Source organism: Delphinapterus leucas, chromosome 11 (genome assembly GCF_059928025.1).
Source record: "Delphinapterus leucas isolate spDelLeu-1000000601 "Yukka" chromosome 11, BTC_Dleu_Yukka2, whole genome shotgun sequence".
Lineage (NCBI taxonomy): Eukaryota > Metazoa > Chordata > Mammalia > Artiodactyla > Monodontidae > Delphinapterus > Delphinapterus leucas.
The window spans coordinates 29,789,791-29,850,738 of NC_143139.1; the positions used below are offsets into that span (position 1 = coordinate 29,789,791).

Consider the following 60,948-nt stretch of genomic DNA (forward strand, 5'->3'; position numbering starts at 1 on the left):
CATCACACTTACTGGAGAGAAACTCAATGCTTTCCCAGTAAGATTAAGCACAAGGCAAGGATGTCCTCCTTTATTATAACTTTTCAATATTGTGCTGCAAGTCCTTGCTAATGCAAAAAGGCAAGAAAAGGAAATAAAAGGTGTACAGATTGAGAACGAAGACATAAACCTGTCTTTGTTCACAGGTGACAGGATCATCTATGTAGAAAATCTTAAAGAGTTGACCCAAAACTCCTGTAACTAATAAGTGATTACAGCAAGGTTGCAGGATCCAAGGCTAATATACAAAAGGCAATTGCTTTCCTATATACCAATAATGAACAAGTGGAATAGGCTTAAAAAAAACCCGACACTATTTACATTAGCATTGCCAAAAATGTAATACTTCTGTATAAATCTAATAAAATATGTACAACCTCTATGTGAGGAAAACTACAAAACCGTGATGAATGAAGTCAAAGAATAACTAAATAAATGGAGAGATATTGCATGTTCATGAATAGGAAGACTCGGTATTATCAAAATGTCAGTTCTTTCCGACTTAATCTACAGAAATTCAGTGCGATCCCAATCAAAATCCCAGCAAGTTATTTTATGGATATTGGCAAAGTGATTCTAAAGTCCATATGAAGAGGCAAGAGACCCAGAATAGCTATCACCTCACTGAAGGACAAAGTTTAAGGAATGACACTACCCAGCTTGAAGACTTATTATGAAGGTGCAGTAATCAAAGGGTGATATTGGTGAAAGAACAAACAGATCAATGGAACAGAATAAAGAGCCCCAAAATAGACCCACATAAATATAATCACCTGATCTTTGGCAGAAGAACAAAGACAATACAATGGAGGAAAGATAGTCTTTTCATCAAATAGTGCTGAAACAACTGGATGTCCATAGTAAAAAAAAAAAAAAAAATCGAGACACACACTTTATATCCTTCATAAAAATTAACTCAAAATGAACCACAGACCTAAATGTAAAACACAAAACTGTAAAACTCCCAGAAGATAACATAGGAGAAAACCTAGATGACCTTGGGTATGGCAATGACTTTTAAAATATAACACCAAAGGCACACTCCATGAAAGAATTGATAAGCTAGACTTCATTAAAATAGAAAATTTCTGCTCTGTGAAAATCACTATCAAGATAATGAAAAGACAAGCCACAGAGTGGGAGAAAACATTTGTAAAAGACGCATCTTGTTAGGGTAAAGTGGCAACTTGCAAGCTTCTTACATGTGCAACTGGTGTAATTTATTTTGGTATGTAGTGTGAGGTACAGACTTTAGTTTTAAATGGGTGTGTAGTTTTCTAGGCATCAATTTTAAAGATTATAACTTGACTTTATCACAATCAAACTTCCCAGACGTACTAAGAACTATTTGTGGATATTTTTTCTGTTTAATTTGTACATGTGTTCATTCATGTAGTAATGCTACACACAATGTTTGAATTGTAGTGGCTTTATAGTTAAGTTATATAGCTGCCTAATTAACAGATACTCAACTTCTAATAAAATTTAGGGCTTGTACCTGAATGCCCCCAGACTATGTTCTTCATTCAGACTCTTTACTATTCACTCAATATAAATTCAGAGCTGATATACATTAAAACTGAACTAAAGTGGCTACCATTTTTCAGTTTTCATCTATATTCCTAGATTTAAAATATGAGAAAGTAATAGAATGCAACATTTCTTAAAACCTCTAATGACTCACATTTTCTATCTCTAATTAAAACAGAATACCCTGTGGAATATCTTTGCATCATTTACCCGGTTTCATTAATTCTGGCTGCTGAAGTTAATTTAAATTCACTCTGGTAAAATGAGAGCTCAGTATAATGTTTTAGCATACTCAGTGAGACTTACAAATAGTCATCTGCTAGGTGGTAAACAGTAAACAGTCTTGTTTATTGCAAATAATCTTAGCCAATAAATGTTATTTATGCTCCATTTAAGAATAAAGACGTTAATCTGAGATCACAGAAGGATCTTTTTGTTAAAGCTAAAAGCAATTCGCTTTGATTAGTTGCAAATGCAAATATTACCCAACTTCTTTCTCCTTCTTTGATAGTTGTATAGAAATAAAACTAAATATAAGAATGTCAGCCAAACCCACTACAAATAAAACTGCACTACAGACCCACTATCTTCAGTGATTTCTACATGATTTCTATGCTCAAACCTTCATTCTATCCTCTCTTCCTAAACAGAATTTTTTTTTTTTGGTTTTCAGTAACTTTTATTACACAAGAGATTCATATTTTTTATAGAGAAATCATATAATCAAATAATCCAAAAATAGATTAAAAGGCAGCCATAATTCCACCTCTCAGATATATTATCACTGTATCTATTTTATAGTATAGCTTTCTTATATTTTTAACATCTTTATTGCAGTATAATTGATTTACAATGTTGTGTTAGTCTCTGCTGTATAACAGCGCATCAGCTATACATATGTATATATCCCCATGTCCCCTCCTTTTTGCGTCTCCCTCCCACCCTCCCTATCCCACCCCTCTAGGTGGTCACAAAGCCCCGAGCTGATCTCCCCGTGCTATTTGGCTGCTTCCCACTAGCTATCTATTTTACATTTGGTAGTGTCTATATGTCCATGCCACTCTCTCACTTCGTCCCAGTTTACCCTTCCCCCTCCCTATGTCCCTAAACAGAATTTTAAGAAGTTACCCAAGATAAAATGAGAAACTGATTTAGACTTAGGTCCCAAATTTACAGCTTCAATGATTTAGGAAAATCCCTTGACAGCTATACTGAGCCTCAGTTTTCACATTTGTGAAAGGGTGAGGATTAAAATAACTGATACTTCTGGAAATGCCTGTCATTCTGATTGGATATTTTTAAAATATTAACTGAAATTTAAATGTATAAATTATAAAAAGAAGATGACAGAAAGGCCTATTATCATTTTATTACCCAGATAAACCCTGGTAGCCCACTGATAGGAGAAGGGGCTTCTCTAAGTAGTTTTCTTCATCCTGATTTCTGGACACTCCCTTCTTTAATCTGCTTTTGGAGGCACCGGGTGACATTTTGGCAAGTTTTATTCAATTTCTTTATGCCTTGATTTTAGGAAAGAATAATAGTAGCTGTGCTGAGCTCTGCCAGGTCAGATAGAATTTTGGAGTATTCTTTCTCTCTCTTGTAGACAGCCACTGTCATTTGGTAAGCCATAAGCCTTCCTTTGCTTTGACTGTGGTTAGTGTGTTTGCTGGATTTCTAAAATATATTTTTAGTGTTTACTTGTTTAGATTGAAAAGATTGGGCTATATTTTTAAAAGTTTATCCCTCCATTTTGGAAGGCCTTTTAAGTTGCGATATTACATGCAAGAGAGCTAACGGAATTCTGGACTCCATATTTTCGTTTTTACCTTTTTTTTTTTTTTCCTCAGACTTTGAACCAACAATGGCTAAGAATGAGAGGAACTCAGACCCGAATATTTCTTCCCTTGTCAAGCACAGAGAATATGGGAAAAAATGAAATTGGGAAATTGTTTTGCTCGTCTTCCTTTCCTCCTTTTTGGTCAGTTAACTTAGTCGTCCACCTCACTTTGTATTTCTAGCCTGGCTTCAGAAAGACCTGAATTTGATGAAGTAGACACTGTTGTAGTAGTAGATTGCTAGAAGGAACCAAGATCCAGACGACCTTAAATGGTGGCTTCATGGAATTATATTCAAGGATGGTCCAGCCAATTTCCTCACTTCCATTGTGAAAGTTCCCTATTCCTAAGAAAATGGACCTATGTCCGACTGACACAGAAGAGGGAGATTTATCCCAGTGCATTTATATATGTATATATATTAAAATTATGTATATATATATATATATATATATAATGCCTAATGCAAATATCTCAGATGTTCTATTTTGTGTTTTTTCTTTAATTTTACTAATAAAATTGTGACCATTTTTTTACTCAAAAGAGGAGAACCTTAAAAATTAATTAAAAACACATTCTCAGTAGTCTAAGGTTCAGAGTGACTTGGCAGAGAATATTGCTGAATGGTTAGATAACAGTGCTGGTAGGCTTGGCTATTGTAACACTTTACATTTGAGTTTCTCTTCCTTGAAATTACAAGAACTATATGACTCAAGAGAAAGACTGATAATTAGGAATATTCTGCTTGCTTTTTATATAGCCCATTGAAGAACATTTTGATTAATTATTTGGAGGTCATAGGAAGGTACCTTCATGATCTAACTTTTGAACAAGTAGTGTTGCAACAAAAAGCCATGACTTAAAATTAAAAAGGAAATTTGAAATGACCTATTTCTTTTGGCATCTCAAGCCAGATATCTGTCAGTAAAATGAGTCACTTTTCAGTCAAATGGGTGGTCAGCAATATAAATTTTATTGGGAAGCTGAAAGACACCATTGCCAAACAGAGCATCTGCAGTGTTCACATCTATATTTGAGCATCTTTCGTTTACCCAAGGGGTGCAGATGAGAAGAAGGCAGGCAGAGAAATGCACTTGCATAAAGCTTTTCAAGATGGATAGAACAGACAGCATTCCCAGAGGCAGGTCAAGTTCAACCCAAGAACAGCTCTCTCAGTGCTTTCACAACTGGTTAAAATACAAGATCAGTAGTAACTCAGCTCTCAATCAGTGCTGAAATCAAGCAGAAGTTTGTTAATATTCATACGGTTAACATACATCAAATAGGATTACTGAATTTTCTGAATCTAAAAGTTCTCCACAGTGTTGACATTTCCTTACTGAACTCCCAGGATCGTTTGTTTTCAAAGGCTGTTGGGCTCAAGACGCATTTGGTTTTAAACAATCCTCCACAAAAAGTTCAACTTTCAGTCTAATATGATTGAAACCCAGCTTGAGTGTGTTTTATAATGCACTGAACTGGAAAGGCTATGGGCATTGAATTATTCAAAACATGGTAGGCGAAGGAGTGATATGTGGGGGGGAGTTGATCAAAGAAATCAGTGAGACTTGATATGTCTTGTTATCTCATTTTATTTACCTTTTAGAACTCTTCCAAATCCTAGAGGAAAGAAATCAATAGCAATTTTCACCTGTCATGTTCCACACTTCAATTATTAATGAATGTCAAATTTGACCACAGTTTTCTGTACCACCTGCTCTGCAATAATATTTGAGCCTGTATTAAAAATGTAAAATTGTCATTGAATTTCCAAATATGATTTGCCAGTGGCTAATTCAGCTTGTTTTATTAATAAGCAAGTTCTGATGAGTAATACTAATTTAATACACTAGCATGTAAGGTTAAAGTGTGAATTATTCCTGCCGAAGGTGATGAGATATGACTGCGATGTGGTGGTAGGGCACTCACCTTCCTGAACGAACTCTGCGAGCACACAGTTCTTGGGAGAAAGCAGAACTTCATATTGTAGCAAATCTGATATTATTTTGCATGTCTCCTGTAGCAGTGGAATGCACACACACAAACATCGTGGGTGAAAAAACACATGCGCACCTTAGATGCTTAATTTCTGAATATAGTTCTCCAGAAAGAAAAAGCTTTAGTGATGATTTGTATTTTTATAGTTTATTATTTTATCCATACTAAAACACTTCATGAAATCACTTCCTATTTTGTTGTCCATGGAATGCTTTCAATTTTGAGATGCTAAATACAAATGGAAATAATGATTATAGTCCTTGGCCATTAAAGACTAAGTTACAGAGAACCCGGTGACTGGAGGTCAGAGCTGCCACGGAATTATCCTCTGCTCCACAGACCATTAGAATATCACTGTGTACCCACTTAAGGATAGAATGCTGCTATTGAGAAACTAGCTTTCTTTTATTTTTACTAAAAGGAGAGAACAGTAGGGGACCTTGGCTGCCTGAGTGTATGAGGCTTTCTCTGTTTTGTACAATAAGCCAAAAACAATACATGAAATAGCCTCGGGTCTTTTGTACCCAGCTCCTTCCTGTATTGCTCCTGATCAATTACACTTAAATCAACAAGAGTTGCTTGAACATTTTGACAGTTATGCTCCCCATACCCTGAAGCATTTTTAAAGGGTTACTGAGATAAAGCTATTTCAAAAAATACTCCCTCCAAATTTTTTCAGGGTGGCATCAATGAAAGTAACTTAGAGGAAAAATACTCCACCTTGAGTTCGTGGCCTATCACTCTAAGGCCAGGCAAGCATAAACCTTCATAGCAAAACCTAAGTTTGCTCCAAGTTGAGAATTTGGTTTCCATGCTCTTATATAAAATGTATATGGAGAATTTAATTCCCTATAAGCCCTTTCCAAAGAGAGAATACAGTTCATCATTCATTAGAGATGATGAAAATTACAATTTTGTTGAATAGGTGGAATATATATTACATATAATATATATATTTATTTTTAATATATATATATAATATATAAAGTTACTATTCAGAGTCCTAAAAAATGGATTTTTCTTACTTACCAAGAATGAACAGTAACTTGATCTCTAAACAATAAAGCACCTGGTCATAAGAGAATCATAAAAAATATTTGATATCAGAATGAATTCACTGTTCAGGTGTAAAGAGGGAATAGCTTCAGTTTTCCTCTTTTGTGCACTCCATTATTGCATCCTGGACAGAGGGAATTTTCTTGATTTTAATCTAAAGGAGAAATGTTCACTTTTGTTGAGATGGAAATTGACAACCTCAGTAGGCAGAGGCACTGTTTTTATTTGGCTGAATTCATTTCTAGTGATAATTCAAGGTGTAATAGGGTTTTCTATGCCACTCCAAAATCTGAAAATGATAAGCATCTCACCAGAGTTTCAGGATGGCCCATTACCTATTCTGCGGAAAGGATATTCAAAATACCATGCTTCATCAATGTCTTCTTTGACTTATTAATCAATGGACAACTACTGAGTTAAGACAGTGTCTTATCCTTGCTTCAAAAAAATAAAAACAAAAAAATCCCACAAACACAAAAAAACTGTTAACGATGAAAACATTATGCCAGGCCTTAGTATGGCCTGACTTGGAAATTTAGTTTCAGAGGCTTTTGTGAATATACCAAGGAAAGAGGACCTAGGTGTATCTTATTCCCACAGGCCGCCAAAAAATATTTGCTTAACGGGGAAAAAATTAATATAGGAGAGTATAGGAGAGAACCTGACAGATGCTTAACATTATTGAGTGACAGCAATGCCCAAACTCATCTGTGATCAAACACTATGAAATTATCCTCCTAAGGATAAACTTACTACAAATAAGAAGTGAAAATTCAATTATGGAGATACTTTCCGTTTCAGCTCTGATATGCAAAAAGCTTGGAAGCTGTCACTGTATCTTGTCCTTACAAGATAATGGGGTACAAAATGAAAATCAATGACTTTTCTCAGACGTGATTAATAAAACATGTAACTATGAAAGAATTTTAAAACTGTAATTATGTATGTGTATATATGTGTCTCTGAAAAATCTGTGTCAAAGAAAACTGAGGGTATCAGTAGAAACTCATTTAACTTCTATCTCTTCTTACCTTTATTTCCTCCCAAACTTACCAGTATCCATCCAACTCGAAGGATACAAGTGATTTTTATATACTGTGCAAAGTTTTTTTCTTATTCATATGTCCATATTTCCCCAATTCTCTAAATTATTATCTACATCTTCAGGATCTCCTTTATCGGTTCCTTCATTTCAACATATAAAATTTAAGTCCTTCTTATTCTAAAAATTTCTTTTTTGCTAATTATTTTCTCTTTTCATCTAAACTCCTTCAGAGTAGCCTATTCCCACTGTCTTCACTAGCCCCGCCCGGCCCCCACAGGCAGCCCTACACCTTCAATTTATTGCCATCTGGCTTTTTGTCCACCACCTCACTGAACTGCTCTAAGGTCACTGGGGACCTAACTGCCCAAATCCAATGGACACTCACATTCTCTGAAGGATGACACTGTCATCTACTTCCTCCTTCTTGAAACTTTATCACCTCACTCCTTCCCAGAATTCTTTCTCTGCTTATTACTTGAGCGTTGTCAGTACTCACAATTCTCTGAAATCTCATCCATTTTCATGATTTTAATGACTGCTGATATGTGCTGATGACATTTAAATTTTTATCTTTCCATGTCTTCACGTGCATGTCCAGTTATCTACCAGTCTGTCTCCTGAATTCTACAGGTGCTTTACAATTCAACATGTCCAGAACTAAAGTCTTTTTCCCAATTCAGTTCTTTATCCCCTATTTCCAAACTCAATGATACCACCACCCAACCTTAGTCACACAGATGGGGGTTCAGCCTCCACCTCCTACTTCTTCCTTACTTCCCAAGATCAAGTCTTGCTTGTAATTTCCTAAATAGAATTAGAACTTATCTCCTCCCTTCAACTATACCTTATTTCAGACCCCTTTCTTCTTGCTATTACCTGGTCTAGAAGTTACCAAATTGCTGTTTGGTGGAACCAGTTGTTAAGACACTTCTGTTAAAAAAGGACTCTAGAGTCAAATAGCTTTGAGGATGGCTGTGTACCATACACCTGCTGTGACGATCCAGAATGAACACTAGCCTACAGCAGCTCCGAGAAGCTGTACAGTAAAGAAACCTGATTAACTTTACTTAAGCCAGGTTCTCCCTTCTGCCGGCCTATAAACCTTTCAGTAGGGACTGCAGAGCAGGTGGCAGCGTGAAAGTCCCACTTGAAAATAAAAAACACTGCTCCTCAGAAGAGTGGGGCATAATTGTCTCCAGGCTTCTTCAAATTCCTCATCCATACTGACGTCAGTGGTCTAAAATGCCACCTGAACTTGTCTTTTCCATATTTAGCTGTTTTCTGAGGAAACCAGCTCCACGCACATGGGTGGTTAAGACCCGCTCTCCTCCTCCTCACGGCCTCCTTTAGGGGCACTTGCCACTGCCTGGTGACACTGCACTGATCCTCCAGAGCCTGTGCCTGTGGCTCCGTAACACACCCCTCACACACTCACAGCTCTGGACTTCCGCTGTCCTCTCTGCCTTGAGTGTCCTTTCCCTTCACCGGCTGACTCACCAGTTTTTCACGAGTCCTTTAAGACTTAGCTTAGGGACTGCCTCTTTCGATGACTTTTCTTTGCCTCACAGCTCCCCCTCTTCTTCCACAAACACTGACCAAACGCCCTGAATATGCCCGTCACAGCATGTCATGTGCAGGATGAGACATCTGCTGTGCGTCTTCCCCTCTCACCCCACTGCTAAAGGGCCAACGCTACATCTTGCTCATTGTTTCACTGCTCTAACACCCAATGCATGACTAATGAACTAACTAGTACTGTAGTAGCCCTCTTTGTAACAATCAGGCAGGAACTTCTAGAAGAAATCTGACACTCCAGCTGTTCTCTGCTCTCACCTTTCAGTCTGAATGAACTAAAGACTTATCTGTACATGTTTTACCAGGGAGACGTAATTTAATCCAGAGATGTGTCATCACATACTCTTACATACTCTGCCGTTTAAAAATTCTGCTCACGATGGGGGAAGGAGACAGGTGTGCTTTCTGACAGTCCCACTGTTTTGCAGTTCTAGTGCTCACTGCCTTCTCTCTCAGTGCATTCCTTAAACCCTTCCTCTCTTAACAAGGAAACAGGATAACAAAGTAATTAAGAGCCTGGGTTCTGCCTATCTGTGAAACAGAAACATAACCAAGGACATAGAGAATAGACTGGTGGTTACCAAGGGGGAGGGGGTGGGAGAGGGTTGGATTGGGAGTTTGGGATTAGCAGATGCAAATTGGTGTATATACAGGATGGATAAACAAAAAGGTCCTACATGGGACTTCCCTGGTGGCGCAGTGTTTAAGAATACGCCTGCCAATGCAGGGGACACGGGTTCGAGCCCTGGTCTGGGAAGATCCCACATGCCAGAGAGCAACTAAGCCCGATGCCACAACTATTTAAGTCCATGCACCTAGAGCCCGTGCTCTGCAACAACAAAAGCCACCACAATGAGAAGCCCACGCACCGCAACTAGAGAAAGCCTGCATGCAGCAACGAAGGCCCAATGCAGCCAAAAATTTAAAAGTAAATACATTTATTTAAAAAAAAGTGGATGTATTTTAAAAAACCAAAAAGGTCCTACTGTAGAACACAGTGAACTATATATCCTGTGATAAACCGTAACGGAAAAGAATGTATATAAATGTGTAACTGAGTCACTTTCCTGTACAGCAGTAATTAACACAACACTGTAATTCAACTATACGTCAATAAAAAAATAAAATTTAAAAAAATTGCCATAAAAATAGTCACATAACGGGGACTTCCCTGGTGGTCCAGGGTTAAGACTTCGCCTTCCAATGGAGGGGGTGAGGGTTCGATCCCTGGTGGGGGAGCTAAGATCCCACATGCCTTGCGGCCAAAAAACCAAAATATAAAACAGAAGCAAAACTGTAACAAATGCAATAAACACTTTAATAATGGTCGACATCAGAAAAAATCTTTAAAGAAAATATTCACATAAATCAGAAACAAATGAAACATAATAAAGTCCATACATTAAAAAAAAAATAGAGCATGGGTTCGGGTCACATCGCAGCTTCCCACTTACTTACAGCTGTGTAATTCTGGGCAACTCACAAAATGTCTCCTCAGACTCCTCATCTATAAACGGGGATGGTAACAGTTCCCTACCTCAGAGCGTTGCTGTAGTCCATAAACACGGTAAGTGCCTTGGTAAATGTTTGAGGCTCTCTGGTTACTGTGAATTAAAATACCTCAATGGCTTCTGGCCATGTGATTTATAATAGTTTGATGTTTAACCAAATGGTAAAACTATTCCGTTTATTATTCCCATATCTTTTTAACCCTTACACCCTGCTTTGTTGTTTATGTTTTCTCCCAACACAGAGTGCTAGTTCCAGGAGAGCAAAGGCTTTATTTTGTTCACTGCTGAATAGCACCCAGAAAAGTACTGTACATATGAAGCCCTCAGTAAACACTAGCTGAATGAATGGTGCAAAGTGTCACAAGGAAAAGTACACCAAAACTTTCATTATAATAAAAAAGTATAGGTAAATCTTTCTCTAATGGCTTCCAGTCAAGTAACTGAAACCACCATAAGCTATAATAAAAACATAAGTAATTTATTAAAATTTGAAGGCAAAAACTTAATTTTAAATGATTTAGACCTATGTTAGGCGTGATAGAGTATGGATGCTTTCTTGAAATTCACAATCAGATCCAGGAGTATCACTTTCAGAATGTTCTAGCAGATTGAGTTTACTTTTAGTTGTCTTTGATGAAACAGTCACTATTCTACTCTCTTTAACAGAAATGTGTTTTTTTGAAGACTCACTTTTAATTGGTTTATTAACCAAAGAATTATTTTGCCCAATTCCTTTGCTTTTATGCTTTACAGGTGAGTCAGAGCAGGAATGCAGGTCCTTCCCAGGTTGTTTCCTAGCAGAGAATTTTTTGGTATATTCACCTGCTTTGCTCATTTTCTCTGAAGAAGACCTGCTATTTCTAGATAATTCCTCTTCTTTTCTTTGACTTCCAGTTCCAGAAATGATGTCTGCTGAGGGGAGACCATGTTCTAGCAATGAACTCTTCAAAAGACTCCTGCCGCTGCTCTGTGACTGGGACCCCCAGGTTGTCTTTGGAAGTTTCTAAGGCCTCCTGAGTAGACACTGGGACATGGAAGGAGTCGAGAGGCAAAGGAATCCTAGCATCACCTGTAATTTTCTGAAACTGGACGGAAAAACAAAAGACAAGACAAAAATTCAGTGATGAACAAAGCCAACCATTAAAAAGTAGAGTTCAAAACTTCAGTGTTACTCTGTGACCTTATTATTAACAGTCAATATTCAGAAGATTTCAGAGCCAGTTTTTTTCTAATTATATCTTGCCAAGTGATTCTCAGCTTAACGTAGCTATATCCAAGGCTATGTCCGCTACATTTTCAGACTTTGGTGACTGGGGTAGTTATTACCCATTTCCTTTCCCTCACTAAAAATAAAACCCTATTCTGTAAGATAATTAATTTCTTTCCTATCCTCCAGGCACATGCAAACAGTATATAGCTTGTGACCAAACCGTGTTCTCAAGCTGTCAGTTCCCAAGACCAGTCTGAGATTGGTTGATGGGGGCTCCAAGTAAGGCTAGAGGAAAAGCTGACAGGTTTTCCCCTCCCATTCCTATAACCAGTGATTCACTGTAATATGTTACCTATTAGCTATGTCTGGATTACTTATTTTAAAAATTATATCAGTATGTGTACCTTCATTAGTGTTCCTTCATTGTAAGCTGACTGCATACAAATAGAAACCTAGATAAAATATGAATAGAATAGACATTTATACAATTTAAAATCTGGAATATTTTCTCTAATGTTTTCTTTCTTCATTAAGGATAGTTTGCTTTAACTCATAAATTTTCTAAAGAACTTCCAGCCTCCTTATTTACAACAATACAGTATCATGAAATGGGCACACATTTACTAATCTCAGATTTGGAAAGGATTCCAGAATCTTCTAGCTCCTGAGCATGTGAACTATTAGAGACTGATCATTATTGTTTTCTCCCTGACTTGGTCATTTCCTTTTTGCTAATCACTCTTAGAATCATTAAGTGCTTTCTGTCCACTTACTTGGATATTTTTCATTTGTCCTGGGGCACCCTGTTTTGATTCTGACTTTTCTTCTTCAAGTGCCTTCTTTTCTTCTTTACGTGGACTACTAACGGTAGAATTCATCTGGGGACGACCTAGTAAATGAAAACCTGACTGATCTATACCAGCCTTTGTGGCCAGCTGCCCAAGCCTGGACCAGAGGAGGAAAGGAGAAAAGACAAAGGTTATTATAATCACATAAGAGCAGTTTAGATTTCCCCAGACCTACAATCATGAAATACTTCTAAAATCTTAAAAGCCAACATCCTACGCCAGACTACAAGCCTCTCTCTCCCCCAAATTCTCAGCCCTTTCCAGATTCATCCTCTAGGACACATCCCATCTCCTTACCTATTACCGCTCCATTTTAAACACTGTCTGACTAGCAGCTTCAACATCTACCACGCACCTCGTCCACTACCTCTCACACCTCTATTCCCACACTTCTTTACCACATTTCCTCCAGTCTCCAAGAATGTGTTTGTTCCTTCCTTCCCAACACCAACACCAATTCATTCACTGACTAAACACCACTCCATCAACTATCAATCTCCACTTCCCTCTTCCAGCAAAATTGCTCCCAGTTGAGAACCACTGACCTATATCTCCTCTGCAGATTAATAATAATTTTTATGTCTAAGGCAAAAATAACTTTAATTCAGACTTATCAAACAAGCAAAATAAGTGAAAGATAGGAAAATTCTTATGCATTCCCAAATATTTTCAATGAAAACTGCCTTCAATTTAGTCTTTACAAAAAACGACACCTACTAATTACTCTATCTACAGGTTACTCTTTTATAATGAGCTCCCCACTCTACCAAAGCAGGCTTCCCTATTTGCATTTCTTAAAAAATTTAATTCCTCATTTTAAAAAGTCAACTATATTACCTATAATTACACTAAATATGGCCACGCAAGTGATGAAAATTGCTCCAGTTCCTCAGCAAACTACAATTACAGTCGCAAAGAGAAGAACGCCATGAAGAGAAATGAACTAACCCAGCATCTTTAAGGAGATCCAAGAAAGCATGGAACTTCTGAATAGAATTCTCAATGCTGTCCAAAACACCTGCATCGTCCAGGATCATGCTTGTCAATGAGTGGGCATGAAGGGCTTCAGACGAAGAGAAATTCATATTTCTTAAGTGGGCATTTTCATGTTCCAGCTATAAAAGAAGACTAAAAATGTCTGACATGATTTTTTCTCATTGTCATCAAAAGTAGTCTTGCCTATTTTCAAGGAATAAAACTAAAACACTCAAAATGTAACTAATTTGTAATTAACCTAACTCTCCACCAGTAAAGACGGAGACCATATCACATAGTAACCAAAACCCACAGGCACCCAACAAAGTTTCCTATATAACACTTAGGTGGTATATAAATAAACCAAAGTTACCGTTTTATTAATGATCTTTCACAAAAGATCACATTTATAACTAGTCAATTCATAATGGAGCCTTATTCCACATTAGAAAATTACCTGCTTTAAGTTTCTCTTAAATTAGAAAATGAAATATAGAATCTGATTTGAATAAAACATATTACAACTCTGCTGAATGTTAAGAATTAACTTTAGTGAGCAAAATATCTAATGCTTACGTTTAAAAGTCCTAAATCATACCCAACCCAATTTATTAAATGTACAATCACCAATATTTTCTTTGGCTTCTTGAAAATATTCCCCCCATGCACTCTTCCCCTTCCGCTCATCATCTATGCACTTAAAACCCCCTGTAAGCTCAACTCTAGTATTTCTCAGAAAGGCCATTAATGTTCATGATGCCCCTTTTGCCTTACATGAGCAGGTGCTCAACATTTATTGAATGAGTGTCTGCCAATCCAACGGATGCACTTTCAAAAATTCCTCCCTACACTCATCCTGTGATAAATTATATTTAGACAGAACTTTTTAGATTATGCCCTGCTTTCATGCACATTACCTAATGTAATTCTCATAGTATATATTTTTATCTTTCATTGCATTCTTAGAAGTTTTCCAATATCTTAAATTTATTTAAACGATTCACTTTCCTAATTCATTGCCAGGAGAGTCTCATCGTGTCTTTTATGTTACTGTATATACAGTATATGCACAAAAGTGCCTTCTTGAATCAAAGAATCATGAAAAGGAAATAAGCTAATGTCATATAAAAGCGCGCACGCGCAAGCGCACACACACACACACACACAAAACCAGATTTTCACATTTTTAAAAACATGCTTTCTGGAATATAGATCATATGATCACTAAATACCAGTAAATGCAAAAGTCCACATGATACAACAAATTTGCAACATATTACAGTTTTAAATCTTACAAATTATGTGTATATGGCTTAAAATCAAATCAAAATAAAACCAAAACACTCTCTAAAGCAGAAGAAGAAACTTGTTTACCTCACTGACTCGTTTATCAGCCTTCAGTCTTATTACTCTTTCCTCCTTTAACTGCTTTAGGCACTCCTCCAGGTTTTCCTAAACAGAGTCAATATTATAACTAATTCATAGTATAATATCCCAAAGCCTTTCCAGCTATTGGTCTCATCAGGATTTAGGGGCAGAGCCAGAAGTGAACTCAGATTTTAGTCTGCTACTGGTAATATCATACCATGCTAGTGAAATGAATTATCAAAATCTATCAAGTTAGCATAGGTAAGATTTATTTAAATTCCACTCTTTCCAACATAAATTTGTGGTAGCCCACCATAAAAGGTATATGCATATAAATAACATAGTAAGTCAGAAATAAGAAGTTAAGACCCAGAAAGAAAAATTCTATTTTTATTTGTGGGTCTCCTTATAGTAGGAAGTCCTATTAATGAACATGCGTAACATACCTGAATTGCCTAATTGCAGATTCAAAAGCATGTTTTTAAGAAGTACTCACTTCTAAAGCAATTCACAGTCAAGCACTGTTCCTGGAGTTCCCTGGGTATGAAATAATCTAATCATCAAAACCCTAAAAGGGGGCTTCCCTGCTGGCACAGTGGTTAAGAATCTGCCTGCCAGTGCAGGGTACACGGGTTCGAGCCCTAGTCCAGGAAGAGCCCACATGCCGCGGAGCAACTAAGCCCATGTACCATGACTACTGAGCCTACGCTCTAGAACCTACGTGCCACAACTACTGAAGCCTGTGCGCCTAGAGCCTGTGCCCCGCAATAAGAGAAGCCACCACGCTGCAACGAAGAGTAGCCCCCCGCTCGACGCAATTGGAGAAAGCCCGCGAGCAGCAACGAAGACCCAACACAGCCAAAAATAAATAAATAAATGTATTTAAAAAAACCCTACGAGGAAAGAACGATCACTAACTCCATGGTTTTTGTTTGTTTTTTTGCGTTACGTAGGCCTCTCACTGTTGTGGCCTCTCCCATTGCGGAGCGCAGGCTCCGAACAAGCAGGCTCAGCAGCCATGGCTCTCGGGCCTAGACGCTCTGCGGCATGTGGGATCCTCCCGGACTGGGGCACGAACCCGTGTCCCCTGCATCGGCAGGTGGACTCTCAACCACTGCGCCACCAGGGAAGCGCTATTTTACAGATGAGGGAAACAGAGGCAGAGAAGTAGAATAAGTAGAGCAGCACAGCCAAGGTCACACCACTAAGTAGCAGAGCCACACTGTGGACTCAGGAAGCTGGGTGCCATTCCTGTTCACGGAGGTGGTAGTCTTCCCATTCACCAAGGTCACTGAAATAAAATGAACACTGATAAACTCTCTTAGGAGTTTTAGGAACTAAGACACTTCGGTCCTTGAAGTGGGGACACTGCTTGCAATAGGCAGAATTCTAACAGAGGCCCCAACATTCCTACTTACTGAAGTACACAAACCTTCCACTTATCCAATCAAACTCTAAATCTAGGTGCTGTAGTGAAGGGATTCTGCAGATGGAATTAAGGTTCAAAATCAGTTGATGTTTTAAGATAGGGAGATTATTCTAGGTGGATGTGACCTACTCAGGCACCCCATGAAAAGGACCTGAACTCTTCCTGAATTGAAGTACAAAAGGGACAAGAGGGAGACTCTCCATTGCTGGCTCTGAAGAAGTCCAATGCTGCGGCAGGGAAGGCAAGCGAGAGGCCTCTAGGACCTGAGACTATCCCCCGACTGACAGTCAGCAAGGAAATGGGGACCTCTGTCCTGCAACTGCAGAATCTGAATTATGCCAACAAGCCGAAGAAGCTTGGAGGCATTCTTTCCCAGAGCCTCGGGATGCTAACACAGCCAGACTGAAATCTTGTTCAGCTCTGTGACCCACACAAACTATGGTGAACATCCAACGTTTGGGACTCAATGTCTTACACTTAAATTTCACGTGCTTTAACACTCTCGGGAGAGAACCCACATGTTCCCGTGTATATCTGAGCAGGAAACCCAGTCACGCTGTGCCTGGACTTCTGACCTACAGAACTGTGAGGTAGTCAAATAGGTACTGTTTTCAGTCAGTAAGAGTGTAGTAGAAGAATTAATATTCTACTCAACCTCCAGGCTCATGAACAAAATAAACGATTTTCATTGTTTTAAGCCACTGTTTCAGGGTGGTTTCCTATGCAGCGATAAACAATCAGAATACCTACACTTATGGAAACAGTAAGGTATATTTATACATTTTAGCTGCTTTGAACAATCACTTAAAGAATGAGGAACTCTATTATATGCCATCATTGGCAGAGGAGCTGGTATCACTTTCTGGAGAGTAGCTCTTGGTACCTAACAACAATCCTACATCAGGGGTTTACCCTAAGGAAATCAAAGATGTGGGCAAAGATTTATCTACCAACGTGATGTCATAAGATTGTTTATAACCAAACCCTAGAAGAAGGCTAAGAGCTTCCAAATTGGGATTGGTTTAAACAAAAACAGATCACCGAATGAAGGAATGCACTATGAAGCCACTAAGAAAATAATGACAACAGGTCTCAACCAGAGTTAATGAATGGGCTTCAGGAGTTCTACATTCAAAATATATCTGGGCGTTTTACCTGGGAGATGGTGCATAAGCTTAATCAAATTCTCTGATGTAGAAGAGTATTTAGTGATAAGACAAAATATTTTTCACACTTTTTTCAGACAAAAGAGCAGACCAGGTGTGTGTACATGCAGAAGTGGCTTTTATTTCCTTCAATGAGTTGTTCACTGTTTTCAAAAATTTACTCAATGAACATATATTTTTATATTCAGATCATGTTTAAAAAACTGACAGTCTAAGAACTTCAAATTCTTTAATGTTTCACTACTAAAGCCAGCCAAATTTTCAATGGGGAAAAAGGGGGAAAAATTGCAAACTTCCTCTACTTTCAATATAATGGTTTAATAAATCTTCTAAAACCGATTTCAAAGAATTTCTAAACAAATAAGCAAATAAACAAACTCTCACCACAGTCAGAGGAAAGTAGAGTAAAACTTCCTGACTGGTTCTAAATAGCACATCAAAGTGCAATTACATGAAATAGTTTCTTCCTCTAGTGGAGGGAATTAGAACACAGTGTTAAATTTTTGTGGAAAAGTGTACCCTCCTCCCACAAAGTATTAATAATTCATGTCCCTTACATGGAAATATGGAACCAAAAAAGTTAGAAAGTAAAATTGCTTGATATTCTATTACTTAAGACTAATGATAAGGCTTTGGAATAATTTTCCTTCCTGTCATCTGCTCTCCCTTCCTCCCTTCTGTACACTGGCTAGGGTGATTTTTCTGGGACAAAGCTCCCATCATATTGGATATCAAATTTTATGTTCACCCTTTCTCCATTTAACATTGAAATCAATCATTTCTCATATAATCAGGGGATTCATAACCTTGATTTTTTTTGTGTGGGCTACAAAATATTCCACTGACTGGGTTTACTGGTTAACCACTTTACACATTTAAATTCTTTCCAACTTTTCAATATTATAAGACAAAATAACCGTTTTTATGCATGAAGGCTTTTTTCCATATTGAGAATAACGTTCTTGCAATAAATCCATAAAAATGAGTTTGAGGTCAAAGCAAATGAACATTTTTAAGGCTCTGAGGTACCTATCTCCAAACTTCTTTCCAAAAGATTTCTGAGATTTTATACTGCCATCAGCGATGTATCACTTGGTATATAACGTCTACTACAACTGTTGGCTTATTTCCTCACGTAGAGTGCAAGTTATTTGAAGATAGGGGGTGTATTTTATTAAGTGTTTATCCCCAGCACCTATGCCTAGCACAACGTGGGCGGTCAATAAATAATTGTTTAATAAGGAAAATCCCTGCCAATACAAGATGTACGTGTGTGAAATACAGACTGTGTGTTTTTCTCTAACTGGATAGATGAAAACTTGTCATTTTCTTTAATGTGCAATTTTTTTTCTTATAATTAGCAATTTAATTTCTCTTTTAGATTATATTGTAAAAATTCAGATTCTCTGAGGCAAATGGGCCTGGCACTACCCATTAGTTATATAATCTTGGACAAGTTCTATAACTCTAGGCCTCAACTTCCTCATCTATAAAATGGAGATAAGCTCCCATATCACAGAGCTCTCGTGAGGATTACATGAGTTAAAACACATATAAAATTAGAAGAGTGCTTGGTACACAGCGTATGTTCAATTAATGCTGAATGAATAACATGTGAATGCAAACAGTAGCGAAGGGCTTAAAATGAAATAGTCTCATCCCACTCCCACATTCGGCACTCATGAAGTGACCAATTCTTTACTCAGGTTTTTAATTGTAAAATACAATAGGCGTACTGAGACGTGCACAGAACAAAACTGTCAATGTGACAAATAAAAAGAGAATACTTACATAACCAGTACTCGAATCTGAAAGTATTGATACTTGTCAGCATCTCAAAAACCCCCCATATCCTTTTCCCATCACAATCTCCTTCCCTCTTCCCAGTTAAAACACCATCCTCATTTCTTGACAATCCTTTCCTTTAACCTGCATGCATCCCTAACAAAAGAGTTCAGTTTTGTCAACATCTAACTTTATGTACAGGATCATAGTATATGAAGTCTTTTCTATCGTATTTCTTTCACTCAACATTGGTTTAAAAAATTCATCCACATTGCAGCCTGTAGCTCTAGTTCGTTCAATTTTATTGCTTGATAGTTTTCCCACTGTACGAATACACATAATTTATTTAATTTTTGACTCTTAATGGACATTTAGTTTGTTTTCAGTTTGTGCTAATGCAAATCATGGACAGGAATCCTGCTGTACCGGTTATTCTGGTACATTTACACAGGGCGGGGGTGAGGGCTGCTGGGTCACAGGCTATTTATATACCTTCAGTTGATGGAGAGTGCTAAATGCTTTCCAAAGTAGTTGTGTCGATTTATACTCCAGTATAAGCAGGGTAGAAGATTCCCACAGTACTCCAGGTCTACAATACCTGATACTACCACACTTTATTTGTCAAACTGATTGGTATGTAGTTTCATAGGTTTTCACTCACTTTTCTCTTATTACTTAATGAAGTCCTACACTTTTCTGTGTTTACTGGCTGTTTGGATTTCCTTTTTTATGAGGTTTATGTCAACTATTGTTATTTTTTATTATTATTTATTTATTTTTGGCTGAGTTGGGTCTTTGTTGCTGCGTGCAGGCTTTCTCTAGTTGCGGTGAGCGGGGGCTACTCTTCATTGCAGTGGCTTCTCTTGTTGTGGAGCACAGGATCTAGGCGGGTGGGCTTCAGTAGTTGCGGCACGTGGGCTCAGTGGTTGCAGCTCACAGGCTCTAGAGCGCAGGCTCCGTAGTTGTGGTGCACAGGCTTCATTGCTCTGCGGCATGTGGGATCTTCCCGGATCAGGGCTCGAGCACGTGTCCCCTGCCTTGGCAGGCAGATTATTAACAACTGCGACACCAGGGAGGTCCAACTATTGTTATTTTGAATTCTTCTCCAAGTAATACTCTTACATGACCATTTTCTGACTAAACTGGAGGCATTATCTGTTCACTTTCTATTTTACTAAGTAAGGATTTAGTTCCTTTACACTCTTCCTATGTCCACACTGCTCAGTAAAGTTATGTCATCATTAGTTATTCCACTGCTCGTGATCTCTTTGACTTGTAGTGATATACTTAAAAACCTACATTGTTGATCAACTATAAACTCTCTCAACGTCACGCTTTGTAAAATGAGGACATTCATACCATCTTCCCTTTTTTCTACCTCCTGTCTACCTTCCAAACCTAGCTTTTACATTGTCAAAGTTGAAATTTATATTCTGTTCTATGTGCAGTTAAGTCTTCTGTTATTTGAGAGTCAGTAAGGAGTAAGGTTTAAGACAACAGGCAGAGAGCCTAAACTCAAAGCCTCGATCCAACCCTAAATTAGGTACAGCCTGGGCAAGTTCCTTCCCTGTTTTAGCTTCCTTTTCACAAAAGTGGGAATGATATTAGCACCAACCTCATAAGGCTATTCAGAGGATTAAATGAGTTAATATATGCAAAAACACTTAGAGCCTAATATATACTAAGTACATACTAGCACATTTCAGTACATACCAAGTTAATGCAAATACATACTAAGTATAGTTTAGGTTAGTTATTTGTTATTACATGCAAGTTGACAATAAAAGCTGCAAACCAAGACAGTACTGCCATTATTACAATGAAATTAATATTGCCCACTGCAGATGTACTGTCTCTGTGTATAGACTACACCTCGTTCCATACTGTGTCAGTGTCACTGCCCTTGTGCAGGCTGACCACATACCCCAAGCCGCCTTGGGCTGTTCCAGTTTATACCTGTTGTCCTGATGTTACAGCATTAGAGCGCCTCCTTACACTATTGAAGTGTAAGGAGTTTGGACAAGTTCTGGTTTGGACAACAAATTAGATAGGTGGTCATTACCCCCATGTGTCGCTGAAAAGGGGGACATCTATAGTGTCAAGTTTAAGTGGATTCTTCTCTTCCTCACCAATAGCAGGTTAAAAATCAACCATAGCTTAGTTTGCTTCAGGTTTATGTCAGTATAGCCTTTTTTCCTCTGGAGTTCAAGTTCCTTCTCCTCTTTCTCTCCCTCTTCCCTTCCAACAGTGCCTAATGCCTAGTAAGTACGATATGCCTCAAGGTGTTTCTAAGCTCTCAATCACACAATCAATAGCAGCCTCTTCAATCTAGACTAGCTGCTCTCTGCACTGAATCCCCTATTACCTTCCTTCTTGGTTTATTGCCTCATTTTGCTGGATTATTTCTATAAATAGCTTAAGGTGTAGCACAGGAGGTCAATTTTTCAAATTTCTTTCTGTACAAAATATCTTCTTCAGCCTCCACTTATGACTGATAGTTTGGCTGGATACAAACCCCTAGGGTGAAAATTATGTGCCTGAAAAACTTTGGAGGTATCTTTCTAATGCCTTCCAGGATCCATGGTGCTGATGACAAGTATGATAAAGTCAGATTTTAACTTTTTTTTTTTTAGGTGACCAGTATTTTTCTCTCTGGAATGGATGTATCCTGTCAGTATTTTATTCTATGTTAATTTATTTTTTCAGTATTTTAAAGTTTCATAATGAAGGGTGCCTAGGTATGAGTCTATTCTTGTTCATCTTGCTCAAAACTTGAGTAACTATTTTCAATCAGAGGCCTGATGTCTACTTTCAGCTGTGGGGAATTTTGTTGCCCTTTGACAGCTTCCCTCCATTTTTTTTCTGGGTCTGGAATTTCTAATAGTTACATGTTGCATCTCCCAGATGCAGCCTCTCTAACATATTGCTATCACATTTTCCATTGTGTCTTTCTTATTTATATAATGAGAAATTTTTTAAATTCCTACTGAAGTTATTTCAGCAACCATATTTTCATTTCCAAGAGACCTCTCTTGCTTTCTGACCATTCTCTTTTTAATTAACACCCTAGTCTAATTTTATAGTTGCTAGCCCTTTTTAAATCTCCCTTAGAATACTAATTAGGGTTTTTTCTTAAATTATTTTGTTCCCTAAATTGTCCCCGGTCTTACCAGGATATGTTTTCACACTTTGTCCCCTTCTCTCATGTTGTAAGCTTTACTCAACTATCAGGCAAATGACAGTTATTTTCTATTTAAGAATGAGTGCAGAAAGCTCCCTGAAGTCAATGATTGATTGGTTTCTTATGCAGGAAGAAGCGGGGAGTAACTGTAATAGGATCCCCTGCAAACACAATTTTCTAGGGTGTGAAAACTCACACTAGCTGCCCTAGTTCTCGCCGGTTTCACTGTTTTCAAAATGAAAGCATCTCATTTCAGGAGCGTAAGGGCGGGTCTGGGAGTCCACTCCTCCAAACACAACCCTTCAATGAGCTCCCCTATTTCAGTCACACTTTTAACTAACTCCACCCTCTCTCCTACATGTGCATCTGAGCATGGGGCTACTTCTGCAGGTGGGGTCAGAATCCTCCTCAGCTGCAGGTGGTCCCCGTGCATATTCTAGTTGATGCTTTTCCTCTGTTCTACTGCCTCAGTTTCACACTCTTCCACTTGTCTTCCGTCTTTCAAAACTGTTGAAATCTCTTGATTGTTGTGGGCTTATATACTTAAACGCTTTGATACCATCCTTGTAGTGTCTTGTCAAAACGGAGAAGAGCTGAAAGGGTTCTCAGTGCATTTTGAATCTGCTATTCTGTGGTCCCAGTGTGTAAACTTCTTGGTCTTCCCCAGTGTCTATCATTACTATTAGAAATACAATCTCCTGGTCTACTCATGAAGGAAATGAATACAACACACCTAAAATGACAAGGAATGCGGATCAGATGCTCTAGGGTCTTGTCGTACTCTGCAATTTACTAATAAACCACTTATGTGCTACAAATTGTAGGTGCTCATTTATAAAATGAAAGAGGGTAACTCTACATGAACTATAGATTTCTCCTACTCTAACATTTCATAATTTTCTAAGTTTTTTTCTTAAAATTTCTCTATATTATCATTAATTTTAATTAAAAAAATAAAAATCTAACTTTCTCTTTTGAAAATCAAAGAGTTAATTCCCATAGTCCTACAATAATGGGATAATTAGTTCTGAAACCGGTCATGTTTCATACGAAAAGAAAATCATATTAAATGATTTTAAAAAATTAAACATGGACTTTGTAGCACAAAGACAAGGTCCCCCCCAAATGGTGTTCCTTTATTTACTAGAAATGTTCAGCTCTTCAGTAAAGTTGAAATAAAATAAATATATTATTTTTGAGATGCAAAAATTTCTTACGAAAATCAATTTTTCTTTTCTGTCCATACAAACAAAAGTATGGAATGACATTAGAGGTCAGGTTTATTTGGTAATAGAATGTAGCTTCTTGATATTTTTTTTTTTAGGAAAGGAGAATATCAACATCAAAACTTTTTCAACTTTATTTTTATTTAAAATGAGGACATATTTTCCTCTTGTAAAAAGAGAGTTCAACTAGAACTGTCAATTTTCTCATCTGTAAAACAAGAGCACTGAATCAGCTGACTACATTCATTCAGAACTCAATTTCTTTATCGTATGATCACTAAGGTTCTCCCTAAATCTAATATACTAAGGTTCTAAGGAAAGGAAAATATATTACTAACGACATGTTTTGATTTTTATTTCTTAAGAGTTCAAATGTCCACCATTCACCTTGGTCTAAGCTTAACCAGTCAAGGGGATACAATGCAGATGGGAGGAGAAAACAGAACCCTCACACAAGCTGTGCCATGTTGCAATCAGGCTTCCGTTTTAATCTTCTCTATAGCTTTAAAGTGATACCTTTGTCCCGGCAATGCTTCTTGTTTCAAACTGATTTTCTCTGGCTCTTCCTGAACACTTTCTGAGGAATCACTGACCTCTTCGATTTCTGAGGAGGAAGGACTCTCCACTGTCACAGTCACAGGAAATTCTGATGGACCTGAGCGTCACAAGAAGATAGGAAACCACAGAGTTGTTAAACTACAGTGCAAAGAAAGAAGACAAGATTGTATAAAAGACAACACAAGCCAGATACCAAATATGCAAATATTAGAGGACATTTAACAAAAGTGATCTGAGGTATCATTACTTATAAACGTCTCTCCCTGCTCCTTAGTCTAAAACAGGCAATGACTAATTAAAAGTACAGTAACTTATTTTTGCTATGTTACTGTACAGACCTCTGTTGTACATGGTTAGGATTAGTAATGGGAATTGCCCATATTATTTTATTAAGTTTCATTCACAGAAGCCAAGGGAAGATCCAAGGTAACCATTTTTTCTCAGATCAACTTTAGACTGCAAATGAAAAATTTATTTTTCACTATCAGACAAAAACAGTCTGGAAGAAAATGTAGTTTCTTGGAGGAAAATACATCAGTAAAGGGACTGATAAAGAATCAGAAGAATAATCAGAAAGTCAATATATCTAAGCTGTATATAACAGATGTTAGAATTTTAAAAAGTAAATCACTTACACATACATAACTAAAACTGACCCATCAAAAATTTCATCTTCTCATCACCCTTAAGCCAAAACTAGGGTAACAGTAATACAATTCTCCTGTCAAGCTTCACTGCCACTGCAATGTTGTTCAATTGGACATTTCCAAACATTTAAAACCTGATCTGGCCACAAGCCCATAAAAGTCTACAGATCATAAAGAAGTGTGCTGGGATTATGTAACTACACAGAAGACAAGTCACTAGGACATCATTTTGACAACAAGCTGCAAACCTGCAGCATAGGAAAATCCCAACAGGAGAACGAGGCTCACACCCTTCTCTCTGGGCATGCAAGGGCAGGACTGACACCCAAGATGCTCTTCTCTCAACCTCAGCAGTGGTGCCTTTCACAGAGCAACTATGCAGTCTCCCAGAACCACTGGGAAGGAGAATCTGATACTGACAGTATTAGCTTGCCATGAGGCCAGAAGCGAGGAAATGTGTGTGGCCTTGGTGAGAGAGCAGAGGTTTGGGAGATGTTGCTTTATATTGGCTTTCAGATCAGGAATTTGTACATATAGCCCACAAACAACTTTTCTTGAAAACATATGAACATTCTTGAGTATGACAGCTCCATGTGAGGGGTCAGAAATGGCAGTCAAGTTCGTTTCACTGGCTAACAGCTGATTTGTGGACTGGAGAACAGGCTTCCTTGTTTACAGACAACCACAAGGCTGCCAGTTGTGTGCCAAATCCACACAACTACACAGTTGCATTGGAAGAGTGACCAAACATGTTTTACATGGATTTATTTCAGAGAGGGAAATGCTTCTTGTAAGGCTCTGTCAGTTTAAAAAGCAAGAAGAATGACCACCCACCTTTGCCAGTTCAAGCCCTATATATCATAAATATGATAGCTACACACCAGCAACTGACTACATACATCACGAGCTTTGATGAATGGAAAGCCCCTAAAAAGATATCAACAAAACGAAGTTAGGTCTTGATGTAAATACATCACCAGTTAAACCCAGTTAATACAACTATTTACTATTGTGTACAGTATCCATACAGAATTGTGTATAAAAATAAATAAGCTCAAAAGAAGGACCTGGAAGGCTCTGCTACGGAGAAAACTGAACAGAATTCAGCTGACTAGCTTGGTAATAACTCTCTGAACTGCTGAGAGGCCCCTTCAGTTCCTATGTTCAGGATGGTTGAGATTTCAGTCTCACTTCTGTAAATGGTGATATTAATCGTTCTCTAATTTACCACTCTGTGTGACGAGGATGGACCTGAGATTAAGTGTCTCAGGAAGAAGATAGAAAACCACAGAGTTGTTAAACTCAAGTGCAAAGACTGGGGATTCAACACTATTCTTTATGCAACAGCAATTCACATTACCATTTGGTCAGATTCTTTCAACAAAACAGAAGATGCACTCACATGTATTAAAAGACAAAAATTAACTGCCATCTGTATCAATATGTTAATGTGCTTCAATCACATGTTTTCATGAAAGTTTAAACATAAAATCACCTTTAAGATCTAGGCCATGTGATCTGCTCCCTGCCATGTCAGATTATACCCTGTGAAGTTTACTGTCTTAAGAGTGACAGAGTTCTTTTTACCTTGACAAATAACTAAAAGGAAAATAAAAACCCACACACACAATAAGATGAAGAGCCTATACATTTGTCAATCTTGATTTATTTGCTTTTCTTCAGTCAATTGGAGGTTTATAGCCACATTCTTAAAATCATTAACTGCAATCTTCCCAAACAGGTAATTGATGAGCTGATGCATTCTAAAACTTGTCAGTAACAAAGTGTTATTCCAGTTTACAGCAACAGTTTAATTCTATTTAGGTACTAAAATTGAATACACTGAATACTGCAAACTTTATTCCCAACCACTCAGTAAAGTACTACATACTTTTGAGACAAAGGGAAAAAAAAGAAAAACCTAAAAAGCATAAGACTCTTCCGATTTTCATTTCCAATGATACATGCCAATCTTGATGATCAATCAGCGACTTAAATGTCAACTATAAACCCAGTATTTTATTAGCTGTTATGCAGTATACTAGAGCAATAGAAGAGAGAGGACCTCAAACCCTCTGTTCCCTCAAATTGAAAGGCAGGCTTCTTGACCCCTCCAGACCACTACTGGACACAGGGAACACACACTGTTTCAGGACCCCAATCAAGAGTCACCTGCTTTGTGATTACTTCCATGACACACCCTCACCAACACCACTGAATTTGCTGCTCCTACAGGACATTACATATATTTCCTATTTTAACACATACCACAGTGCATTATAATTATGATTGTAGATACATGTTCTAACAATTTAAAGATCATGATGACTTTTTTGCTCTTTACATCTTGCTATTTCCCTTCCCGTAATATTTCTTGAAGAGAAACCATAAAAATATAAACAAACACAAAAAACAGAAAATATACAAAACATGTGGTTTGTGGCTTAACACAAACTTAAGTAATATTAATTCTGACAATACCCAGCATGACATGTATCCATGGTACATGTATCCATACCAATATCCATGGTACAAATGAGAATGGACCAAGGTTTGAGCAGGTACAGGAGACAATCCAGGCATGAACAACACCAAGAAAAGGTAGACAGGAAGTAACATGGTGTGTAGGAAATCATGAGACCAGTCTGATGGGAAGAGACTTAAACAAGACTGAAACTCACTTTCTAAACCTCCATCTCCAATTGGACAATTCACAAGACACAGGTGCCCCAAAGTGGCCGATTTATTCAATCCCTTTAATGGGGAGGAACAGTCTAAAATTTTACCCCTTTAGTTTGCCCCAAAAGCAACTATCAAATGTTGGCAGGACACAATGAAGGCTTACCTTTGTTAACATAGTTACGTCTCTCTCTCTCACAACTAGCCCACTTAGCTCCAGGTTCCTTAGCGCACCCGACGCACTTACACAGCGTCTAAGAGCTTTACACAACTGGAAGGTCACATCTTTATTTCTTATTGCAGGAACACAACTTCTGGAAACTTTATTTCTGTCAGAACCTAAAGCAAAATTATTGTAAAATGAGTGATTTAAACCATACATTTATCACCGTTAAAAAGCATCTAAAAAGAAAAAAAAGCATCTGCTCTGTGCTAAGGATTAGAAACGACTCCTGCCCTTAAAGCCTCATTAAGGAGGGACATGTATAAACTCAAAATTTCAATCACATGAGATAAAGAACCATAACCTTTATGCACAGAGGTTCCTATGGAGGCAAAAAGTTATGTCTAAGTGACAGCTTCATGATAACCCTGAAGTACAATCGAGAAAGATGAGGCTATGCAGAGTTGGAGGAGGAGGTGCATTAACTGCAGAGTGAGCACCTGTGCAAAGACACTCAAGCCTGACTCCTGCTGGGCACTGTAAATACTGCAGGTGGGGATGACTAAAGGCCAGGGGTCCAAGTGTGAGAAGGGACAGAAAATAGAGATGTTGGTCGAATCAAGCCTGGGAGAGAGCATGGCTTGTATCCCACAGGTGATGAGGCCCGGGGCTACCACTGGCTGAGTAAGGGTGCCTCCGCTGATTAGCAAAAGGCACCCTGCTGCTGAAGGACCAGTTCGATAAAGGGAGTGATCACAAAAAGCTCCCCTTCCTCAGGGCCAAAGAGCCCCAGGAGGCTTGGTAGAGCACAGTTCAGACTACACGCCTCTGGGCAGAGCACACGCTGGGCGGCTAGTATGCACTAACTCTGTGTGGGCAAGCCATTAGCAGCATTATTTTAGGCGTATCTTTTCATGTTAGAAGATCACTCAACCACAGTAGGCAGATGAATTTAGAGGAACTGAGTCCAGGGGCCGTGAAACCACCCAGGAGCTTCTGCCATAGTCTGGGCAAAATGCAATGTGGATGAAGAAGCAAATTTAGGAGCAGGCCAAAATCTACAAGCTAGCCCCCCTGGATGCAAGACATGAAGAAAGTTCAGTGAAGGAACTCTGAAGAGAATGGGCTCTGCAATAAATTTTTCTTACAATCAATGTAAAATATTAGGCAAAATTAAGTACAGTGGCCTTTAAGGTCCCGTCCAGCTCTAATTTCTTTTGATTTCTAACTTATTACTCTGGTTAAGTAAAGTCCCTTCAGAGGTACGGAACAGTTCCTACACCTGAATGGGATGCAAAGAAAAATCTGATTTCTCTTCACCAGGGGATGAGTTGAACTGTCCTTGCAGAAGAGATAACACATGGTGTGAACCCCAGATCCTAGAAAAGGGCCAGGCTCACGATAAGTATTCAGCTTTTTGAAAACAAATGAACAATCATTTCCTCTCCTAGATCTTAACACCCTTTCTCTGCTGGCTACTTTCCTTCAGCTTATAAACATCCTCAATATACCCACTTAAAAAGCCCTCAGACCTATGATTCTTTGGCTCTTCTTGTGGGTAACCTAAGTATCCCCAATGCCTGCAAATACCTGTCCTCCCAAAAAGCCCAGATCTGTACCTTGGGCCCAGACCCATCTACCAGGCCCCTCTAAAGCACTGAAGATGAAGTAAGATCCTCTCCCCACCCCCAATCCCTTCCTACTGTGCTCTGTATCTCACAAAAAGGTGCAGCTGTAAACTGTCACCCACACTTGCTGCCCTTCCTTTTCTAACTGGTCACCAGGCCCCACCCATTCTCTCTCGGATCTGCAAAATCCAGTTCAAGCTTTTATAACTTAAGTGGGACCCTTAGATTACAATTCACCCTGCACCCAATCAAGTGCCTTCCACATGGAGGTCTGAGTGAGTCTCTAAGCCAGAAGTCCATCTCACTGTTCTTTAGGGTTTCCCACAGCCTTCAGGGTAAACATCTAAACTTCTGACAGGACAAACAAGGCCCCTTTCTGTTGGGCCCCACTAGGTTTCCAGTATCAACTCTCATTTCTTTCCCAAACCCTGAGTTCCAGTCCTGTATCTTAGTTTTGCCATATTTTCTTATATTTCTCCAACTCTGACACACACTGCTCCCTCCTGCCACCCCAGGAGCTTCTACATATCCTTAGAAAGGATGGCACCTCCTCCAAGAAGCCTACCCTGAACTTTCCCTTCCAAGATTCTGTGCTCTGCAAAGGGGAAAGGTAGTGGGGAGGGATACATTAGGAGTTTGGGATTAACATATACACACGACTCTATATAAAATAAATAATCAACAAGGACCTACTGCATAGCACAAGGAACTCTACTCCATATCCTGTAACAACCTGTATGGGAAAAGAATCTGAAAAAGAATGGATATATGTATAACGGAATCACTTTGCTGTACACCTGAAACTAACACAATATTGTAAATCAACTATGCTCCAATATAAAATAAAAATTAAATTAAAAAAACAAGATTCTGTGCTCTGTAGCACCAGAACCCATTTCTTCCAGAGCACGGACTACTGTGCTTATGTTTACTTGCCGCCCAGTAGAAGGGGAGATTACCTAGGGCAGAAGCATCCTCTCCAGCAGCCCTTGGTTCTGACCACTCATTCAAGTGCCAGGATACTTTACACACATAACCTGCGTAATTAATTCTAAGAACCCACAGAAAGGGTGGTTTTTAATGTCATTTTATAAGTGTGGGGATTGTAATGCAAAAGAAACCTGCCCAGGCCACGGAGAGCATAAACTCTGGAATTCAAACCCTAAGCTGCCTTCACACCAGTGCTCTTTCCATTATATGATAGGACTATTGAAAAAAATTTTTTTTTTCCTGAGCCCTGTTTTAATGAAAAGGAAATGAAGCTGGTATATATCAATTTCCTAATCGCTTTGGCGTGTACCAGGCAAAGTCATTCAACAGGCCAGGTAATATCTGTGGAACAATGAACCATGCTCCAAACTGTGCTAAGTGTTCTACATTGTAGAGTCTACAAGCATTAACAGAGTGTGACTTTGTAACCGCCACAGAGAGTGGGTCCTGTGAAGCCCATGCTACAGATGAGAACAGAGACCTAGAAGCCTTAAGGCACTCGGCCGGGGTCACCGAGCCGGCAGGAGTCGTAGGCCGCACGCCCCGTCTAGTGCACGCACACCCGGGCACTGGGCACCGGTTCTAGTGCCCACCCTCCACCTTGTACCATCTAAAACTCCGCTTCGCAGCGCCGACACGAGAGCCCCTGGAAGCGGAAAGTACAAACCCGTCTCGCCAAGCCATGGCTCGAAGAAGCTCTGGATACAGATCGGGGGCAGAGGGTGCTCAGGGGCGGCGCCCCGTCCACCCCGCGCAGGCGGTGCCCGTTGAAGTCCAGCAGGCCCTCCCGCAGGGAGGCGCCCACGGCGGGCAGAGGCACCGAATCCTGCAATGCACACAGGTCCTCACAGCGCCAGAAGAAAGTCAGCCGCGCTGTCGCGGCGCACCTTCACTCAGTGATGATGAGCCAAGCGAGGCCTCGGGGATGCTGGCTGCACACATGATGCCCACACACGCCTGGAAGCCCCGGCTGGCCTCCCGGCCCCTCGGGCGGCCATCACAGTCCAGGGAGTGGTAATCAGGGTCAAAGTGGTAAAGGTCCTGCATTCTTCTTCTTGCATTATTTCAAAACCGGCATCGCTGGCGTCAGGCAGTCCGGTAACTGGGTAGAGCGGACCGGTAATTGGGTTCATTTGCCTCTGCCTTATCTGCCTGCCATCTGCTTCCTGAAATGCAAACAGCTACACAGGGTGATTTGCTACAAGACAGTGCAGGGAGCTTAAGCACCAGATGCAGGATGTAATTTACATTGACAGCTAGGGAGTGATAGAAACAGGATGTAATTTAGCTTTGTGAAACATACATCTAGTTACAGACACTGCAGATTAGTAACAGTTTAAATAAAACTAGGATCGATTAACCCTTTCAGGCCAGTTTATGTGTCTTCTCTAGCCTGTTCACTGTCCCCTTTACTTTCCTTATTTTCAGGAGAGGAAAAACTTCATTTCTATTTTTGCTGCAACACTATTATGCTTAGTGAAATAAGTCAAACAGAGAAAGACAAATACGGCTCGCATGTGGAATCTAAAAAATAAACAATAAATGTAACAGAAAGGAAATGAATGCACAGATGTAGACATCAAAGCAGTGGTTACCAGTGGGTAGAGGGAAGGGGGGAGGGGCAAGATAGGGGGAGGGGAGGGGATGAAGAGGCACAAACTACTATGCATAAAATAAGCTATGATAGCCAATGTTTTATAATAACTTTAAATGGAGTATAATCTATAAAAATATTGAATCATTGGGTTCTAATATATTGTTATTACAATATAATACTGTAAATCAACTATACTTCAATTAAAAAAATGATCACCACAGTACGTCTAGTTAACATCCATTACCATACATGGTAGAAATCTTTTTTTCTTATGATGAGGATTTTTAAGATCTACTCTCTTAGCAAATTTTAAATATGCAATATGGTATTATTAACTACAGTCACATCCCCAGGACTTATTTATCACTGGCAGTTTGTACATATTGACCTTTACCCATTTAACCCACCCTCCACGCCCTGCCTCTATGAGTTTTAAAAATTCCACATAAAGTGAGATCATACAGGATTTTTCTTTCTCTGTCCGATATATTTTACCTAGCATAACACCCTGATGGTCCATTCATGTTGTCACAAATGGCAGGATTTGCTTCTTTCTCATGGCTGAATTATATATATATATAAAAATAATTTGGCATATATATATGCCAAATGTCCTTTATCCATTTATCCATCGATGAACACAGGGGTTTCCAAGTGTTGGCTACTGTAAATAATGCTGCAATGAATATGGGGGTACAGATTTCATTTTGAATAGTTTGTTTCCTTCATACAAATACCAACTAGTGGAATTGCTGGATCGTATGATAGTTCTATTTTTAAATTTTTGAGGACCTCCATACTGTTTTCCATACTGGATGCAACAATTTACATTCCTACCAACAGTGTCCAAGGCTTCCCTTTCCTCCACACCCTTGCCAACACTTGTTAGTTCCTGTCTGTTTTTTTTTTAACATCTTTATTGGAATATAATTGCTTTACAATGGTGTGTTAGTTTCTGCTTTATAACAAAGTGACTCAGTTATACATATACATATGTTCCCATATCTCTTCCCTCTTGAGTCTCCCACCCTCCCACCCTCCCTATCCCACCCCTCTAAGTGGTCACAAAGCACCGAGCTGATCTCCCTGTGCTATGCGGCTGCACGAATTTGCATGTCATCCTTGCGCAGGGGCCATGCTAATCTTCTCTGTATCGTTCCAATTTTAGTATATGTGCTGCCGAAGTGAGCACGTTCCCGTCTTTTTGATATTAGCCATTCCAACATGAATGAGGTGACATCTCTGTGGTTTGATTTCTCTGCTGATTAGTGATTTTAGGTGCCTTTTTAACTATCTCTGTATCTTCTTTGTAAAAATGTCTATTCAGATCCTCTGCCCATTTTTTTGTTGGATATTTTTTCTATTTTTTTGTATGAGTTCTTCATATAATTTGAATACTAACCCCTTATAGGATATATGATTGGTAAAAATTTTCTCCCATTTGGTAGGCTGCGTTTTCATTTTGTTGTTGGTTTCCTTTGTTGTGCTTTTTAGTTGGATGTAGCCCCACTTGTTTACTTTTGTTTTTGTTGCCTTTACTTGGATCAATGTCTTTGCATAAGTTCTGGAAACAACTCTTTCATAGTTTCCATGGATCATTTTTAGGGGAGAGGGTGAGTTGAGATGAACTACTAGTGAAAGGAGGGTCAATGGGTCGAACTATAGCCTCTGTTACTGTAGGTGGCCTCAAGGCCACAACTGATAGCCATCGTCTCCCTCCTGTGCTATCCATTCTCAATTCCCCTCATCCTTGGATAATATCTCTGCTAAAATGGATGGCTTACTTCGTGGGGTGACCCTCACGCTCGTCCCCGAGTGAGTGTTCTGAGCCCTGGTCATCATTTCTTTCTCAAACCATGGCTGCTGTACTTGATCATTTACTGCGTACTTGACCATTTACTGTAAAATTGGGAAAGGCAGTAACAAGAAATGCCCCACAGACTTGTTTTTAATCAATCATTTTCCAATTAAAAATTTTTTTCCCCCAGACATTTTTATCATCCCAAAAGGAAACTATGGACCCATTGAGAAGATACTACTTCGCTCTCTCTACCAGGCCCTGGAGACCACCAATCTGCTTTCTTTCTCTATGGATTTACTTATTCTGGATATTTCAGATAAATGGAATCATACAGTGTATGACCTTTGTGTCTAGCATCTTCAACTTAGCATGATGTTCGTGAGAGTCATCCACACTGTAATATGTATTAGTATTGCATTCCTTAAAAAAATGTTTTTGGCCGTGTAACATATTTAATGGCTCCATTCCTTTTTATGACTGAATTACTATTCCACTGTATGTATATACCACAATTTGTTTATTCATTCATCCAATGATGGACATTTGGGTTATTTCCATGATTTTTCTATTGTGAGTAGTGCTGCTATAAACATGTGTACATAGATTTGAGTGCTTGTTTTCAATAATTTAGGAGTGGAATTGCTGAGTCATATGGTAATTCTATGTTTATCCCCAAAAACACACCCCAAGAAACTTCCTGAAAATCTGTCCTTGTCTCAGAAGCAGCTTTTCAGGAAACATGACATGCAGCACTATGGACAGGGTCCCATGAGAGCTTATTTGTGATGCCTGGGGGTCTGGAGTTGGAAAGGGCTTCCCTTATGAAATGGCAGCTAAACTGAGGGCAAATTCAATGATTTTTCCTTCTTCCTTTCCTTTCTTCCCTCCTTCTTTCCTTCAGAGGGATGACATAGATGTTTTACACAGTATATCCTTTTAAAACTTTTGCATTTGAACCCTGAACTTATTCATAACACGAATGATTATTTTAAGCAGGGTATTAGGGCTCAAATTATTAATATCATAGAACCATTACAGTGACAACTTGGACTGGAAACAATTTATTAGGAAAAAATATGGAAGCTTTTTTAATAAAAATTTTGATAAATAAAAAAGTTGACAAATCAGTGTATAGAGAGAATATTGGTTATTTGGGAAACTGTATCATAAAATGGATGGGCTCCACAAATTCTTCGATGTACTTGAAGAAAAGAGTGCTAAGTCAGTTTGGGCTGCTGTCACAAAGTACCATAAACGGGGCGGGGTGGGGGCTTGTAAACAACAAAAATGTATTTCTCAGTCCTGGAGGCTGGAAGTCTGAGATCTAGGTGCCGGGATCATCGCCTTCTGGTGAGGACTCTCTTCCGGGTTGCAGACTGTCCACTTCTCATTGCGTCCTCACAGGGCAGAGAGCAGAGAGAAAAAGCCAGCTCTCTCATGACTCTCACAAGGATAAGAATCTCATCATGAGGGCTCCATCCCGATGAGCTCATCAAATCCCAAAAGACCACCTTCTAATACCATCACATTGGAGGTAGGGTGTCAACATGTGAATGCTGGGGGGCCCCAAATATTCAGTCTATAACAAGTACTAATGGGGAAATGAGAGCTTCTCTTGAGGATGTTAAGGGCTGTTACAAAGCTCAACGGTACATGTGTTTCCAGAGAGAACTACAATATAGAATAAGTTCTATAAGGCATTCACAGAATAGATTCATCTTTCTTCCCGAAAACAGTCTTTGGTAACCAAGGACCCATTCCTAGAAATTCACTCTTGCTCAAGGAAATCCATCCCCTCATTTAAAAACAAAAATCTTACGAAGCTACATGAATGACACAAAGGACTTTTCCCAGCTCGAAGATTCTGTGTGTAAAACCTGTTAGTCTAAATTTATTTCCAAAAGATAGACCCTCCGCAGGGTCTGCTCCTGCGGGGAAGGTGGGACCCCCGCTTGTGTCCCGGCCCCCAGGTGTGGCTTCCTCAAGTTTGGGGTGAAGCCCCCAGCCCCCTTGGGCTCTGCAGCGGGGCAGTGGGCTCGGGGGAAGGAGCATGGTCTCCGGGGGTTTCTCAGCAGGAGATGCCGGGCGGGGCTGCCACGCAGGAACCCAGCGGCCCTGGGTGGGGCGCAGACTCCCCAGGCCTGGGTGTCCCTGCTGCGCACGGCTGCTGACAACAGGGTCCACGATGAAGCTCTGCCTGGCAAACGGGGACTGTGGGCGGCTCCATCCTCCCTTCCCGTCGGCACAGCCTCATCGCAGCCCTCCCTTCCAACAGGCAAAGCCTGTGACCTGAGGCCGGACAGCTCCACACCCTCATGCCCCGGTGCTCGCCCCACGCCGGGAACAGGCACAAGCCCTGGGCCGGCCTCTCCGGACGGCTCGAGCGGGACGGCTTCTTCGGCGTGCCCGTCACCCACCCCGAGCCCAGGGGCCAGCAGGGAGGTCTGAAGGCCGCTTGGGCCCGGGCGGGGCGGAGGCATGGCCTTCGCGCCGGCCCTCCTCGCCGCCTCCTGCCTCTGCGCCCCGGCCGGCCCGGGGTGTGCTTCCCGTGGCCCCGTCTCCTTCCCACCCCCGTCGCGCCTCTTGCCCACCCCCACCCCCTCTCCCCCCAGCCGCGGGCTCCACCCGGAGCAGCACCGAGTCGTGAGGGTGCAGGAAGGGGCCCACCTCGGGGCTTCCCCGACACCTACCCCCTGAAGAGGGTCCGACCGGAACCGCGCACGAAGCGGCCCTGGCGGGAGGGAGACCAGGGGGGAGGGGGTCGGTGGGGAGCTTGACTCGCAGTTACTTACGAGGGGAAGCTGAGCCCCCAGGGCTGGGGGCTGACCAGCCTCAGCACTCCCACGAGGGGGTGGTCAGGAAGGAAGGACCCTGTCCCTGGGGCCCAGGGCACTCACGGGTCAGGCAGAGTCGCCAAGTGTGTCGGGTGCCCTGGACAGCTGAGGCACATTTTGCCCAAAGGTTAAGTTCCAGCGCATCGCAGAGAGCAGACGAAATACACACACGGTGTTGCTAAGGGTTGAAACGAACCAATAATTCCTCCCGTTTCTCAGGATGTTCCGTTTGGCTGTTAATGAAATATATTTCCAAGGAATGCAGGCATGTGGCTAAAAAGGCCAGCAGTGCCTGGGGGGTTCACAACGAAACCCTTCCATCTCGCCCCCCTGGGCCATCCTGTGCTCTGGGAGCAGAGCTCTCAGCCAGAAGTGAAACACAGTAGTTTCCATATCCGGAATTCTAAGATTTTCTAAAGCCCTTTAAAGGCCCCCTTCTCTGAGTGGTGCTTGACCTGCTGGTGTTTGGGGCGGGAGGGTGAGCTGGGTGGAGGGTCTGGGCGCCATCCCGAGGGAAGGGCTTTGGAGGCCTGTGTGAGCCTGAGACCGGGGGCCCAGTGCCCATGGCCGAGGGGAGGCTAGCGCTGACTCCAGCCATGCCGAGCCAGACGTCGCCCTCCTTCCCGACAACCCAGCAAAGCCTGTCGCTCACATTCCTGGCTGTGCTGCTTACACTTGCCCTCTGAGAAGGCCAGCCTGGCAGAGCTCTGTTCCTGCCCTCTGGGCTGCTGGGAACTGAGTACCTAGCCTCGGTGCTGGAGGGGAGGAGCCATAGATGGTGGAGGCCCAGTCCCCGCCCAGGGTGCTGCCCCTCTGCTGAGCTGAAACTTCTAAGCAACATCTTAATAAAACCAAAAGGGACGTGATATTGTTCTACCACCTGTGCCCGACCAATGTTAGCCCTTTGTCATATGGGACAGTGCTGTCTAATGGTAAAGTTTCCACTATCAGATCCCCAGTCCCTTCTCCTACCCCCTCCCATGGGGGTTCAGTGGGTACATCTGTATTTCATAGAACCTGAAACTCTGATTTTACAAAGGAGCTGGAGGTCTGGGGAAAGAACTGGTCTGATCTCAGTTAAGAATGCAACTTTATACCTGGACGATACTAGAACACTTTAGCACCTACTGTGTTTGAAAATGAGATCTTCACAAAGACCTCATGGGCAGGAGACAGGCAGGAGAGGGGACAGACTGAAGCTCTGTGACTGACTGATCAAGTAGCAGAGGTCAGCTGACTTCCAGGCCTACCACTGATTTACTATCACCAGAGCCACGTAACACACCTTCCACATAGAGAACCAGCAGAAAAATGAGTTTGAAGAGCATTTTAGCTAAATCCAAGGTCATTTTGATCATTAGTGAAAGTCATTCTCTTCCTACACACTGCCCCACACCCTGAGCCCCCTTCCTAGAACCAAATGGGTTCTGAGATTAAAGTGCAAGTGACAAACCTGGGGGTGACCAGACTTTATCATCTCTTTCTTCTTCTTCCACGTGTGTTCCTGGTCTTACTCTTCCCGGTTCTTCTGCAGGGAGCGGTCCAGCAACCCTGTCAAGTAAAATCACACACCCTAAGGATGACTTTCACAGACTCCTCCCGTGGAGGCAGTTTTCAAAAGGTCTTCCTTCCTACCTACACCCACCCCCCCCCAAAAAAAATCAATCTTCATCTCAGGAGCCCTAAAAGGCACATCTTACCTCAAGATTTAATATTTAATACAACCTTTAGATCTAGTTCTGATAACTGCCAGTTGCCACCAATTCGCTCTTTGCAAGAGAATTCTACCTGAATCACAAGGTTAATAACCTGACTGCAAACCCAGCATCCTTAAGCTATCTATGGTCACCCTGGCAACTCACTATAAAGTTCTTCTTTTTAAAAGATTTCAGAAAAGTAATTTCAGTCATCAAGATTACATATTGCACAGAACAAAAAGCTTTATTATTCTTACCGTTCTCTGGATGTAACTCTACGTCTCTTTTCCTCCTATGTGGAGAGAAGGGAAAAAGAGAAAAACAATATTTCAAAAGAATATCAAAACCAAAAGCAAAGGGCTTCCCTGGTGGCGCAGTGGTTGAGAGTCCACATGCCGATGCAGGGGACGTGGGTTCGTGCCCCGGTCTGGGAAGATCCCACATGCCGCGGAGAGGCTGGGCCCGTGAGCCATGGCTGCTGAGCCTGTGCGTCCGGAGCCTGTGCTCCACAACGGGAGAGGCCACATCAGTGAGAGGCCCACGTACCACACACACAAAAAAGCGTGAGTCAAAGTATTAAATAAATACATTTGATGTGGTTAAAAACAGGGTTTGGGGGTGATCTGGGCAACCTTCAGTCTGGTGTTGATGTCCCACCACGCTCAAAACAAAGAGAGGCCCAGGAGCTGGCCCAGCACACGTCTGCGCACTACAGGTCATCTAGTGATGCTACGTAAAGTCAAAGATCCACCTCATGTCAGGGATTTGTTAACACTAGAAAAAAACCAAAGGAGTAATTTGGGATTCACATCAGAAAATGATGATGACAACCTAGACTGGACACCAGCTCTTCTCTGATGAATACCTTAGTACACTACTTCCCTAAGTTCACAACACTTGCCATCTCCAGGATACCTGTATTTATGTATTTAAGAGGGATAAAAAATATTGTCGTGATGAAACCAATCTATGTCGTCTGAGGTGGAGGTTACAAGAATGCATGCGTGCATACGTGTGACCACACATGCACAGTGAATAAAGTCTGTAGATTATGCTGATGTCCATTTTCTGGTTTTGCTATTACGGTTATGTGTGACGTCACCATTGGAGAAAGTTGGGTAAACTACACAGGACCCCTCTGTACTATATTATATGAAATTAATCTGTATGTGTATATATAAAATTCTGCCTCCAGACTGCCTTTAGACTTGAGCTACAACATCAACCCTTCCCTGGGTCTGCCTCTCTTGGCCTGTCCTGCATATTTCAGACTGGCCAGCCTGAAGTCGTGTGACTCAGCTGCTTAAATTAATCTCATACACACAGACATCACTGGGTCTGTTTCTCTGGAGAACCCTATGATAGATTTTATACTAATATACTACTGTAATATATACATACATATAATTTGAAACAATACAGAAGAAACTGATACATGCTCGCCTCTCGCAGGAAGAACAGGACGGAGAGGGGGGAGCACCACCCTTATGTACCAAACAGCCTTTTGTGCTGCTGCCAGCCCGGCCGCCCCAGGTGCAAGCAGATATAATGGCATGTGGCCCAGGCAGTGGCTACACAGCTAAGGATTTTAAGGCACAATGCAGCGAGATGCCAGGGCTACGGTCACACATGTGGAACATTCTAAAGCCAAGAGCGGTCGCAGGATTCTGCGCATGGGCCCCCGAGGGCACTCTGGAGGCTGTCGCAGACCCTCAGGTCCCACGTGAGGAGACAGCCCGCTAGAACACAGCAGGCGGCCCGCCTCCCAGATCTCGCCCGGGTCAGCCTCCCAGGCACCCGGCCTCCTCTGCACAGCACAGGGCAGGCTCACAGAGGGAAGAGCGGCCCAAACCCAAAGGTCACACCAAACCCCACGGGAGAAGAGTAAACCAAGGTGATGAGGGGAGAGGGGAGGGGTCCCTCGGGAAGCTGGCCACTCAGGATTTCCAGCCTCTTCCACAGGAAGCCAGCTCACGAAGCACCAAGACCTGTCCTGGGTCACACTCAGAGGACTTGACCCCTGACCCCACAGCCCCGCTTCCCAAGCCTCCTCGATGCTGACGATGCTGACGCGGATCAGCATGGAGGAATGGGGGACTGCACGGCTGGGGGGCTGCTGGGAACTCAGGACTAGCCCACCCCGAGGCCCCGCGCCAGCAGGCGCCACACTCACTGGATGGTCTCAATGATTTCGTGAGCGGCATCGTGGGTTTAAACGTCCTGAAAGACAACGGGACACGGTTCAGAGCCGTCCCTCCCCGCTCCAGTGATGGGGGCGACCAGGGGAGGTGGGTGCTGCAGCCCCCGGGACTCCCCGACACGCGGTACCTACCAGAGAGCTCCACCTACAGCGCTGGGGCCCTGTCCTGCCACGTGGGACACGCTGGTTCTGGGAGCGCCTGTTCCTGCAGCGCCCTGCCGCCCAGCGGGCTGCGGGGAAGGGACCGGGACGGACTCGAAGCCTCCGACCCTCCTGCCCCAGGACTTCCCCCGGGTGCTCCTGCAGCCTGGAAGCCACAGGTCTGCCTCTGAGTCCCTGAATCGCCGCAGGCCTCGGTCTCCATCTGTAAAATGGGGAAACACCACTCGTGCAACCACCGGGAGCGGGCGAGCAGCGTTCCTCCCTCCCGCCCACGGCGGCGCTCTCCGGGCCTCACTGCACCCGCGGGCTGGCATCGCCACTTTCCCCGAGGAGCACGTCGGGGGTCGCTCTGGCCTTTCGCCGGGGTCTTGGCTGCCAGCTAACCCAAGACCCCGCAGAAACCAAGTGAGGACGACGCATCGTGTGGACAGTCTGTAACTCTAGACTGCACCTCTGCCCCGCCGGTTAAGGTTCCTATCGCGGTGAGGAGGGGCCTCGAAGAGGATGCACAGTGAGAGGAGGGCCCCCGAAGAACACGGGCTGAAGCTGGAGGTGAGATGGTCAGGCCCAGAGCTGCCAGCCCTGCCCCGGGACAGCGACTGCCCCTCTCAGACCAGGCCACCATTTCCACGCTTCACAGTGGAGGACGGCAACGCAGGCAGAGCCCCTACGGGCCAGGGCATGGATGCCCGGAAGGTCCCAGGACAGGGGCCCCCACGGCACAGCGGTCCTAACCTAACAGGTCAAACAACTCCAGAAACACCCTTTGTGTCCTAAGCCTCATCTCTGCAACAGCAGCACTACTGAGCTATAATTCACACAGAATGGGCCCCCACTTCAAGTATACACTTCAGTGGGTTTTAATACATTCAAAGCTGGGCAACCATCCCCTCTATCTAGTTCCAGAACATCCCATCACCCCATTAGCAGACATGCCCCAATCCCCTCCCCAGCCCCTGACAACACTAATCCACTCTCTGTTTCTGTGGATTTGCCCATTCTGGACGTTTGTAAATAGAATTACGGTATGTGACCTTTTGCCCAGAATCTTATTTTTTAAGGCAAAGGAAAAAAACAATCTTCTATCGTTCTTAATAATATCCTCCAACTTACCAAGGACGGAGCAGTAAATATCCATTGAACTCATATTACTTAGACAAGGCTGGGGGCGGGAGATGGAGCACGTGCCATCCGTTCGGTCCAGCACAGGACCGCCCTGCAGACCAGTGGTTCCCGACACGGGGGAACCGACCTGCAGCTTCAGCGCCACTGCTGACCCAGAAACCCTGGGGAAGAACCACTGATGGGAACAATCGGCCCCAAGGCCTCCTGGAAAACGGCAGAAAACAGTGAGGACAGCTGGGTTTGGAAAACAGTCTGGCAGCTCCTCAAAGGTTAAACAGTTAGCAAATGACCCAGCAATTCCTCTCCTGGGTGTCTGCCCAAGAGAAATGAGAATATTCGTCCACACAAAACCCTGAACATTGGGCTTCCCTGGTGGGGCAGTAGCTATGAATCCGCCTACCAATGCAGGGGACACAGGTTTGAGCCCTGGTCCGGGAAGATCCCACATGCCACGGAGCAATGAAGCCCGTGCACCACAACTACAGAGCCCGCGTGCTGCAACTACTGAAGCCCGCGTGCCTAGAGCCTGTGCTCCGAAACAAGAGAAGCCACTGCAACGAGAAGCCCGCACACTGCAACAAAGACTAGAGCCCACTCACCACAACTAGAGAAAGCCCGCGCGTAGCAACGAAGACCCAAGGCAGCCAGAAAAAAAAAAAACACACCCAAAACCCGAACATTAGTGTTCACAGAGGCGTGATTCACAACCGCCAAAAGGTGGAAACCACCCAAATGTCCATCAACAGATGAACGGATAAACAAATGTGTCCCTCCACACACTGAAATATTATCCATCCACGAAAAAGAGTGAAGCACTGACACTCGCTACAACGTGGATGGACCCTGAGAACACGATGCTCAGTGAGAGTAGCCAGACGGAGGACACACAGTGTGTGTGATTCCATTGATGGGAAACGTCCAGAACAGGCAAGTGCACAGAGACAGAGAGTGGGTTCCTGGTTGTCAGAGGCTGGGGAGGGGGATGGGAGGGATGCTAATGGGGATGGGGTTTCCTCTCGGGGTGATGGAACGTTCTAAAATTGGTAGTAGTGACGACTGCACTCAATGAATACACTACAAAGCAGGGAACGGCACGCTTTAGGTGGATGAGGTGAAGAGTGTGGGAATTACACCTCAAAACAGCTATCAACAACAGCAACAGGGACTTCCCTGGTGGTCCAGTGGTCAGGACTCTGTGCTTTCACTGCCGAGGGTCCAGGTTCAATCCCTGGTTGGGGAACTAAGATCCCACGAGCTGCACGGCGTGGCGAAAAACAAACAAAAAACCACAACACAATCTATAGGAGGAAATGTGAGGCAGTGTTAAAAGCACCTCCACCTCAGTAGGAAAATACCGAGCATCTAAGACACTCATGTGGCCGACGGACTCTGTTCCTGGTCCACAACATTCAGTGATTCCAGAGAGACAGCCCTGGCAGCCCTGAATTCCCTGGGCACTGAAAGCAGAGAAGACGCCACACTTCCCGCAGGGTTTGCTCAGAGACAAACGCACACAGCACAGTATACAAGGCGCTGAGGTAGCCACAGGATGAGGAGGAGGGTCTAGAACTTTACACCAACGCTCTCCCGTGTCACACTCCTCCTGAGGGGAGCCGGCCCCCGTGCACTGAGGAGCCTCAGCAGCCCTGCGGGGCCCACGTGCAGAGGAGTCACGGGTGGGGCCTCCTGGAAGCCAGGCATCCTGCCCGGTCTGGCCTTCGGATGGGGCAGCCACGGCTGAAGCCCCTACTGCAGCCTCCTGAGGGACCCTCGGCCGGAATCCCCTGGTCTGCCTGCTCTGAATCCCAGCCCTCAGAAACCACGGGAGGTCATCAGTGTGCGTCGTCTCAAGCTGCTAAATTCATGTCTGCGTTTAGGCCGATACCTTACACCCTGTGAGCACGGCCCGTAAGAACAAGTCTTAGAGCCACGGGAGGACGTGACAGTACCCAGAAGAGTCTCATTCCGGTCACCACTGTGGAGTTACAAAACAGCGTGCGCGCTCTGAAAGGGCCCCGTGAGCACGCGCGTGTGCCTGAGCGTGCACCGCGTGGCAGCCCCGTGCCGGCTCGGACTGCGCTCCCTCCCTCGGCCCCCTCAGGAGGCTGGACGTGCCCCAGAGACGCTCCTCCTGCAGGGGCGGCAGGGACCTTCATGGCACGTGGGCCGCAGCCCTGGCTGAGCCACCGCATCTCAGGCCGCATCACACAGACCTGGGAAGACAGGGGCCTGGAATGTGGTCTCATCCGGGATGAGATGAACTCAAGCTTTCCCAAGCTTTAAAACCAGAACGAAAGGAAGGAAACAGTTTACGATGTGCCTCCTACAGTCTCAGGATGCTGCTTTAGGAACTGGCCAGCTTCCAGCGACCATCCTGAGTCGTATGATTTAAGATGCCCTGATCACCATCGATGATTCAGAAGCTCTCACAGCTTCTCGGCTGTGGCCTCTTCTTCTGCTTCACAGGTCTTCAGAACAGAGCGACGCCAGAAGCCGGCCCAGAAAGGTCCGACTGAGAACAGCCCTGAGGAAGCCCACGCTTAGGAGCACCCACACCTCCTCCCTCGGGGGAGCCCTGGAACTCCGGGGTTTGAGGCCAGCCCTGGTCTCGCTGCACGGGACGCCCGGCCTCCCCGTCCCAGCCACAGCCCCGGCCCACTGCTGGCTGCTTGCTGAGTCACTGACTAACCCAGGCTCTTCTCACTGACAGCCTCAGAGCCTCCGCAGGAAGCCACGCAGAGGCTTAGCGGAATGCTGCTCACCACAGAGCCGGCGGCCTCACTCCGGGGTCCTGGGAAAACAGCTGCAATAAGCACAACCATTCCCGCCTGAAAAAGCACGCTGTGCGCAAGCCGGGGGCTGTCATCAGGCCTGAGCCACCACCAAGCCCGTCCCGTCTGCTCCCCTCCCCTGCCCAGCTCAGGTGAGGACGGGAGCCGCCCACGGGGCTGGGGAGCCTGGCTGTCCCACTCGGCAGGCCCCTGCCTCCTCCTTGACCGTGAGGACAGGTGTGGGAACAGGAACTCCACCCGGACGCCCGCAGGTCTGGCTCTGCCCCTGCTCGTCCCCGCAGGCCCTGCGCCCGGCGTGAGGAGCCTGGACAGGAGGTCTCCTGGGTGCTCGCTGCCAGGGCACAGCCCACCCCTGAGCACGCAGGCTGGTTCATGGTGACAGGGGCACAACATCTGGAGACATCGTCCCTGAAGGACCCGGCGAGAGGCAGGGGGCAGAGACTAGGGGGGAGACAAGACGTGGACTCCGTCCTCCTCTTCCCACTTGCAGCAGGAAGATGCCGGGACCCAGGGGGCCTCCAAGGCAGGGGCATCACACCGGGACGAGCATCAGAATCCCTGGTCAGAGTGCAGTTCTGGGGCCCACCAGCAAAGTTTCAGAATCAGCAGGTCTGGACCCCGGGAACCCGCATTCCTAACCAGTTCCAGCTGGTGGGGAGGCTGCTGGCCCAGGGCTCCACTCAGAGAACCACCGGCCTGAAGCAAGCAGGGACTCTTGCTCTATCACCGTCTGCTGAGGGCACGAGGGTCCAGCAGGTGCCGAGGGGTAGCACCCTGGGACTCTGCCCGTGGTCCCCACTCCCCAGCAGGCTGCAGGGGGCACTGCCTGCGGGCTGGGGGTCGCTGCCTTCTTCCCCGAGGCTCTGCACACCTCCGGAGCCCTGGGGTGGGGGCCAAGGCAAGTGGGACAGAGCGGCCAGGGTGGGATGCACGCACTGCTTCCCAAAGTGGAGAAGCACAGCGGGAGGAGTCAAAGGCAGGGGAGATGGAACATGGTGGGTGGTCCGCTGGCTGTCTCTCTGCCTCTCCCAGTGGCCGGGCTTTGAGAGCAGAGATCTGGCTGGAGGAGTGGAAAATCCACAGAAGTCTCTCCGTCTGGGAGGCAAGCCAAGCGGGTGAGCAGAGGGCCCCGAGGCCCAGCGAAGGCGCTCAGCCTCACCTCTCAGCCTGCGGCCCCGCTGGGAAGCATCTCTCAGCCTGCAGCCCCGCTGGGGAGCAGCCACTCGCCAGGGAGAGGGAGCAGGGGGTGAAGGGGGAGGGGGAGGGCCAGCGCCTGCGGTGGGCCTGAGTACTCAAGAAGTGAACAGGTTTTCACTTGAAAATGAGTGCATTTCACACAGGGGTGGGGGTGGCAGAGAGACTGGCTGTGGAGCATCACACGGGTCTCATCCACAGTCAGCCCCGGATGTCCACAGGCCCCCAGCAAGGGGGTGTTGCCTGGTCCCAGGACCGTACCTGAGGACAAGGCAGGCCAAGGATGGGAACCACCTGGTAAAGCGATGCAAAGGAGAGAGCCAGAAAGGAGGCTCTCCTCCCACCGCACACCCGGCCCGCTCCCCACAGGGCCAGGCTGACAAACCAGGCTGGTCTCGGGACTGAGCCGCGTCGCAAAACCCTGCCCGCGAGACCAGCACTGCAAGAACAGTCAACTTGGGAAAACAGGAAGGGGCTGCCGGGACCCCATGAGGCCAAAGTCCAGCTGGAGAAGGAAGAGAGAAGAGGGAGCGGGCCCGTGGCTCCCGGGCCACAGACATGGTGCAGGACACAGTGGACCCGTAGCCCTGACCAGGGCGGGTGGGACCCGCTGTGCACACAGGGGCCCCGAAGATCAGGGTCCAAGGAAGGAGCCACCAGGAGGGAGAGGGGTCTAGAACCTCACTGTGCCCACAGCGGCCCCTGGCCACCTGGACGAGGGGCAATGGTGCGCGCTGGTGCCACTCTAGTGAGCACAAGATGCACGCGGATTTCTAAGACAGAGTGCGCGCGCACGCACAAAGTAAAACTGCCCTTTGGTAATGCTTTAAATGGCACGTTGAAAACGTCATGTCTGGGCTATACTCGGTTACGTACAATGCTATGAAAACATACCTCGCCTCCTCCTTCTGACTCGTCACCTGGCTCCCACAAGGGCACGCGTGTGGCTCGTGTGCCCCCTCACCTACCGCCCCACCTGCGGGAGCGTTTCCAGACCTGACCCTGAGCCTGAGCTCCACGCCTGGGTCCGCAGCTCACGGAAGACAGTCTGCGCAGAGCCAGGACCGGCTGGGACGTCCTGCTGTCCGGGCAGCCGTCCTTCTGCAGGACGGGCGTGGGTGTGTCCACAGGAGGATGGGGCACCACGGGGGCTCCAGGGGTGACAAGACCATTTCAGTTGCTTCAATCCAAACTAGCCCACCTGTAAGAGGCCGCCCAGCCACCCAAGGAGCCGCTGCAAGTGCTGAGGGCCTGACGCCGGGCGTGTGCGTGGAGGGGCCGTCATGGAGTGACCCCAGTGGGATGGGGGAACGCGACGACCAAAAGTTCACCACCAGAACTTTTCTCGCCCTCACCAAAGAAAATGCTTTACTGCCACAGAGCAGTCCGGCCTGAGGCCGAGGCCGTGGCGGCAAGGGAGGGAAAGCCCAGGGATGGAGAAAGCCCTTCCGAGGGGGCACGGCTGGAAAGGGACTCGCCCGCGCTCCCCGAGCAACAAGCGGCAGCACGGCCTCCACCCAGCGGTCTCAAAGGCCAAGGCGAGCCGCGCCCCCAGCCTTCCAACTGTCTCCCACTCCAGCAAGGGATCCTGTTAGCACCGTATCAGTGCAACTGGCGTCACCCCACCCCAGGACCAAGCCAAATGAACGCCTCTCCAGGGGCCTCAAGACCCCATGACCTGGGCCACGCACACGGGAGCATCACTCAGCTATGCAAAGGGGTGAAGCCCTGACACTCACAACAACGTGGACGGACCCTGAGAACATGATGCTCAGTGAGAGAAGCCAGACACAGAAGAACACAGTGTGTGATTCCATTGATGGGAAACGTCCAGAACAGGCAGATCCACAGACACAGAGTGTCAGGGGCTGGGGCAGGGGACTGCCGGCCCTTTGCGCTGATGGAATGTTCTGGAATTAGAGGTGAAGGCTGCACAGCTCTGTGAATATAGTAAAAGCCATTAAATTGTACACGTCATATGGGTGAGTTCTGTGGTGTGAGAATGCTATCTCGACAAAGCTGTTATTTAAAAAGACACAAAACCCACAAGACCCAGCACAGCTCCTCCTCCCCTTCTCCTGCCCCTTCATCTGGTGTCTGTCCCAGACCAAGTGTGGGCCCAGCGTGTCCTGCGGCCCCAGCACCTGCTCCCCGGTGGGAGCCTCACTCAGCCTGCAGGGTGAGCACAGAGCAGACGCCAGGGAGCCACCTGCACACCAGGGGAAACGTGAGCCACCACCACCACGGGACGTGCAAATCCTTCCCTAGAGCTCCCCGCCCCAAGCCCCATGACTCCCGCCGTCCCGGTGGGCACCACCCCGTGGTGGTCCCTTCCCCCCTCCCCCCTCTGACCCCCGGGCACACAGCCTGCAGAGACCCCTTCCCCACCCAGGAAAAGACGCGTCAGGTTTTTAGAGGACCAGCGTTCTCAGAGGTAACCTCTCTCACACACCGGCTGCCCGTGCACCTGTTGTGAGTCTGATGCGCTTTCCCGACATCGGCCGCGCACCCCATGACTAACTGAGGGGATTCAAACGGAAGCCCCTCAGAGATGAGGAGGCATCGTCATCCAAGGTCAATACTCAGTGAAGCACACAGCCTCCGAACTCCCAACTGCAGCTCACGGGAACCTGTGACTCGGCAGCCCTGCCAGGCGCCCTGGACAGGAAGAGGGCCCGGTCTGAAACAGGGGTGCCGAGGAACAGAGCCCCGGGCTAGGCACCGCGACAGTGGCCGTGGGTGGGGAGAGAGAGTCTGGGAAGGAACAAGAAAGGCGGGCGGTGAGGGAGGCAGTACAGAGCCATGCATGAGCTGCGGAGGACCGTGGACAGGTACCCAGCACGTCCTCTGTTAACACCCTTGGGACCGCTCAACGCCACGGGCATGGCAGGAGACCCGGCTGGTGGGAACGGCAGGGACAGCTTGAGGGGACAGAGAAGATGCCAAAGAGGCCTCCAGGCAGCACCCTGAGTGGGAGGAAGGAAACAGGACTGTCATCCCACAGCCAGGGAGAGAAGGCGCACGCACTGGGGAAGAGTGCCAGGACCACAAGAGGAGGACATGGCAGAAAGAAAGAGGGAGGAGAGGGGCTTCCTGGGAGACGTGTGCCGGGCCCGGGACCCAGGGATGCGCAGACACAGCCAGTCCCACCCTACAGCTCCCCGAATCCAAAAAGGACACCAAACACTCTGTATCTTGGTTGTATCAATGCCAATGAAATCATTACATCGGTGCGTAGCTTTGTAAGATGCCACCATCGGGAGAAACTGAGTAAAGAGAACGTGGGATGTGTCCGACCTATTTCTGACGGCTGTGCAAGAATCTACGATAATCTCAAAATAAAAAGTTTAATTTAATTAAGGAAAAAAGGACGCAGCTCCTAAAGGTAGGCTGGGGGCGGGTCCCCTGCAGCTCCCAGCAGCCTCCTGCCTAGTGACTATCCAAAGGGCCGGCTGTCTGCCTCTGTCTCCTCCCACCAGTAACAGAGCATACAGGCGGCATTTGAATGTTAGGGACCAAAGTATGAAAGCTAACAGCCACGTGCATACGGAATACCAAGCTTTTCCCGGTGATCCCTTCCTCTTTAAAGAGGCTACTTCACCCACGGAAAATCCTCAAAGGGTTAACCTGCCTTCCACCTGAGCTCAGATTAGGCAGGACTCACACCAGCAGAGGTCAGATCAGAAAATGTTTTCTGAGTCAGGGGGAGGGATGGCTCACTCAGCCGCCCACTTCAGCTACTACCCACTGTGGAGTGAAGGGCGTGACTGCTCAGCGGGTATTCATCAGAGACTCGTGGGCTCTCAGGAGGAAGCCAGAAGCAGGCGGGGACACTCACGCTGGGGCCCCTCCACGCCCACAGCCTCAGTGAGTCACGGAGGGGAAGGACCACTGCACGCCCTCGCTGGCTCCTGCCCTGCCATCAGGCAGCCGAAGATACCACCTGCTTCCTCCTGAGCTGAGACCCGGTTTTCCCACCAAAAGAAGGACCATCCTGCTTTAGAAATGCCACCGTGAGCTATAAGTAGATATCTGGGAACTCTCAGTCACAGAAGGAACAAAACTCGTCCTGCACCCCGCCCTCCTATTTGTCAATTGGGCAAAAGCCCATCTTGGAGGCTGGACATTTCCACGTACAGGCGGTTGTGGCTGTTTGTACTTCCTCCTGTGGGTGCCCCCTCCTCAGAGAAGCCACGCCTACCTCCCCCAGGGCAAATCTGGCAGCCCCACTCTCTGGGACCTCAGCTGATCCCATACACAGGGCACTACACCTCAGCTAAACTTCTGTGTTTATAGATCACCTACCGTCCTTAGTTCATAAGTTTTGAGAATAAGAATACTGTCACCCACAGAATGGGAGAAAATATTTGCAAACGAATCAACGGACAAAGGATTAATCTCCAAAATATATAAACAGATCATGCAGCTCAATACAAAAGAAACAAACAACCCAATCCAAAAATGGGCAGAAAACCTAAATAACCATTTCTCTAAAGAAGACATACAGATAGCCAAGAAGCACGTGAAAATCTGCTCAACGTCACCAATTATTAGAGAAATGCAAATCAAAACTACAATGAGTTATCACCTCACACCACTAAGAATGGGCATCATCAGAAAATCTACAAACAACAAATGCTGGTGAGGGCGTGGAGAAAAAGGGAACTCTCTTGCACTGCTGGTGGGAATGTAAATTGATACAGCCACTATGGAGAACAGTATGGAGGTTCCTTAAAAAACCAAAAATAGAATTACCATATGATCCAGCAATCACACTACTGGGCATATACCCAGAGAAAACCATAATTCAAAAAGACACACGCACCCCAATGTTCACTGCAGCACTATTTACAATAGCCAGGTCATGGAAGCAACCTAAATGCCCAGGGACACGTGAATAGATAAAGAAGTGGTGGTACATATACACAATGGAATATTACTCAGCCATAAAAAGGAACGAAATTGAGTCAATTGTTGAGACGTGGACGGATCGAGAGACTGTCATACAGAGTGAAGTAAGTCAGAAAGAGTAAAACAAATATCGTACGTTAACGCATGTATGTGGAACTTACAAAAATGGTACAGATGAACCGGTTTGCAGGGCAGAAGTTGAGACACAGATGTAGAGAACAAACATATGGACATCAAGTGGGGAAAGCCGTGGGGGGGGGCCGGGGGGAGGATGGTGGTGTGCTGAACTGGGCGAGTCGGATTGACATGTATACACTGATGTGTATAAAACTGATGACTAATAAGAACGTGCTGTATAAAAAAATAAATTAAATTAAATTCAAAAATTAAAAAAAAAAAAAGAATTCTGTCTACTGTCCTCCGCGCCCCCTGGAACACTCACTCTAAATATCCAGGAGGTGCTTGCAGAATGAATGAATCAATGAACAAACAAGCTCACTCATTTCAAATGTGCGTTCACATGAGTAATCTGACCTTCTAAAAAGTTAAGCTTCTGGAGGGAGCCCATTTTCTTAACGTATTCAGCATCGAGTCATCACAAAATATGAACTCTTATAAAGTACTGCCCCCTCACTTCCCATGAGAATGCAAAATTCCTCAGCAGGGAAATGGGAGGGTAGCAGACATTACCCGCAAAGCTTTGGGAAGGCTGCGGCTCGCTGAGCACTTCACTAGGGCCCCTGACCGCCTGCCTGGTAGTAGGACAGACACACCAGGAACTGCTGCTGACCGGCAGAAAGAGCGCCCGGCCAGGCAGGCAGCACACCCCGCACCCTGCCAAGCGAGGTCCGACCAGCAAGGGAAAGACGCTCTCTCCACTTCAGAACCGCCCACCACTAGAAAGCCAGGTCCTGCCAGGGCCTGGACACACGAGGCCTTCCTTACAAGGGTTACAAATCTGTGGCCTTGCTCTGCCTCGAATAAAAGACAGAGACGGGGACAACGTGACCATCTCCAGATGAACTTTCAACTTCGTTTCAAGTGCCTGGGTGCTGGGTCACAATGCATTTCTACACTCTTCCAATACTCAAAAATACCAATTTCTAAGATGCAGAAGGGTTGTTAAACATACACTTAGCACAGATCCCAGTCCCACTCCTGAGTATTTTCTCAAGTGAGGTAAAAACTCAAGTTCACATGGAAACCTGCCCTGGGATGTTTACAGATTTATTCCTGATCCCCTCAAAACTGGAAACATCCCACGAGTCCTGCCACCCGCAGGTGAATGGACAAACGGAACATGAATACAACACAGCCAGAAAAAGGAGTGGCTTCTCATACCCGCAACAACGGGGATGACGGACTTCCCTGGTGGTCCAGTGGCTAAGACTCCGCGCTCCCAAAGCGGGGGGCCCGGGGTCCATCCCTGCTCAGGGAACTAGATCCCGCACGCTGCAACGAAAACATACTGCACGCGCCAATGAAGATCTCATGTGCCGCAACTAAGACCCGGCACAGCCAAGTAAATAACTAGCTAAATCAATGTTTAAAACAACAACAACAAAAAACAAACCCGGGATGAATCTCGCATAGGTTTTGCTGAGCTAAAGCAGCCAGAATCAAAAAGCTACATGCTGTTGTTCCGTTTATCTGGCTTTCTGGAAAAGCCAAAACCTTAGGGACAGACAGATTAGCGGCCAAGAAGCTAGAGACGCGCTGGCGCCAAAGGGCAGCAAATGGCAAGACAGGATTGCTCTGCCGCCTGACGGCGATCATCTGTCAAAACTCCTACAACTGTGCACTACAAGTGAACTATGCTTCACGGCTACTAAGGATAAACAAATGATTACATTTTGAAAAATGCGCCGGCCAGCCAACCCGTCCATGACAAGTGCAGTAAGAGGGGCGGGGAGGCGAGGCAAGTGGATCAGCTGGACTTCTGAAGGTTCTCCCCACTTTCAGTTTCCCTCCCCTGGGATGTCTCCCCGCCCTGCCCACTCTCAGGCCACCCACCAGGGCCACCCGGAGTTACCCAACCGGAAAAGCCAGAGCCCAGGCTCAGTCGCGCCTCCGGGCACAGTTAGGGCAAAAATAGAAAGCGCCAGTGCGCGGTGGCGGGCTGGAAACCCTCGGACCTCAGATAACTGCGGAGAACCGGGGCCCGGGAGTCAACATCGGCTCCCAGGCGGTCCCAGCGTCCCGACCCCGACACCGGCCGTGACACACTTTCCACAAACTGACACACACGGAGCCCGCGCGAGGGCCGGGTCGCCTAGAGGACGGTCCCCCGCAAGCCGAGCGCACGAAAGGGCGCCCCAAAGGCGCCGGCCCAAGGCGCCCGCTGCGCTTTCCCTCCGGAAGGTGGGCTGCGGGGCCCAGGCGTAAACCCTGAGACAAGGAACACGCGCACCACGCCACCACGGGGGACGAGAGGCCGGGCGCCCACCTAGCCGGACACCCTGCATTTCTGGAATCACCGGACGCCTGTGTAAATTTCCGTCTGGCCTGTCATTTTCCAAAGGCCACTCAAGATCAGGGGACAGAACGCCTCCTCTCCAAGTGTCCTGCCAGCCCACCCACTCAAGATCAGAGGGACAAAATGCCTAACTAAAACAAAACAAAACAGAAACACAAAAAAACTAGAGTGAGGGAGGAAAGGGTGCCCTGAAAAAAAACAAAAAACAACTAAGCACGTTGACAGCGCTAAGAATAAACTATCAGGAAAAAGAAACCCTACATGTCAGATCCTAAAGTACAGAAGGGCAAGCCCGCCGGCAGTACAGGCCCGGGAGGACCGGGGTCCCCAGCCCTGCAGAGCCAACCGCAGACCGGCTCGGGCGCCCCTCTGAAGCGCGGGGTCCCCGCGGCCGAGTCGGCGCCCCCCGGCCGGCGCCGGCTCCCCTCTGCCCACCCTGCGCGCGGGGGCTGGAAACTGCCACGGAGAACCACGGCGGGGCGGGAAGGGGGGCTCCAAAGAGGGTCTGGCGACTCGAGTCGCTCCGTTTCTCGGTGGGCTCAGCGCGCGCCGTGCGGTAAGAGGGGCGGGGGTCCGGGAGGAGGGGACAGGCGGCACTTACGTAGACCAGCAACGGCAACGGGTAGACGGCGGGCTCGGTCCCCAAGAGCGACTCCAGCCTCAGCTCCAACTTCTCCCCCATGTATTCGCGCGCGGCCCCCGCACCGCGCTAGTCTGGCGGTTGGGGGAGGGGCGCGGCGCCGCCGGCGGGGGCGGGGCAGACGGGCAGGCGGGAGGCTGAGGGGAGGGGGCCTGGCCTAGGCCTCAGCGGCCGTCGCCGCGCTCCCGTCCAGCCCCCAGCTCCCTCTTTGTGGTCACAGGCCCGGGGCCTCCAGCGCTGCTGCGAACTCGGGCCGGCGTGAGGCGAGCACAAGGAGCCGGGGGCCGGGCTGAAACACTCCCGGCGCGCGCGGCCCGCCCCGTGGACTCGCACGCTCTCACGCACGCACGCAATCACGCACGCACGCACGTATGCACGTCATCGGCTGCCCCTGGCCACACCCACCAGCTCGAAGTGGGGACCCGGGAAAACCTCTCAGGGCCAGTGGTGGTGGGTTCGACTCCCGACCTCGACGTACCCTGACACAACCCCTCCCCCGACCCCCAATAATAAGACTATAATTCCTATTAAATATGACAGCTGGAATCCCGGCTTCTGTTCACAAAAATGCCGTGTATTTAGCCTATGCTAGGCACCAGACCGCGGACGCTCAGTACTGGCAAAAAAGGAAATGCCCTGCCCTCATAGCAATGCCATTTTAATTGGAATAGTAGTGACAATGGTCAAGGGAGAAAATAAAGTGTCATCATCGCCACGGGGATGGTTAATCTCATGTGCGCACTGCGTGGGGCCCCGGCAAGCACAAACATTATTCCAGATGTGGCCAGGAAGGTATTTTTCAGAAGAGATTAACACTGAAATCGGTCCACTTTGCGTAAAGGAGATTGTCAATTTCGCGGCGTGGGTGGGCCTCGTCCATCAGTTGAAGGACTGGAGAGAAAAATGAGGTGCCCTAGAAAGAGGGAAGTGTTCCTCCAATGGACTTGGGACATCAGCTCTTCCCTGTGTCTCCAGCCCAGAGTCCTGCCCTGACTTGCCTGCCTCACGGTCACATGAGTCAACTCCTTAAAACGAAACTATATATGTAAAAATATTGAATATATACAAGCCTATTAATTTGTATATGTGTGTATACATATTATATATATATGTATACACATGTTTATATGTGCATGCGTTTGTAGTATATGTGTAAGTACTATATACAGTATACATACAAGCCTATATATTTGTGTGTATATATTGTATACATGTATGTATGTGTATATATATAGTATACATATTATAAAGGTGAACATGCTGTATATATACACACACATATATTGATATATGGGTGTGTATATGTACAGTATATGTACACCGTATGTATGTATGTATAGTGTATATTTATATATAGGTGTGTATATATGCTGTATACCTGTATGTGTATATGTTGTATAGGTATTATATGTATATATGTATATACTATATATATACACACTTGCGTATGTATTTATATGTGTATGTACATGCACATATTTACATATAGGTGTGTATGTGTGTGTATACATTGTATATATGTATGTGTATGTATCATATATATGTTATGTGTATGTATATATACAACGAATTTATATATGCAGTACATATATATTTTTATTCTACATGCTTTTATACGTAGGTGTATATGCGTGTCTATATGTATGTACGTGTATGTATTGCATATATTATATGTGTATGTATGTATACTGTATATATACACACCTAAATATCTTTGTATGTGTGTATATATGTATGATATAGACGTACCTAGGTGTGTATATTGCATATGTTATACGTATGTGTACATACTGTATATACAAACTATGCATTTCATATGTGTGTATGTATAGTGTACATGTATGTGTGTATTGTATATATTATGTGTATATGTGTGTATACATACTGTATATATACAAACTATGCATTTTATATATATGTGTATACATGTATTTGCGTATTGTATATACTATATGTGTATATGTCTGTATGCGTACTGCATATATACACAGCTGTATATTTTTGTATGCGTGTACATATATACGCGTGTGTGTATATACACACACCCCCTATGGATTCTGTTTGTCTGGAGAACCCTCACTGATACGGACACTTATGACAATTGAGCACCTGCTCTTTGCCAGCCAGGGAGCCAAACGCTTGTCCTTTCTGTGTCTCCCTTAAGTGTCACAAGTCCCGGGAGGGAAGGTGATGCCGCTCCTACCAGTTGAGGTGCCTCAGGGTCAGAGAGGTGCACAGGGCGGGGGGCTGGAGCCTGGTGGAGCCCAGGTAGAGTTCTAGCAGCAGTACAGCCTAGCAGTCCCACTTCCCCGGGTGCCTCTCACAAAGACGCCGAGGGAGAGACACGGTCTGAAGGAGGGGATGAGGAAGCTTCCGTGGGTCTGCAAGCCCAGACCAAGGCTGACTCGTCAAGGGTGTTAGAGGTCAGGACTCTGGTTACCCTGGGGATGGGGTTACACAGAGCCATTCCCATTCTGAAAAAGTATCCATTCTGCTCTTGTTTGTATGTTTACCCCCCTCCCCCAAATCTTTTAAAAACAGATTCTCTTGGTTGCTGGGAGCACACACGGGGAAGTTGTGTGTGAGGGGGTGTGATCCAGGGGACAGGGAGGATAAGCCCCCCACTCGTAGGGCCAGGAGTGGCTCAGCTTTGTGAGCTAAGGATGGCCCGCGAGGTCCCAGAGAGAAGGGTCCCTGCTCCGTCCCTGCTCCGTGCACCCCATTCCCAGCCTGAGAAGTCCAGAGCCCCCCCCCCCACACACACACCAGGGAGGAGAGCCAGTCACCCTGGCTCCCAGGCTCCGGCTCCAAGGCTCCCGGCACTAGGAGCTATTTTCAACTTTCATGCCCTACGACACGGCCAGAGCTATTGTCTCCGGAAACTGTCTGTCTCTCGCCTGCCCGCCATCCCTCCCTCCCTCCCTCCTCCGCCTCTTCCCCTCCTGCTCCAGCTGTCCTGCCCTCCACCCTGCATTTCTACACAGGATGGCTCACAGACAGCTGCTCCCCGTGCCCACCCACCACCATTCGATGGATGTCAAAGCAAGCCCTGGGGACTTCCCTGGAGGTCCAGCGATTAAGACTCCGAGCTTCCACTGCAAGGGGTGCGGGTTCGATCCCTGGTCAGGGAAATAAGATCCCACATGCCGCCCGGCACGGCCAAAGAAATAAATGAATAAAAAATAAAGTTATAGTGATGAAACAGCCCTAGTGGTGCAAGGATGGGACGTATAGCTCTATGGTAGAGAATAAAGGTCCAGAAACAGATAGATGAGAACTTGATATGACAGAAAGTGGGGAAATTAAGGAGTTTTCAATAAATGGCATTAGGACAATTGCATATCCATGTGGGAAAAAGTAAATTAGAAAAAAAGCAAGCCCTGGTCAGGTGTGACCTTGGGCCCAGGGCCATTGGCACACGTTGTCGTGTGGGATGTTCTTCCTTAGACTCCTCCCTCCCTCCTGTGTCACTGTCACTTCCTCCAGAACCTTCCTGGACTCCCCTACACAAGCCCGGGGTGTGCCCTCACCCGCCGACCCTGGATCACCGGAATTCCAATCCCGGCCCACCCTTCCCCGCCAGGTAAAGAACTGTGCCTGGTCGATAAGACCGTAGAGGTCCTTGGCCATTGCTATTGCAGTTGGAATTGTTACTGTGTTTACACAGAGTGACCAACACCCGCCCCCAGTTTGCCCAGGACCACTCAGGTTTGAGCGCTGGAACTGTGGGGAAACCCTCATTTCCGGGGAACCCCAGAAGGCTGGTCAGCCTATTTAGGATGGATCTTTCACTTGATATCCCAACCCCCGAGAGCCAGAAAGGGAATCTCCCCCCTCCTTCCATGGTAACCTTCATTCATTCATCCACTCATCCCTTTATTCAACTCTTTTATTCAGCAAATATTTATGAAGCATCTACTACATAGCAGACACTCTTCTAGGTGCTGGGGACAGTAAACTGAGAAGGTGTGGTTTATTACGTGGGGATGATGTCTCGGAGACCACTGCAGGGCATGGGAGGTGGGAGAGGGAAGGGGCAGTTCTAAATGCAGGCTCTGACGGGATTGGGGCAGACCTTGCCCTAAGCCAGGCTGGTTGCTTCAACACAGCTGTCCTCACCCAGGGCCATCCTGCTTCCGCCTCACCCAGTTCTTCGGTGATGTCTGGGGAAAATCTGTGGTTGTCACAACTGGGGGGGAGGGGCCCCTGGAATCAAATGGGTGGGGACAGGGATGCTGCTGAACCCCACACAGTGCCCAGGATGGGCCCCCAGCAGAGAATGACCCGCCGCAAATAACCCCAGTGCCATGGGGGAGACCCTGCACTAATATTATTCAGACCCGCTGTGCCCCTAGATTCCTGCACAGGCAGGGACTCTAACTGGGTCACCTCTGTATCCCGAGGTGACCTAGAGTGGGGCAGCCAGGAGGGCTGAGTATCAGGGATGAAATGACAAATCTCTGTGCCCACTCTCCCCGCCGCACCCCAGGGTCGATGGCCTCTATCTCCTCCCTGTGCAGGTAGCTTTTCCCTGAGCCATTTCTTCTTGTCAAGGTCCCTGTCGCAGGTTGGGTTCCCCGAAGATGACGTTGAGAGCAAGGATTGGAGTGCAGGTGGTTGATGTGAGACGTGCAGAGAACAGATACAGCTGCCATAGGGTCCCGCAATTCCACCCCTGGGCATAGATCTGGAGAAAACTCTAATTCAAAAATATACATACACCCCTGGGATTTCCCTGGTGGTCTAGTGGTTAAGACTCTGTGCTTCCAGTGCAGGGAGCATGGGTTCCATCTCTGGCCAGGGAACTAAGATCCCACATGCTGTGTGACAAAAAAATAAAGAAAGAAAGAGAGAAAGAAAGAAAGAAAAAGAAAGAAAGAAAGAAAGAAAGAAAGAAAGAAAGAAAGAAAGAAAGAAAGAAAAGATACATGCACCCCAATGTTCATTGCATCACTATTTATAATAGGCAAGATGTGGAAGCTACCTAAATGTCCACTGGTGGATGAATGGATAAAGAAGATGTGGTACGTATATACAATGGAATATATTCAGCCATAAAAAGAATGAAATAATGCTATTTGCAGCAACGTCGTGGATGCACCTAGAGATTATCATACTAAGTGAAGTAAGTCAGAAGAGAAAGACAAATATATGATCTCTCTTATATGTGAAATCTAAAATACGACACAAATGAACTTGTCTATGAAACAAAAACAGACTCACAGACATAGAGAACAGACTTGTGGTCGCCAAGGGGGAGAGTGAGTGAGGGAGGGTTGGATTGGGAGTTTGGGGTTAGCAGACGCAAACTATTAAATATAGGATGGATAAGCTACAAGGTCCTACTGTCTAGCACAGGGAACTATATTCAATATCCTGTGATAAGCCATAATGGAAAAGAAAAAGAGTTTTATTTATAGGTTCCATCCCTAACTGAGCTGGCCCATCCCCTCCCATGGTTCTAAGTGCAGCCCGAGGCTGCAGACTTCCCACCATGGTCTTCAGCTCCAGAGCAAGCCACCTGCAAACCAGCCGCATCTTCCCAGGGGCTGGCAACTCTCCTTTGCTACTGATTCCAAGGCACATCCAGATAGCACAAATGTGACCATGAAAACAAACTCAGGCATGTTCAAATCAGGGAAATAACATTCTTATCTCTGTTTAGTAGTTGCTTAATTTTAGAATAGCTTAGAGTTACAAAGAAGTTGCAAAGATCTGTACAGAGTGTACAGAGTGCTGTGGACCCCCGACCCAGTACCCCTATTTCCAACACGTTAGTACTTTAGTACGTTAGTACGACATGCTTATCCAACTAAGGAACCGAGATGGATACGTTATTATTAACTAAAGTCCACACTTTATTAGAATTTCCCTAGCTTTCCCCTAACATCCTTTTTCTGTCCCAGTCTCCTCTGGGCTGTAACATTTCTCAGACGTCCCTGAGTTTTGATACCTTGAAAGTTTTGAGGAGGACTGGTCAGGTATTTTGTCCCTCAATTTGTTTGTCTGTTGGTTTTCTGATGTTTTTCTTATGGTTGGGCTGGAGTTATGGGGTTTGGGGCGGAAGATCCAGACAGAGATAAAAATGTCATTCTCCTCAGGTCACATCATCAAGGATACACACCATCAAGGATACACACATCAAGGACACACACGATCAACGGGACTTGTGACAAACAATTTTACCCTTGATCACCTGGCCAGTATCGTCTTTTTTTTTTTTTTTTTTTGCTGCGTTGGGTCTTCATTGCTGCACACGGGCTTTCTCTAGTTGCGGTGAGCAGGGGCTCCTCTTTGTTGCAGGCACGTGCTTCTCATTACAGTGGCTTCTTTTGTTTTGGAGCACGGGCTCTAGATGTGCGGGCTTCTGTAGTTGTGGCATGGGGGCTCAGTAGTTGTGGCTCCCAGGATCTAGAGCGCAGGCTCAATAGTTGTGGCCCACGGGCTTAGTTGATCTGAGGCACATGGGATCTTCCCGGACCAGGGCTCGAACCCGTGTCCCCTGCATTGGCAGGTGGATCCTTTTTTTTTTTTTCTTTGTTCCTTTTGGAACCAAAACTTTAATCCCAAGGATTCTCACAAAACATATTACAAATGACAGCATGAAAAAAATATTGCACAGTAACTCAAAGTTCAGCTCTACAATATACTCTTAATCTGGCAGGACACTGGTACCTTGATAATCTCAACTTCCAAAAAACATTACAAAGAGCTATGTATTCGTGTACAGCAATCACAGAGGGGACTTATGACCTAATTCAAAGGTAAACTAACTTCCTTGAAACTTCTTAGATTCTAAACTCACTGGACAACCTCTTGTCCAGTGTGAAGACTAGTGGAATTCTTAAACCTCTCATCTAGGGGAAGGGTGCGGCTTTCATTTCTCCCTGCTGGCTTGTGTTCACAGCACCTTTTAAAGACTGCTTGCTTGACTACAGCTGCATACCACATCCCAGCTACAGAAAGTCTTTTCAATGTTTGCCAGTGTTGTTTCCATAATAATAAACATCACACTTTAGGTGGGCAGGAGTTAGTTTTATTATCAGTCTAGGCAAGACCAAAAATTCAAAGCAA

At 45.2% G+C, this 60,948-nt stretch overlaps 1 protein-coding gene and 1 pseudogene across 7 annotated transcripts; both read right to left on the reverse strand.

Annotated features, from left to right (window-relative positions):
• Window positions 1–11,395: 11,395 nt before the first annotated feature.
• Window positions 11,396–54,373, reverse strand: LOC115802470 (centrosomal protein of 78 kDa-like). 7 transcript variants are annotated; one of them, XM_089920511.1, is made up of 8 exons: window positions 53,836–54,225; window positions 38,632–38,666; window positions 38,131–38,228; window positions 24,374–24,435; window positions 13,599–13,765; window positions 12,576–12,747; window positions 12,207–12,254; window positions 11,396–11,677 (listed from the first exon to the last, which is right to left on the reverse strand). In XM_089920511.1, exons 1-8 carry the CDS (start codon window positions 53,914–53,916, stop codon window positions 11,453–11,455), a joined length of 888 nt encoding a protein of 295 aa, XP_089776637.1. In that variant the 5' UTR covers window positions 53,917–54,225; the 3' UTR covers window positions 11,396–11,452. The 7 variants fall into 7 exon arrangements, 2 of the variants coding, with proteins under 2 accessions (XP_089776637.1, XP_089776638.1); XR_016394901.1 differs by lacking the exons at window positions 11,396–11,677; window positions 12,207–12,254; window positions 12,576–12,747; window positions 13,599–13,765; window positions 24,374–24,435 and adding exons at window positions 34,889–36,007; window positions 36,636–36,910; window positions 40,548–40,594; window positions 40,707–40,938 and having other exon boundaries at window positions 53,836–54,249; XR_016394900.1 differs by lacking the exons at window positions 11,396–11,677; window positions 12,207–12,254; window positions 12,576–12,747; window positions 13,599–13,765; window positions 24,374–24,435 and adding exons at window positions 34,889–36,036; window positions 36,636–36,910; window positions 40,548–40,594; window positions 40,707–40,938 and having other exon boundaries at window positions 53,836–54,245.
• On the reverse strand, window positions 33,145–33,234 carry LOC115802498 (U6 spliceosomal RNA; annotated as a pseudogene).
• Window positions 54,374–60,948: the final 6,575 nt, after the last annotated feature.

What these genes read in the sequence shown, in the direction of transcription:
- LOC115802470 (XM_089920511.1), bottom strand. Translation starts at nt 53,916, where the DNA reads ATGGGGGAGAAGTTGGAGCTGAGGCTGGAGTCGCTCTTGGGGACCGAG. An exon ending in CGTTGCCGTTGCTGGTCTAC is followed by an intron (nt 38,667 to 53,835) that starts GTAAGTGCCGCC and finishes CTCTCCACATAG; the next exon opens with GAGGAAAAGAGACGTAGAGT. An exon ending in ATGAAGGAACACTAATGAAG is followed by an intron (nt 11,678 to 12,206) that starts GTACACATACTG and finishes TTTTCCGTCCAG; the next exon opens with TTTCAGAAAATTACAGGTGA.